General features: G+C 38.5%; 1 protein-coding gene and 1 non-coding gene across 2 annotated transcripts; one reads left to right on the forward strand and one right to left on the reverse strand.

The window, feature by feature from the left end:
* The first annotated feature begins 6,686 nt into the window (after window positions 1-6,686).
* PELI1 (pellino E3 ubiquitin protein ligase 1) lies at window positions 6,687-20,531 on the forward strand. Its single transcript, XM_049784740.1, has 6 exons — window positions 6,687-6,822; window positions 11,790-11,919; window positions 14,429-14,530; window positions 16,949-17,146; window positions 17,270-17,458; window positions 18,166-20,531. Exons 1-6 carry the CDS (start codon window positions 6,752-6,754, stop codon window positions 18,730-18,732), a joined length of 1,257 nt encoding a protein of 418 aa, XP_049640697.1. The 5' UTR covers window positions 6,687-6,751; the 3' UTR covers window positions 18,733-20,531.
* LOC126024875 (small nucleolar RNA SNORA51) lies at window positions 10,207-10,339 on the reverse strand. The gene has a single exon (XR_007500970.1). It is a non-coding gene; the product is annotated as a small nucleolar RNA SNORA51 (small nucleolar RNA).
* Window positions 20,532-72,089: the final 51,558 nt, after the last annotated feature.

The raw sequence follows: 72,089 nt of genomic DNA on the forward strand, positions 1-72,089 counted from the left end.
GAGCCACACTTGGCGGTTCTGGGTACTGGCTCTGCACTCAGAAATACTCTTGGCAGGCTTGGAGACTATCTGGGATGCTGGGTTGGGGTCAAATCCGGGTCAGCTGCATACACGGCAAATGCCCTGCCCACAGTACCTTTATTTAATAAGAAAAACTCAGATAAGATAAGCTTTTGCTTAGCTATTTTTTGTTGGATGTTTCCTAGTGGGTAATGACAGGATTATGAATATGTCTTTATAGCTTAATTATAGATCAGAAAGACCTGATACATGAAACTAAAGTGCTTCTTTGGTTGACTTGAATTGACTTTTTTCTTTGAAAGCTTACATTTGCCTTGCATGCAGAAGGTCAGTGGTTCGAATCCTGGCATCTCAAATGGTCCCCTAACCTGCCAGTAAGTAACCCCTGAGCGCTGCATTATTGAGTTAATATATATATATAAAGCTTGCATTATTGAATTACTATATATCTTTTAAATGGAGAAATTGATCAGTATAGTTTACTTTACTTAAAACATTGCTGTACAAACCCAGTGTTTCACCTTCACAATGACATATAGGCAATTTATAAAATTTATTAAATTTATATATATAAATTTAAAGTTTTTCTAAAAATTTATTAAAAAATATAAGGAGCAATTTCTGAGCCTGGAGCCAGAAATAACCCCTGAGCACTGCCGGGTGGGACCCAAAAACCACACACACACACACACACACACACACACAAAATAAATATATATATATATATTTATATATATATAAATATGGGCCTGGAGAGATAGCACAGCGGCGTTTGCCTTGCAAGCAGCCGATCCAGGACCTAAGGTGGTTGGTTCGATTCCCGGTGTCCCATATGGTCCCCCGTGCCTGCCAGGAGCTATTTCTGAGCAGACAGCCACGAGTAACCCCTGAGCACTGCCGGGTGTGACCCAAAAACCAAACCAAACCAAAACAAACAAACAAAAAAAATATAAAAATATGTGCAGTATAATCATGATTGGAATGTGCATCTGTATATACAAATAATATAGCATATCATCATGATGATCTTTAAATCTCATCAAAGGCAGATTCATCTGGCAAGATGAGAGATTTTTTTTTTAATTTTTTTTTATTATTTTAATTATGACAACAAAGATGCAAAGAAAAAGGGCAGGGTAAAGTTACAGTGGAAGCCCAATCACCCATAAACAGAATTCTCGGTATTCCCATCGATGATATCCCAGCCTTGAACTTTCAGCCAAAGAACATTAAGAAAAACAAAACTGAACCCATGTACAATACAATTACTTTGTCCCTCAAATCCCCAGTTGTAGTACATACTATTTCTTAGCAGCACACAATATAATCTAAAGACATTAGACTTATGTAACTCCTTAAACATTGAGGGCAAAGGACGTTTCTCTAGTTCCATGCACATGCTTACTAGTTTAAGTTAGCCTCAAAATTTTTAGTGGGTTGTTTTTCTTAAGGATTGGAGTCAAAGGAACATAGTAAAAAACGGTATTAAAGTGGCATTTTTTGCATAGGCCCACCAAAACATAAGGGATATGGAAAGGCAAATTATGGTCTAAATACAAGGAGACCCTACCCCTGAAGTTTCCTGGCACAGGACTGACTCTAGGCTCCAGGCACACTAGTTTGTCCAATTCAAGTCATCCTCTGTAGTGGCAATAACCTCCATTCCTCACTTAGTCTCTGTTGTTGTTGGTATCATGCTTCTGTATTAAAGATCCTGGAGTCTGCATATCCCATATTGTAGTCAGGATGGTGCGGAGCATCCTCTCATTTCACCTCACACTTATGGGGCAATAGAGAGAACCATGTCCTGTAGAGCAGGTCATTGTTGTTGTCAAGTCTTCTCAGTGTAAACGGAAGTCTCTTTTTAGGAGGTCGATGTCAGACCCTTGGTAGAGTCTTTCCTGGTAGAGGACTACTTCCAGCTGTTGCTATAAAAGACCTTGGATGTTTCGTAGATAGCTTGCCTGGTTCCGGCGTGAATGGAGGATGCCCATTCTTCTGAGGCCTGTGCCAGGTCATTATATCAATGTTCAGGGTGTAAGGTACATTGTACTGAGATTTATTAGATAAGAACTTATCTGTATGTATGGTGTTTTCCCATTTTAATGTGTCTATGCAAACAAGGATCAATGCCATGAAGCGTTATTGGTGCATCTGGAGGCAATGGGAACAAGACCAGCAATTTCCATGACATAGTTCAATCATAGGCATCAAACTGAGGGACAGTTCCACCAACAATCCTTACTGAACAGCTTACAAAGAAAAGACAAGATGAAAAGTGGATAGAAACATCATAGTAGAAGAATATATAGAGAGTTACATCAGTTAAAGAAAATACCCATAAAATATTCAAAAGATATATGTGTTCAATATGTGTTCAATTTCTGTCCTTCTAAGTAGTTCTGGGATTTGTTAGATCTACTGTATGTCTTTGGTCAGAGACTAGAACTGTGTGTTACTGAAGTTAAGAAGAGTAAATCTGGGGTACTAATGGTTGGGAGGAGCATATGTTCGCGCGGGGGCGCTAGCGTTTGCAAAATGTAGACTGGTATGAAATTGCCAGTGACAGCCTGAGTATAGCTGAGCAGCTATCTGCCACCCCCCAGATCAATCTCCACCCCCTTAGCCAACCTCTGTAGCCAGCCTAGGAGTGGGGAAAACCCAGGGTGCCCCATCAGCTCCTTCCAGAAACCCACCTCGAGATCCGGAGGAAAGGGGGAGAGGGGGGTCGGGTGACCCATGTCCGAGCCCCCCTACCCTAGGCCGGGCCAAGAGGCCGCTGGCACATGCGGAGGCCTGCCAGCTGCCCGCCCGTGAAGATGAGAGATTTTGTATTAAAGAAAATGTTTTTCTGGGGAGGGAAAAAAAAAGAAAATATTTTTCTTAAAACAGTTCATGAAGCATTTTTCATTCATTAGCTTGTGACACTGATGGGTGGTACTACAAAATTGGGTGATTTGTTTGGGTTAACTAGTAAAAGTACATTTAACAGGGAGATCAAGGAGAGAGATTTGGAAAATACTTGGTTCCATTAATGAAATTGATGTAGTATCAGTTGGATTATATTCCAGTCATTTTTCTGATTTCTCAGATGGTTTCATTTTTCTTCATACTTGGGCTAATTTTACTTTAAACTTTATTTTGTGATAGTTAGAGGTTCTTGTGTAGTTATAAGAAAAAATACCTAAGAATAATTTCTTGCACTACTGACTCAGTTTCTTTTGATATGACATATTACTTAACTATAATAAACCAGGATATTTGATAAAGGTAGAGGGGTCTTCCATTTGTGTTACTTTATTTTTGTTTTTTTATTTGTTTGTTTTGGGGGGCCACACCCATTTGATGCTCAGAGGTTACTCCTGGCTAAGCACTTAGAAATTGCCCCTGGCTTAGGGGGGACCATATGGGACGCCCAGGGGATCGAACATCGGTCCTTCCTTGAAAGGCAGATACCTCACCTCTAGCGCTCATTTGTGTTTCTTGACTGTGTCCAGAATCCTTTCTTCCCATAGCTTTAATTTGTGGCAACCACTATCTGTTTGCCATTTCTATAATTTTGTCATTCAAAAGTACTTATTACATTTAAGGGATAATTTATATAATCTTTGAGTTTAGCTTACATTACTTGGTATAGTTCTCTGACAACTAACCCATGTTATTTCGTGTACCAATTGCTTTTTTTCTTTTTATTGCTGAGAATTCCACAATATAGCCTAGTTATTTGCCCAATAAGGAACACATGGGTTATTTCCAGCTTTCGATGTTAGGAACAAGATTTTTAAAAACAGTTGTGTAGGGGCCGGAGAGATAGCATGGAGGTAAGGCATTTGCCTTTTATGCAGAAGGTCATCGGTTCGAATCCCGGCGTCCCATATGGTCCCCCATGCCTGCCGGGTGTGACCCAAAAACCACAAAAAAAAAGTGTAAAAGTTTTGTGTGAAACTTTTTATTTCTCTGGGATATATAAATGCCCGGGAGTGCAATATAGAATTTACCTCATAATTTTCCCTTCAGTTTGTTTATATGAAATTCAAGAAAAGGAAAGCTAGTATTTTGTTTCGGGAACCACACCTGAGGGTCCCTATAGTTCTGGGGATTGAACTTGGACCTTCTTCATGGGAAAATGCTTTCTACTCATTGAGCTATCTGAACCAAAAAAAATTTTTTTTTAGTATTATAAATTTATAACTTCTTTCTGCTTAAAAATAGTTCTTGTAGCATTCTAAATCTGTCTACAAAGTATTTTAATTTCTCTTGTCTGAGGATGTCTTGATTTCCCCTACATTTTTGCTGGATAAAAGGTTCTGATTTAGCCATTCTTTCAGCATCTAAAATAAATATGCCACTTTTCTTGTAGACTGTTGTTTCTAATGAGAGACCACTGTTATTATTCCCCCCAAAGGTAGATATAGTTTCTCTGACTTCTTTCAAAATACTCTGCTTGGGACCAGATAGTTCAAGACAGTTGGTACACATTCTTACATAGGCTCAGGACCCTAAATTCGACCTCTGGTCTCACATGACCTCTGGAGTGTGTGTGACCCTAGTGGTATTCAGAACCCCTGAACCTGACTAACATTGATTACGTCACCAAATCAGAACCCCAGACTACCAGGCATGCACCACTAGACCAAGAGTTGCTGAGACCAGCCCTGAGCACTAACTGGAGAATATCAAGTCCTTCTTTTAACCCCCCAAAGAGGAAAAAAAAATGTATTCTATCATTCCCAGAAATTTAATTATAATGTGACTTGGTATGTCTTTTTTGTAGGTTTATCCTCTGGAGTTTAACAACTTCAGTTTGTGGGTTTTTTGTTTGTTTGTTTGTTTGTTTTTTGCTGTTGTTTTTTTGGTTTTTGGGTCACACCCGGCAGTGCTCAGACTCCTGGCTCAGGCTCTATGCTCAGAAATCGCCCCTGGCAGGCACAGGGGACCATATGGGATGCCGGGGATTCGAACCACCAACCTTCTGCATGAAAGGCAAACGCCTTAACTCCATGCTATCTCTCTGATCTCCAGTTTGTGGTTTTGTTTCTCTTTCAAAAATCGGTAACATTTGCTACCATTGTTCTTTGAATACTTTCATATTCACTTTCTCTTTCTGAATTCCAGCTATATGAGTGATCGATCATTGAGGCCTTGTGGTTTTCTTTTCCCTCTGCTTTCTCTGATGTTTAGGTGATTTCTACACTGTTATCTTCCAGGTCACTTATTCTTTACTTCCATATAGTAGAAGTCCATCTATCTGTTCATTGAGCCTTTCTTTAGCTCCTGTTTTTGCTGACTCTTATTTGTCCAAATATATACATACTTGATTATTTGAGTATCATTTGTTTCTTTAATGCCGTTTTTGGAAGGGTTGTAAAGAGTACTTTTGATTACTGCCAGGTGATCTCAGGACTTTGGTTTCTTATTCATCCTCCAGATGACAGGAGCTCTTTGTTACTGATAGATTGGGTACAGGTTCTGCTCTCTACGTGGTAGGTAGCTACTGACATAGCTAGAGCAGAAGTAAATGTGCAGGTCCTGGTCTATCTCCTGACTGATATTACTGTGGTGGGGAAGAACCTTTCCCTATGGTCTCATGTGGTAGAAGTCTAGAATTTCCTTCCTCAACTATGGCAGGTGTATGTGGTAGGGGGTTAGGTGGGAGAATATATAAGGGTATGGTGTTTGGCAGATATAGCAGTTTTATTTATAAAGTTTCCTATTTGCTAAGACTGTTCACATTCGCTCTCACCTTTTATCTCCTCTCTCTCCTTTGTTCCCTTCCCCCCTTGGCTGCATAAGCCAGGCCAACTGGTGCCTTGTCCTTATTCTGTGATTATAAACAACAAACTTGTTGGTGCTTCCATCCTGGCACCCGTCTCCGATCCCCCCATCTCTGTTATTTGGCATTTCTAAGTTAATAGATTCTTTAGCTCTCAGTATAGAATATATTATGCCAAAAAAGGAAACAGAAGTCATCACTTAGTCATTCGCTGGTACCTGAAGTCCCTAGTCTGCCTTTTCCCTGTTTGTTTATATTTGTAATGTGTTTTGTTTTCTCAGTTAAATTTAACTTCATTTATAACCCTTCCCTTTTTATTGTTGTTGCTGAGTTGAAGGGGCGACAAGGGAAAGATTGACAGGCAGGGGCTACCTACACTTGACAGGGTGCTTATATACATTGTTGTGGCCACAGGAGCCCCAGGGTCCCAGACAACAGAAGTAATGAAAAAATCACTCAGCACATATGAGCAGCACCAGGGATAAACTTGGAGTTTCGTGCTTTCAAGACATATTGCTTTATCTTCCTGAAAATAGAAAGGCCCAGATTTGCATTGATATAACTATAAATAGTTATATCAGGGGGCTGGAGAGATAGCACAGCAGTAGGGCGTTTGTCTTTAATGCAAACTCATGGTGGTTTCAATCCCAGCATCCCATATGATCCCCCGAGCCTACAGGGCCAATTTCTGAGCAGAGCCAGGTGTGACCCCCACAAAAAAATAGTTATAGCAAATACATAATCATTATCAGAGGGGCAACTTCACAAAATTTACATATTAAAGGTATTTTGCATAATGTTGTGCTCTTGAATATGATTAGAAAACAACATCTTTATTTAAACTGAAGTTCATTATTAGATCATTAATGAGAACTTTTCCCTTCTAGGAAATAATGCAAAAGGTGTCCCAAGGCTCCTGACCAGTGAACAAAGATTGAGAAAAAAAAAGCCAAGCTCATGTTTTCTCCTGATCAAGAAAATCATACATCCAAAGCGCCAGTAAAATATGGTGAACTCATTGTCTTAGGGTAAGTTTCTCCATCTAGTGACACTTGACATTGAATAACATATAGAACATCTACATTAAAAGTTTATTTTTTTTAGAAATCATATCCTGCTTGAAGCTATGAAATACTATTACCAAATCAAGAAACATAATTTTTTACACTTAGTGCCATTTATTGTAAATGCCTAAATGTATTACAAGTCTTGCCACAGCCTCACCCCCCAGAGAATGGTTTCTTAGAGATGAAATGAAAAAGTGTACTATCTGAAGTTAAACAATTACTTATTAGGGGCCAGAGAAACAGTACAGAGGTAGGGTGTTTGCCTTGCATGGGGACCAACCTGGGAGGGACCCGGTTCAATTCCCAGCATCCCATATGGGCTCCCAGCCTGCCAAGGAAGATTTCTGAGTGCAGAGCCATAAGTAACCCATGAGCACTGCCGTAACCCATGAGCACCAACCAATCAATAAATAAATAAAGTTTTAAAAAAATGGATGTATTTGTCTTCTCTCCCATCTTTTAGAAGAAAAAAATAAAAGCCCTCTACTGAGTTTTCCAAGTAATCTACCTCTTTAGCTCACGGTTGGTATATTAATATATATATTTTTTTTTGCTTCTTTTGTACACTCAATGTAGTTATACTTACTGATGAAAGGACTTGGTTAGGTCAGCCGGGTGATTCTGAAACCCAGGACATTTTTTCTTGTTGGTTTTAAATGGGGGCCAGAATGATAGCACAGTGGGTAAGGCATTTGCCTTGCATACAGCCAACCTGAGTTTGATCCCAAATGGTCTTCCTAGCCTACCAGGAGTAAGCCCTGAGTAATGCCTGGTGTGGCCCTAAAACAAAAACAGAAAATAAAATCAGAAGTATTGTGATCTGCATAGCTACCAGAGACCATCTAAAAGCAGAGGACTAGATAGATGATTCCAGTATTTCAGTTTATTCAATCTAAACGTGCCATAATTGTCAAAGTGAGATAAGACTCAATGTTCATCAATGAGATAGAAATCTCAAAAACTAGAAATCATAGGTCTTACTTTCCTCTTGCTGTTTCTCCTGCCTAACGAACATAATAGCATGTTTTAGAATTAGCTTAATAATATAAGTTCATGTTTAAATGACAGTGAATGTACCTGTCATTTCACATGATAGAGTAAGAGAAACTGGGGTGATAATAATGAGATTAGAGCATGGCAAAGAGTCAGGAATACTAGATTTTAATTCTTTTCCAACATTGTGAGCCAATGGCCTTGTATAAGTCAATTATTCTGAGGCATTGTTTCCACTTCTAAAATTGACAGATAGACATGATCTAATTTCCTTCAAAATTAGATAAAAGTTTTTCCTTGAAACCAGAATTTATTGACCTAAACAGTAGTACAGTGGGTAGAGTACTTTCTTTACACATAGCCAGCCAGGGTTCTATCCTTGGTACTCCATATTGCCCCCTGGACATCACTGGGTGTAGCCCAACAAAAAGCAAACCAAAAAAAAAACTTAAAAAGTCAGACTTATGCCGGTGCAGTGGCGCTAGAGGTAAGGTGTCTGCCTTGTCAGCTCTAGCCTAGGATGGACCGAGGTTTGATCCCCCGGCATCCCAGATGGTCCCCCAAGCCAGGAGCAACTTCTGAGTGCTTAGCCAGGAGTAACCCCTGAGCGTCACCGGGTGTGGCCCAAAAACCAAAAAAAAAAAAAAAAAAAAAAAAAAAAGTCAGACTTATTTGGAGAGATAGTACAGTAATAAAAAGGCTCTTGCCAGGCGTGGTGGTGCGCGCCTATAGTCCCAGCTACTCGGGAGGCTGAGGCCAGAGGATCACTTGAGTCCAGGAGTTCTGGGCCGCAGTGCGCTATGCTGATCGGGTGTCCGCACTAAGTTCGGCATCAATATGGTGACACCCCCCCACCCCCACTCCACCCCCCCACCCCCCGGGAGCGAGAACCACCAGGTTGCCTAAGGAGGGGCAAACCGGCCCAGCTCGGAAACGGAGCAGGTCAAAGCTCCCGTGCTGATCAGTAGTGGGATCACACCTGTGAATAGCCACTGCACTCCAGCCTGGGCAACATAGCGAGACTGATTAATCCAAACACCACATCACCACATACATATGATTGCTATAGCATTGCCTGGAGTGATCGCTGGTTACTGATGAGTGTGACTCCAAAACAAACAACCAGACCATGAATTTAACATAGTAATCAGTGTTACCATTTCATTCTAATACATTTGTAATGTTTTGATGTCAAGCAATTGCTAATATCCAAACTTAAATTCTCAGTGGGAAATCTGAATGTTTGAAGACTAAGATTAAAAAAAAATTTTTTAGTGGTGTTTTTTGGTTTTGAGTGCTCAGGGCTTACTCTTGATGCTGTGCTTGAGGATCACTCCTGATTTGCTCGGGGACCATATGAGGTGCCAGGGATTGAATTTCAATTGTCTGTATAAGGTAAGCATTCTACCTGCTGTACTAGCACTCTGGCCCCCAAATTTAAAACTTAATACATGGTTTAAATCATCTCACTTAGCTTAGCAGTTTCTTGGTTAATCCTCAGCAAGAACAATCATTTCTGTATCTGGCACTTTGTGCCTTACAATATGAACAATGCTTCTTCTCAACCCACTAGCAAAAGAGGTAAAACTCTGGATAGGGTCAGCAATTTTGTATTATTGCTGCTTAGCAAAGTACTTGGAGCTACAGGAATATGATATATGAGAAAGAGTCTGTCTCTTCGAAAATGCAGTTCTGCAACTGAGCAGATAGTAATGAGGATCCAGTCAGGCTTGTGATAGCACCACAGCCTGACCTAGTCAAACTGATGTAGTCAATAAGGGGTTCTGCTGAGTACCTTTTAAAGCAAGATTAGCAAGGCCTTCAGTTAATTTAGTATAATATATATAATAATAATACTATATAATATACTATATAATATAATACTATATAATACTATATAATATAATATATAATAATATACTTTCCACAAAAAGATTGTATAATCTCTGTATGTGGCAATTTTTGACTCTTCTTTCAACCTCAGATTTGTTTCTTACACCCTGCCTGATTTATACTTAACAGAATGAGTTTATTATTAGCAACTGCTTATCCAGGAGTCCTCAGACTACAGCCCTTGGGCCACATGTGGCCCACTGAGGATATTTATTCCTCTCCCCCCACCCAAGTATTTTTGCTGCTGATGCCTGTCCTGCTTACCAGCTGACTCATCCCAGGCCCGCAGTGTGCATATGTTAGATGTGCATAGCACTCTGGGACTCTCTTCTCTCTATCTCTCGACTCCTCTCTGTTTCAGGCCAGTGTCCTCAAACTACAGCCTGGGGTTTACTATTTTATGGTTGTTTTATTTTGTTTTGTTTTTAACTATGCCCTTCAATGGTCTGAGGCACAATGAATTGTTCCCCTGTTTAAAAAGTTGACCAGGCAAAAGGCCTGTGTTGAGGTGTATATGGGGTGCATTTACTGTATCTCCTCTTTCTATACAGTCATTGTAAAGAACATAGCCTGTGGTAAGAATTGGGAGGCCTTTACTTTTCTTTTTTTGATTTTTTTAATATATGTGTATAAAAAAACCTTCACCAGTGCAACATTCCCATGACCAATATTCCAAGTGTCCTTCCTCCCCACTCCACACCGGCCTGTACTCTAGACAGGCTTTCTACATCCCTCACTCATCCACATTGTATTGTTTTGTATTGTGAATTGGGGGACAAAAAAATAAAATAAAAATAAAAAGTTGAGGACCCCTTGCTTATACCATAGTGTAGCAATAAAGGTTGAAAAAATTGGTAAATATTTGATGCATCTTTTTAATTTGGTCATTGTCACTTGTACAACTTTCAGACAGTAATATATCTAAGCCTCTGAAAAACAGTTCCTTAAGGAATAATGTAATTTCCTAATGTGTAAAAATGGAGAATGATAACAATCTCACAGAACTCTGATGAGACTGTAAAGAATCCAGTAATGCCTAGATCATAATAAACCCCAAATGTTTTTAACATATTGTTTGGAAGTTTTGTTTATTTTAATCTATGCCTATTGACTTTCCTAGGTTGTTGGATTCTTTAGATCTGGGCATAGGATATATTAGCCAAAAAAGAACACCTAGAGAACTGACACTATTGTTTAAAGTGTTTGTTAATTTGTTAATTAAAGGTGACTTTATTTTAAGCAGTTCATACTGTACTTTTTTTTTTTTTTTGGTTTTTGGGCCACACCCACCAGTGCTCAGGGGTTACTCCTGGCTGTCTGCTCAGAAATAGCTCCTGGCAGGCACGGGAGACCATATGGGACACCGGGATTCGAACCAACCACCTTTGGTCCTGGATTGGCTGCTTGCAAGGCAAACGCCACTGTGCTATCTCTCCGGGCCCTCATACTGTACTTTTAAAGGTTTTATTAGCACAGGCAAACATTTACTACTTTAAAATGTAATGAGGGCGGTCAGAGCGATAGCACAGCAGTAGGGCATTTGCCTTGCATGCTGCTAACACAGGATGGACCTGGGTTCGATCCCTAGCATTTGATATGATCCCCCAAGCCAGGAGCAATTTCTGAGCGCAGAGCCAGGAATAACTCCTGAGCGTCACCAGTTGTGGCCCAAAAACCAACAAACAAACAAATAAATAAATAAATAAATAAATAAAACAAAACGTAATGAGTAGAGAAAGATATATGCTACTAATCAATTCTTATATTCAGTATAAGAGAAAAGAAAAATAGATATAACTGAACTATTTATAATTCAAAAGGTACTTCTCTGTGTTTTGGAATGTAGCCAAACCAAAAATAAAATAGTATCTTGGGTTTTTTGTTTTGTGTTCTATGCTAGCCTAAGGATCCATGATTGCTAAAATGAGACGAATATATTATGCTAAAAGATCATTGGGACTTGATCCTGTCAGACAAAGTAAAATATTTGGTTTAGAAATGTGGTCTTAGATATAGCCTAAACTTTTTTTTTCTCCCTTCAGGTATAATGGGTCTCTCCCAAATGGTGATAGAGGAAGGAGGAAAAGTAGATTTGCTTTGTTTAAAAGACCTAAGGCAAATGGGGTGAAGCCCAGCACTGTGCATATTGCTTGTACTCCTCAGGCTGCAAAGGTAAAAAAGAAAAAAATTAAAAAAGACAATTATATAAATTAAGATAACCTGATTAAATGGAAAATCATACAAATCACATATTCATTTTTTTTTTTTTTGCATTTGCTTTACTCGTTTTTTGTGTTTTTGCTTGTTTTACCTTTTTTTTTTTTTTTAATGATGTACCCAGTGGTGCTCAGAACTTGGGGGGACCTTGCCAAAGATCAAACCTGGGTCTCCTGAACGTAAAGCATACACTAAGCCCATTGAGGAATCTCTTCAGTCCTCTCTTCACATTTCTATACTAGAAGCTTGCTTTTGGAATGGTAAAAGTACTTTCGTAGTCTTTAAATGTGTGCCTGATGGAAGGGATTGAATTTTCAAATGACAAATGAGTGTGTAGCAGTTAGAAACAGTTCTACTCAGTATTTTAAAGAATGGGTGTGGAGCTGGGACATTCTCTAGTGTTTAGAATCACACAGTTGTCTCCCTTGAAAACAAGGTGTTTCCACTGCTACTAGAAAAGCCTGGTGTAAGTTCTTTGCTAGTTTATTGATGTTTTGATTTAGTTCTGGTGTGGTTTGATTTTTTTTTTGTTTGTTTGTTTTCTTATGTTTTTTGTTGTTTGTTTTTTGTGTTTTTATTGTTAGGTTCCATTTGTTTCCATTTTACTAGACAATGAGAACTTTAGTTATCAATAATTAGCTCTTCCCTCTTTAAATTTTGGAGGGATCTATTAGTGAAGTTATGAAGACACTTTTATTTGTCAATAATCTGGGCTGGGTGATTAAATCCTGCCTTCTAATCTAGTGAGAATTTAGTTCTAAACTAGTCCTCTCAATTTAAGAATAGATTTAATAGCTGGACAGAAAAATAAAAACAACCAAAACACTCTCCCTACCCCCCAAATCCGTTTTTAAGGGCTACAGGGATAGTACAGCAAGTAGGGCACTTACCTTTCTTGCGTTGACCTGAGTTTGCTCCCTTGCCACCCCTTGGTTCCTGAGCCTACCAGATACGGTCCAAATCCCTACCCCTCCCTAAAAAAGACTTTTTGAACCACTTGAGCCATGTAGAATTAACTTTGAAAATACTGAGCAGTAGGGCAGAGCATTGGCACAGTGGTAGGGCATTTGTCCTACACATGGCTGACCTAGGACGGACCACAGTTCGATTCCCCGGTATCCCATATGGGTCCTGCAAGCCAGGAGCAATTTCTGAGCGCATAATCAGGAGTAACCCCTGAGCGTCATTGAATGTGGCCAAAACAAAAAACAAAAACAAAAGGCAAAAAGAAAATACTTAGCAGTTACTAAGTCATTTGGAAAGTTAGTTGTTAGATGTATTAAATTAAATATTGATACGTTTTTTAAACAAATAAGTAGTTAAAAGTTAATATTCATTCATGAGGTTGGTTACCTCTTGGAGAAAAAGAACTAGTATAGAGCATGTTAAATTGCATCTGTTGTATTTTAGAATTCAGTTGCTCTTTAAAATTTAGAAGTAAAAAATAGTTTAAGCTTTGATAGTTAACAAGTAATACCCAATTATTTATTCTATTTGTGTATTTGAAATTGTCAGTCTTTATTAATCTTAGAGTTAGTATTTCAGGCTTTATTACATGTTAACAAATTGAAAGCTATAGTAAAATTAAGAAGTTTTGGCTTTTCTGTAAGAATGCCCTTTTTTAAGTTAGTCTTAACTCTTCACTCTACTATTCTGCAACCTTAATTTATACAGATATTTTCCCCCTCTGATAACTTTCTTCAATTCAGATATATAGAAAATGCCAACAAACACTGAAAGGTTCTTTTTTTTTGGGGGGGGGGGGTCAGTGATACTCAGGAGTTATTCCTGGCTATGCGCTCAGAAATCACTCCTGGCTTGAGGATATGGGACACTGGGGGATCAAACAGAGGTCCATCCAAGACTATCTTGGACAAGGTAGATGCTTGCTTGTGCCACCACTCCGGCCCCTTAAAGGTTCTTTTTAACAATTTTTTTTTGGTTTGGATATCAGGAATATAGTCATAGCCATTATACATGTTTCCTTTGATAATGATTAATTATTTAGTAATTTTTTTTCTGCATCTCACCCAGCATATAGTAAATATTTGTCATTCAGAGTTACAATGGTTGGGAAACTGTTAACTTTGCATATTAATTACTTCAAAAATAAGATTTCATTTGTAAACACATTTGTTATATGTTCTCATTGTCACACCAATACTGAATATCATTCAGTTTCTATGTGGGATTTGTTTATTATAACTTGCCTAATTATTTAAAATACTGATAAGAGAGAGCCATATTTTGTAGTATTTTATATAGCAAAAATTGTTTTTAAATTATGCTTCAACTTATTGTACACCCTGCTCAATTAAATATTATCACAGCAGAGATTATGCAAGTTATTACAGCTATATCGCAAGGAGAAAATGTATCACGAGTATAATAAATAGATAACTTTTTAAATGAAAACATGATATCATCTGATTAGCCTACCTGCTCATTTTTGCTCTTTCCTTAGGCAATAAGCAACAAGGACCAGCATAGCATATCATACACCTTATCTCGTGCCCAGACAGTGGTGGTTGAATATACTCATGACAGCAACACTGATATGTTTCAGGTATTAAAGTAGTTTTTTTTTTCTTCTTTAAGAACAAGGGTATATAATTACACAGCCATCAGGAGAGATGAAGTCATGAAATTTTCGTATACATGGATGTACATGGAATCTATTATGCTGAGTGAAATAAGTCAGAGGGAGAGAGATAGATACAGAATAGTCTCACTCCTCTATGGGTTTTAAGAAAAGTAAAAGACATTTTTGCAATAATTCTCAGACAAAAGAGAGAAGGGTTGGAAGGTCCAGCTCACGACATGAAGCTTACCACAAAGAGTGATGAGTGCAGTGAGAGAAACAATTATATTGAGAACTACCATAACAATGTGAATGAATGAGGGAAGAAGAAAGCCTGTCTAGAGTATAGGTGGGGGTGGAGTAGGGAAGAGGGCAATTTGGGATATTGGTGATGGGAATGTTGCACTGATGAATGTGGGTGTTCTTTACATGACCGAAACCCAACTACAATCATATTTGTAATCAAGTTGTTTAAATAAAGATATTAATACAAAAAAGAGCAAGGGTATATAAAACCCATTATCAGTGGCTTTTGGTGTGGTTAGATTAAGGAATCCTATTTATCATAATGTTCTCATTAAAATATATGTTAATTTCTAAACTCATGTTTAAAACTCTTAGAATGACTCAGAAATAGTCTCTGAAATCAGTTTTCCTAGAAACATTATTTAGTTTCTCTGCCTCAACTACCTCCTGCAGATCATGGAATCATCCCTCATGATTATTGAAAAACATGTGTTAGTACATATAATGTGTTCAGAGCTGTGCACGTGAAACACACAAAGCATTATTAATAGTAGCTATAACTAAAACTCCATTAGCTATTGTTATCTGAAAGAAACCAAGAAGTGTCCTATAAAAATATATGACCATTTTTTGCTACTATTAAAAATGTAAAGTTGCAGGCCCGGAGAGATAGCACAGTGGCGTTTGCCTTGCAAGCAGCCGATCCAGGACCAAAGGTGGTTGGTTCGAATCCCGGTGTCCCATATGGTCCCCCGTGCCTGCCAGGAGCTATTTCTGAGCAGACAGCCACGAGTAACCCCTGAGCACTGGTGGGTGTGGCCCAAAAACCAAAAAAAAAAAAAAATGTAAAGTTGCACTTGTTTAATAATTTATCAGAGCTATTAGAGCAATAGACGTACTTTTCCCTTATTCTTTGTTCCAATTTTGCTTTTATAAGCTGGTTGATAGTAGAAAGGGATACACAAAAATATAATAATTTATGATAGATTTCCCCCTTAATTTAGGTTTTTCATAGTCTTGTTTTTTTTTTTTAAACAAATTTAAATAGGTCATCTGTTATTGTCCCAATTATTTTTTTTTTAAGTTTTGTAATTTTAAATGAAGATAAAATGTTTGGCAATGTCTTCATAATTAATAGAAAATAATTTTGAGGTCTCACTTCTTTTAATTAATTAGTTGGTTAGTTAGTTTTTGTGTTTGGGTCATATCCATTGGTACTCAGGGGTTACTCCTGGCTCTGCACTCAGATGTCACTCCAGACATGGGATGATTTCAGGGGTCAGGTCCCCATCAGTCACATGCAAGGCAATTACCTGCCTTATCCATTGTACTTTCTTTTAACCCTTTATTGAAATTTTGTTTTCTTTTTTTAAATAGTGTAAATAGTTTTCATTTCAAAGGGTCTGATACCATTTCCTTTGGATATTGTTAATTTTTAAATAAATAAAGGGGATATCCAGTCTTATATGTTAACCAACCAGTTTCTCCACTAACGCTTCCAGATTAGAGGCTGGACCAATAGAACAGTGGGTAGACTACGTAACTTGCATGCAGCCAACCAGATTTGACCATACTGTCTTCCCATATGGTCACCGGAGCCCCACCTGGAGTAAGCCTTATGCACCACTGGATGTGGCCCCAAAATTAAAACCAAAAACCTATCCAGACTAAAGACTTTATACATGATAAGATAAAAATACTAAAGAATTTTATCTAGAACTGCTGATGCAAGAATTCTTAAGACCTAACTCTAGAATTATTTCAAGAGCCATCATCTTTGTAATTGAGCAATTTTTTATTTCTCAGCACTCACATTCTTTAGTTTTAGGATATTAAATACATAAAATGAACTGATCATTTCTAGGTACTTTAAGACCCTATGAGTTGCTTCTTTCATCTTTTTTTTTCTGCAAATTTTATCTTTCAAAAATAAGTTGATGTATTTGTAAGTTGGCACATCAAAATATGTATTTATTTTGCTGGCACTTCATCCACCAGAACTGTTATCTCGGAGCCAAGTTTCTGAAATGTGGCCAAGAACCAGGAATACATTGAAATGGACATGTAGGCATGGGATACCCTGTGACTTCACTTGAATAGATTTTCCACTCTTAATCCTTTGAAAGGGCTTATAGATGTTTTTATTTCTCCACTTAGATTGGTCGGTCCACTGAGAGTCCAATTGATTTTGTGGTAACTGACACAGTTCCTGGAAGTCAGAGTAATTCAGATACACAATCAGTGCAAAGCACTATATCAAGATTTGCCTGTAGAATCATATGCGAACGGAATCCCCCCTTCACAGCACGAATTTATGCTGCAGGATTTGATTCATCAAAAAACATCTTTCTTGGGGTAAAAATCTTTTCTTTCTAAATAATGCATTTTTAAAAAATAATTTTAAAATCACTTAAAAATGCATGTTAAAGATAAATATTTCAAAATCACAAATAAATGGAAACTTGTTATTCCTACCAGGAAAAGGCTGCCAAATGGAAGACATCAGATGGGCAGATGGATGGCTTAACCACTAATGGCGTTCTCGTTATGCATCCCCGCAATGGGTTCACAGAAGACTCCAAGCCTGGGATATGGAGAGAGATATCCGTTTGTGGGAATGTATTCAGTCTACGTGAAACCAGGTCAGCTCAGCAGAGAGGGAAAATGGTAAGTACTGCAGTATAATTTTATTTAGCTCCAATAAGCACATTGAGTTAGACTGATTATATTTCGCAAAATTCATGTCTACCGCTAATATCGAGTATCAAGTCTGACTGAAGCACTAATTATCAGATAATATAGTAGTGAATATAAATGTTTGAATCAAGGATACTTTAAAAATGTTTTCTTCTTTTGTACTGCATTAGTATATTTTAAGGACTGTTTTCCTAAATTAAATAGTATTATTTTGTATCTTTATTTTTGACCATATGGTATTTGCCTAACTGGAAATATTAGACTTACTGATTAGCCATTTGTCTTGGTTTTTTGTTTTTGTCTTTTGGTTTTTGGTTTTTGGGTCATACCCGGCAGCGCTCAGGGGCTACTCCTGGCTCTATGTTCAGAAATTGCCCCCAGCAGGCTCTGGGACATTATGGGATACCAGAATTCGAACCACCATCCTTCTGCATGCAAGGCAAACGCCTTATCACTGTGCTATCTCTCTGGCTCCTAGCCATTTGTTTTAAATGATAAATAATCTTTAAAGGTGAAGAGATGATATTGCTCAATATTCTTGATATATCATAGTTTTCATTAGAGCTATTTAAGTATTTAAAAAATACTAATTCTTGAACAAGTTTCATATAAGCCCAAAATTTCATAAAATATAAAACATAGTGGTGAATGTGATTTTGGTGTTTTGTTCCCTGTAGGTGGAAATGGAAACCAATCAGTTACAAGATGGCTCATTAATTGATCTATGTGGTGCAACACTGCTCTGGCGTACTGCAGAAGGCCTTTCCCACACTCCAACAGTGAAGCATTTAGAAGCTTTAAGACAGGAAATCAATGCAGCGAGACCTCAGTGCCCTGTAGGGTTCAACACACTAGCATTTCCTAGCATGAAGAGGAAAGATGTTGTCGATGAAAAGCAACCATGGGTGTATTTAAACTGTGGCCATGTGCATGGCTATCATAACTGGGGAAACAAAGAAGAACGTGATGGAAAAGATCGTGAATGTCCTATGTGTAGGTCTGTCGGTCCCTATGTCCCTCTGTGGCTTGGATGCGAAGCTGGATTTTATGTGGACGCCGGCCCACCCACCCATGCATTCAGCCCATGTGGGCATGTGTGTTCAGAAAAGACAACTGCTTATTGGTCCCAGATCCCGCTTCCTCATGGTACTCACACTTTCCATGCAGCCTGTCCCTTTTGTGCACATCAGTTGGCTGGTGAACAAGGCTACATCAGACTTATTTTCCAAGGACCTCTAGACTAACAGCGGTTGTCCTTCAGGATTACAGAATACATTTATAAGCTAAGCAAGTTGGGGTTCCCAACCTGTTGTCCACATCACAGTTTCTCTGCTCTGGTCATTTACATTAAAATGAAGAATTTTTTTAAACCTTTTTAATGAATAGAAATTTATGAGCAAATATCTGGGAAACTCGAGCAAAAGAATTTCTGAAAGTACCAGACTTCTGAATTTTTGAGTTTTGAAAATATATTTTGAGGAGAAAAAGACATAGTCTAATTTGATGCCTTCATTTTAGTGTTTTGAATCACCCATCCTCAGTGTTGAAAATTGTTTTATATGACTGAGGGGACTGTTGGTTCAAACTGTTAGTTTACAATTTGTTGCAAACATTGTAAAATAAGCAACATCTATATTGACTTTTTTTCTATTTATCTTTATTATAGGAAATGTCTTAGGATGTTCTTGATAGAGTAGCATGGTAACATTGGTGCGCACACTCTTAGTGTGAACAGTAGTTTAGCAAGCGTAACTCAAGGATTTTTCAAAGTAGGAGGAACGAGAGCTCTCCCACCCCCCATTTCAGTACAAAATTTGATAAACTAGAATATTTATAAACCAAATTAATACTCTCCTTGTGTAAGAGGTATTTGTTTTTAACCATATTGAAGATAATCAGGAAAGGTTTTCTTCCTTAATGTTTCTCTCAATTGTAGTAATGTAACAAAAATTTAATGTTAAGAAATATTTTATATGCTCCTTTGAATATGCAATTTAATCCAGATTATCTATTTTTCTCCCATGAAAACAAATCTGTTTTTAGTATCAGCAACATTTGGCAGGTTTATTTTTTAGATATAAACTGTAGTTCATCTGTTCACTGTTTCTAGAAAAAAAATATTTCCCAAGAGGAAAAGCATAAATGAACAAGAGAGTGGATTGACTTGCTTTTAGTAAAAGAAATTCTTAACTATTCTGTATTAGTCCTTACCCAAGCATTAAGAAACTAGCTCTAAAGGGTTGGATGACATTATTGTCCCCTTTTTAACCTAACAGACCAGCCTTAATTGTGGAATTGAGTTCTAGAGTTGCCAGAGAGTGACTCAAAGGAATGTTTGGTTGGCTGCTAAGCACAAGTGACAGCAAAGTAGAGGAGCGTACATGTATGGTCTGTTTATTCCTAATTCTAGTAATTTCTTTGCTTTCAGAAGCAAGAAAATTTCGTCTCCTTTCCCACCTTGCCCCTTTTTATAATATACCACAAAGTGTAGACAGTTGCACTACATCGAACCCTTAGTGACACTTGTAGAAATGAATACACACTTTTAGAATAGTCAGAATTATTTTTTTTATCTTTGTTTTCCTTCAGTTTGAAAAATTGTATAATAGTCTAGAAAAAAATTTATGTGGTAGTATAGCTTTAATTTATCCTATTCAATGCTTTCTGAAGTTCTTTTGATTTAAAAACTAAACAAAACAAAAAACTTGTTGCTTAGAAGCCATGAAACTTTTTTTTTTTACTTCAACTTGTCAAAATTTCTTTTGTTTTTAAAATGATCATTCGGGTTCACTCAGGAAATGCATGTCAGGAAACTTGTATTATATAAGTTTACTAGTTGTGATGTATTGGTGTATACTGTTACCCACCCCTTTTTCAAAGATGTATAATTGATTTTAAAGTTTTATAGGTTGTCACATGTTTTGTGACTAATGCAAGGAAATCAAGTCCTGTGTTGTATTTGTTCTAGTCATTTTTATTCAAGCTATATATTGTAGCTAATTTTTATTTGCAATTAATTTATTCAACTAAAATACTTTTCAAAATAGATACTTCAATTTGTCTCTGTGGTTTTATTTTTGCATAACTGATAAAGGGAAAGCAAGTGAAAAATTGTGGATAAAGCTTCCCGACACTCCAGAAGTATTTAACTGAAAGAGATGAGGAATTTGTTGTTGCTTAACATTTTTATCTCTGATTCTCTTGTGAAAACATCTCATTAATAATTGTTTAAACTTTTTTTTTTTTTTAAATAATTGAGACCTTTTCTGAGTTAAGTCCTGCTCAGAGTTTTTTTTTGTTTTTGTTTTTGTTTTGGACTCACACCTGGCTTACTCCTGGCTATGAACTCAGAATATACACTCACTCCTAGTGTCCCTGGTGATGGTCAGGGAACTGACTGACTGTATAGGATGCCAGGAATTGAACCCAGGACCTGGATCAGCCACGTACAGGGCCTTACCCAGTACTGTCACTCCTGCTCCCAAAAGTCTATACTAAATATTTAGTTCATCAGTGACCATAAAAGATGCATGTTCTCCCAAAGTTTTTGAATTTCCACATAACCAGAAAAATTTGGTTCCTTTTCTGTAGTTCACGTTTTGATAACAGATAGTAGTATTTATTAAGTATTTTTCTGTTCTAGCATTTTGAATATTCTATCATTTTGCCAAAACCTAGAGAGGGGCTGGAACTATAGTATAGTGGGTAAGGCAATTGCCTTACACATAGCCAACCTGGGTTTGACCCCCAGCAACCCGTATGGTCCCCCAAAATTGCCAGGAGTAACCTCGGAGTGCTGCCGGGTGTGGAAAAAAAAAAAAAAAAACGAAAAACTAAAACACTTTGGCTTATTTGGTTTACTTAGTAAGGGAATGTCAGTAATCTGGCCAAGAAATAGTTGTACTTAGGTCTCCTAAAGCCACTTTGAGAAAGTGACTATCTTTCTAGCTTAACCTCTTTTATTAAATTGATCTAGATATGTTTCCTAATATATACTGGTAATTTAGTTTTGCTTCATCTGAAATGTTAGGGTCATGGAGCAAGAGATTGAGTATTCAGAAGGAGAAAGGAATCTTTATTTTTTAATGTTTTACTTTTTAAAATCGACATTATTTACAATATTGTTAAGGGTTTTTCATTCTATCACATTACCTTGTAATTGGTGTGCTCCTATTCAGAGAAAAATCTTGCAGTGCATGAAAAGTAGTAAAGGAGTATGATTTTAAAATATAATGAAATCTAACATTTGTATACGGTCAATTCACCCTTCCCTCAGCTATTTAACAACCATGTGTCTTGAGAGGGACGAACCACACCTTGCTGTGCTCAGGGCTTACTTCTGCTTCTGCACTCAGGGGCCACTCCTGGCAATGCCTGGGAGAGACCATGGGGTGCTGTGATCAAACCTGGGTCAGCTGTATATGCAAAGCAAGCACCTTTCTTGCTGTTTTCTCTGGCCTCCATACTTGATCTTCTGATACAAATAACAAGTGAAAATTCATTATTGTCTGAAGTTTTTATATACATATACATATATACATATATATATATATATATAAAATTCAGATACTTTGATGTCTCATCTGTATGGACACTTTTGTAATTTTAGAGATCTAATGTTAAAAAAATTTGTGTTTTATGTCTGAAGCCTAACATCACAAAAAGGCTTCATAACTGAACTCTATTCATTTATCTGCCTCTCACTCACACTTCCAGTCTTATTCTCATGTAAGTATACTTGAATCAAGGCCACTGCTGCGGACCCTTTATCCTAATGAGATAAAAAGTCCCTAAGCATAACCTTAGTGAGTTCATTTTCCCACTGGGAATCAAGCGGAAGCACGAAGAGGCGAATATGAAATATGAATTACGAAATATGAAATAAATGAGACTACACAGAATTACATGGTGAAAACAAGAGGTGAGGCCAGAGAGAGAGAGAGGCCAGAGCTTTATCCAGGGAGAAAGGAAAAGGGGATAAATCAATGAGATCAGAGCTAGAATTAGCATATGAAGAGACAGGTAAAGGGAAACCAGATACCTTTAAGAAAATGAGGGGAGAGAGAGATCACAAAGGGAGCTAGCTCAGCAGGATACTTTTGGCGGGCTTTTCACTGTCCTTTGTTAGAATTACTAAGGCCTGATTTCTAATAATGGTCAAAAATAAAGAGAGATAGTTACAGCCACGTTTAGAATTATAGCCAAACAATCTATGCAAAGGGTCAACTGATTTGACTACTCTAAGCGGGCCTTTTTGGCAAATAATTCTTTTTCAAGAGTGCAACACTTCTGATGTGTGCCCTTCCTGAGTGGGGTGTAACAGGCCACACCTTTAGATTTTTTCACGTTAAGTTTTCAGATATTGAAGTAGAAAATCAGCATGAATGATAGTGTGTAGAATTGGAAATTACTTAGTAAGTAGATACAAAATAATGTAAGAGAAGTGTTGTGTTCGTGGTGTTTGCAGTTAGCAAGATGACAAAGCCCCACTGGGAAGGTGATATTTGCGTGAGGATAGTTCATTTACATTTTGCTTAAATGCAGGTGAGCAATTAGACAGAATGGTCTAGCAATTGCAAGGGCCCTGAAGTGGAAGTGCGATTGGAAAAGTTGGGAGCTGAAAAAAAAAAAAGCGTGGAAAGTAGGGAGTGATGTATATGTGCCTGAAAAGTCACAGGGTTTGGACTCAGTGCATTGGGTTTTGTATGCAGGGAACCACCAGTGCCACCTACTATTGCTCAGAAGTTCTATGCAGTGTCAAAACTGAATTTGGGGCTGGCTGTATAGCCCCCCCCCCAAAAAAAAATTGTGGAGAGAAGAGATAATGAGTAGGGTAAAGTTGCTGTGGAAGTGGTTTGACAAAATCTGGTATGTTTGAAGACAAAGCTTACAATATTGCTGGCAGATTAGATATGGGATGTAGAAAAAGGAACCAAAGGACTCAGCTCATTTAACCTGAGTAAAGGAAAGATGAAGTTATATATAATATTAATTATACATTATATTTATATAATTATATATTATTATTTTAGTAAATCTAATTTATATATTATATAAATTGACTAATATATAGTATATGTTTTATATATAATTTTGTATATACTATACAGAAGAAAAGAGTCTTAGAACAGATTTGGGGACAGGTTGTAGAATCAGGAATTAAGTTGTGAATATTAGCTTAAGATTTCTATTATAGGAAATATTTGCCACAAAGGTAAGTTTCCTGCATTTTTTTAACTGTTAATAAATAGTATTATCGGGACCCGGAGAGATAGCACAGCGGTGTTTGCCTTGCAAGCAGCCGATCCAGGACCTAAGGTGGTTGGTTTGAATCCCGGTGTCCCATATGGTCCCCTGTGCCTGCCAGGAGCTATTTCTGAGCAGATAGCCAGGAGTAACCCCTGAGCACTGCCAGGTGTGGCCCAAAAACCAAAAAAAAAAAAAAAAAAAAAAAAAAAGTAGTAGTATGCCACTCCTCTAAGAGCCATACCCAGTCATATCCGGCATTATCGTAGGGTGCTGGGATCAAACCTCAGTCAGGTGTGTGTCCTGATTGTTGTATTATATTCCAAAATCAAATTGTGTTTCATAAATATTCAGAACCAGGGATGTAGCTTAATTGTAGAGCCCTTACCTTGCTCATGTGAGGCCCTGAATTTGATCCCCAGCATGTGCGCGTGCATGCACACACACACACACACACACACACACACACACACACACACACATACACACACACACACATTTTCAATGTTTATGGAAAAAAATTCTAGATTCTAAGTCTAAATTCCTAACTTCCTATATTTGATAATATTGTCAGCAGAAAAAAGATTAAATAAGCTCAAGAGTTTTACTAAGTATTATATACCATGTCCAAACATCATTTTTAGATACGATGGGAATGCTAGTTTATTTAGATTGATATTAGATTATAAGGCGTGGCTTTTATATTAAGGTTAAGCCACAGCATCAAAGAATTTCTCATAGCTATCATATTTATTTGGTCTGTCAAGCAGTGTTTAAATGCATTATTTTAAGTATGTTATAGATATTTTAAAATACAAAAGAATCCCAGGATATAAGTCTCCTTTTGCAACAGAAACTTACTAAAGCTCTAAATAATCTGCCTAAATTTTTCTTGGCTACAACTAGGCCACACTTCAACTTTGGAGGTCTTGCTTCATAACCCCATGTATAACAATTACTATTTTGTTACTTCCTTTCCCTCATTCCTCTTTTTTTTAGGTGGGATTTAAGTCTATCATAATATTTCAGATTATCTAATGTCACAAATCAGAATTCAATTCAATAATGTACAGACCCCAGTTGGATCCCCTGCACTGCATGTGATCCCCTAAGGATCACCAGGAGTAAGACCTGAGTGCAAAGCCAGGAGTAAACTCACTCAGCACTGGTTTTTGTGAGTCAAAATAAGAAAGAAAAATGAAGAAAAACATCAATAGCAAGATTTTTCTTCTGATTTAGGACCATACCCAGTGGTACTCAGCATTATCTTCAAGCTAACTTCTTAGGAGCCTATGTGGAGCTAGGGATCTAACCTGGGCTTCCCATATGCAAAGCATGTGCTCTAGTATGTTGATTTATATCTTCAGCCCAATAGCAAGAATTTTTTTAATTTTTTTATTTAAACAACTTTATTACATACATGACTGTGTTTGGGTTTCAGTCATGTAAAGAACACCATCCATCACCAGTGCAACATTCCCATCACCAATGTCCCAAGTCTCCCTGCTCCTCACCCTACCCCTGCCTGTACTCTAGACAGGCTTTCTATTTCCCTCGTGCATTCTCATTATTAAGATAGTTCGAAACTTAGTTATTTCTCTAACTAAACTCATCCCTGTATGAGGTGAGCTGTAACTTCCAGCTCTTTTCTCTTTTGTGTCTGAAAGTTATTATTGCAAGAATGTCTTTCATTTTTCTTAAAACCCATAGATGAGTGAGACCATTCTGTCTCTCTCTCTCTCTCTCTCTCTGACTTATTTCACTCAGCATAATAGATTCCAGGTACATCCATGTATAGGAAAATTTCATGACTTCATCTCTCCTGACAGCTGCATAATATTCCATTGTGTATATGTACCACAGTTTCTTTAGCCATTCATCTGTTGAAGGGTATCTTGGCTGTTTCCAGAGTCTTGCTATGGTAAATAGTGCTGCAATGAATATAGGTGTAAGGAAGGGATTTTTGTATTGTATTTTTGTGTTCCTAGGGTATATTCCCAGGAGTGGTATAGCTGGGTCGTATGGGAGCTCGATTTCCAGTTTTTGGAGGAATCTCCATATTGCTTTCCATAAAGGTTGAACTAGACGGCATTCCCACCAGCAGTGGATAAGAGTTCCTTTCTCTCCACATCCCCGCCAACACTGCTTGTTCTCATTCCAATAGCAAGAATTTAGCAAGAATTTTTTTAAATAACACATATGGTATTTTATCTCACTTAAACTGTGGAAATATGTGGTATTAAAATAAATGAGATAAAACCCTAAGTAGCATGAGAGCTAGAGTTAATAAGGTTCAGTATCAGGGCCAGAGAGATAGCATGGAAGTAAGGCGTTTGCCTTGCGTGCAGGACGGCAGTTCAAATCCGGGCATCCAATATGGTCCCCGGAGCCTGCCAGGAGCGACTTCTGAGTGTCGAGCCAGAAGTAATCCCTGAGCACTGCCCGGTGTGACCCAAAAACCAAAAGAAATAATAATAAGGTTCAGTAGCATAGTGCTTGCCTTGTGTTCATGACCCTGATTCAATCCCTGGCATTGCATCATAACTGTTGTCCATTAGTTTTAATAATTGGGATGCATATTGCATGTAGAAAATTGTCTAAATCCTTGGGGCCCGGAGAGATAGCACAGGGGCGTTTGCCTTGCAAGCAGCCGATCCAGGACCAAAGGTGGTTGGTTCGAATCCCGGTGTCCCATATGGTCTCCCGTGCCTGCCAGAAGCTATTTCTGAGCAGACAGCCAGGAGTAACCCTTGAGCACTGCCGGGTGTGACCCAAAAACCAAAAAAAAAAAAAAAAAAAAAGAAAAGAAAAGACTAAACAGGGCCCGGAGAGATAGCACAGCGGCGTTTGCCTTGCAAACGGCTGATCCAGGACCAAAGGTGGTTGGTTTGAATCCTGGTGTCCCATATGGTCCCCTGTGCCTGTCAGGAGCTATTTCTGAGCAGACAGCCAGGAGTAACCCCTGAGCAACACTTGATGTGGCCCAAAAACAAAAACAAAAAAAAATTGTCTAAATCCTGACACAGTATCTGAGGAGAAGCAGGAATTGAACTAATAAAAGTAGGAATGAAAGAATAAATTTTTCACAGAAAGGCAGTCACATCCTGTAGGAGCTCCCAAAAGCAGAAAGAAAGTAAAATTGGCAACTAAAGAAGGATCCTGAAAGAAATCCCCCTCTATGGATCTTGGTAAAATGTTTGGATCTATAAAGTAATTACTTCCAAAGATAAGTATGCACCAGGAAGAATGGGAACTTGAGACTGTATTGTTTTCTCCACCAGAGAAACCAAAGTAATTATCCAAAATTTCCAAGTGTGAATATACCAGAAGGAATCATAACAGTGAGAGACAGTTCTCATTTTACAGGTACTCTGATATAGCATACATATACAAACCCCAAATAACTCACAATTTTTAGATGAGTATTCTTCTCGAGGTTATTTTTGGTGTAGGAGTGCCTAAATGTAAAAATTTTAACAAGTCCGTTAATGTAATTTTTATGTTATACCACATAAATGGACATAGTGGCAAGATTCTCTGAATTGAGTGCACAGTTGCTATCTACTTGTGGAGGAAACTTAATATAATTGTGAAGGGATACTTGTGATGAAATAAAAACCACTCTTGGGATGAAGCCTTTATAGAAAAGCATTAAAGAGCTTTTGCTACTTTGGTCTATGTTATAGGATTTTGAAAGGTAGTTTGTTTAATGATGCTTTTGATGGTTTCATTATTACAGATGACTCCAAATATGACCATATTTACTTACCAAAGTGTTTTTTAATTCCCTTCTAAATACAAAGGTACCATTGAAAATTTTGTTTGGGTGGAATTTCACAAATAGGAATTCTTCAGACAAGGCCTGATTCCAAGTCTTAATCCAGTCTAGCCTCAGATAACAGTCCTTAGAAGTTTCTTTATCAGAGTAGTTAACAATGGTCAGTTATTCATCACAAATAAGATGGAAATTGAGTAAGAAGATTAAGAAAATATCAAGATAAGCAGTCCCCTGTTCAGAGAGGATCTAGTTATGCCAAAGCCAGCATTTCCTGTAATTTTGTAGCATCATGTTTAACCCTTGTATCTAACTGCAATTATGAATGTCATTGCCTGATATCCCATGGAAATAAGGTAATTGAACACTTTGAACTCAATTAATACTTGTTCTACCTCATCTTTGTACCCTGTAACTTAGACTTCAGTATTGGACCTATGTTTGAAATTAGATGGTCCCAACTTGATCGACTTAATGTCACTTCAAATGGCATTCAATAGCCTCTTCAAAATACAAGAGACTCTTAAATGAATCATAGAATTATCTTCAGTCTAAGGACTTTCCCCTGTCCTAGCTGGAAATAATTCTTGCTGCTTCAATAAGGATTAAGCTCATGACTCATGTTTGCCCTGGCCCTTTTTAAGACACAGAAACTTTTTTCCAGCCCTTTATTACCAGAGATCCCAAAATACAGAATTATTAGGATTGCTTCTCATGATTAAGCAGCACCAGGGTTCCAGGGGTCTCAAACTCGCGGCCCGCGGGCCACAAATGGCCCTCCGTACAACATTTTGTGGCCCTGCCCTAGAGGAATCTTTTTTTGGTTTTCTTCTGTTTTGTTTTAGTTGTTTGGGTCACACCCCCCAATGTTCAAGGCTTACTACTGACTTTGCACTCAAGGATCACCCCGACTTTGCCTCTTGCGGTAAATTGAGTTTGAGACCCCTGGAACTCACTGCCTCCTGCTTCCTGGGCAAGTGCTTTAAGCCACTGTCATCTTGGGGCCTGAAGTGTCTTTTTGTTTTTGGTTTTTGGGTCACACCCAGCAGTGCTCAGAGTTTACTCTTGGCTCTTCTGGCAGGCTCAGGGAACCATATGGGATGCCAGGAATCGAACCAGAGTTCATTCACAGTTGGCCACATACAAGGCAAATGCCCCAGCCCCCTGAAGTGTCCTTTTAAGTCATTGAATAGCTAATAGTAAAAATTTCCAAATTACTTATAGCTGAAACACTCTTGGAAGAACATTGTTGGGGGGGGATTTAGATAACCAAGTCAGTAAAGTTTCTCAATTGCATTTCAAGAAACTGCCTATTACTCTTATCAGATAGAATTTCATTTTATGTTGACCCTTGACATCACACTGAACAACTTTTTGTTCTACAAAAATGTTGGTTATAATAGAATTCAAATATAAAGTTGAATTTTCATGTATTCCCTGGTTGTGATTAATTAAACATGCTTGCTACACAGAATGGGAGTGCATGAAAGGATGGACATAAGAACCAGAAATTTGGGGCCGGAGAGATAGCATGAAGGTAAGGCATTTGCCTTGCATGCAGAAGGTCGGTGGTTCAAATCCTGGCATCCCATATGGTTCCCTGAGCCTGCCAGGAGCGATTTCTGAGCATAGAGCCAGGAGTAACCCCTGAGCGCTGCCGGGTGTGACCCCCAAAAATAAACAAGCAAAAAAAGAACCAGAATTTTTTTTTTTCAGAATATTACATCAGTTTGATTTCTGTCACTATTCTTGCTCCTAATGGCTGACCCTTGTAGCAATCCGTTCACTTTACTGGATTCCCAAATACTCAGTTTTGTTTGTAAGTACTCTTGTAAAGCACAGGATTTATAAACAGAAGTTCAAGTGGTTTTAAGTGAGAACATTACCAGAAAATCTATTTTATGACTTGGTTCCTTAAAAGATTTTATTTATGTGAGAATGTAATAGAAATCTTTCTTTAGAGAACTCAAGTATAACTAAACAAAATAGAATCTTGTTCAGTAACATCATCTTCCTGGATAACAAGTGCATTGACTGATAAAGCCCTTTCATTTGCTTGTTTGTGGGATTCATTTCTAGCTAGCGTAGTATTTTTGAAACATCAATTTCGCGTTTGTTGTCTGCTATTGTATCTACAGTATTTGTGGAATTCCAGATCAGTTATTTGATGAAGTTGAGATTGTGAATGAGTTGAAATATCTAAAACTTGATCCCTTTTTTTTGGAACCAATTATTTCTCCTGGAGAAAAATTGATTTATGACTAGCAAACATGTAGTCATATGTACTGGAACAAATGGATCCAAGAGTATAAATAGTACCTGTTCATGATCAATATGATTAAAAGAACAGCCTGAAGCAAAATTTTGGAAGTTTTAAATTGGTAATGTGATTTGTACCTGCACAGTGAAACTTAAATGATTTCTCTGATTTCATTTCATAAAGGTCTTTGGCAATGGAGTAAAGGTTTTCCTCTTAATTTTCTTGAAGGAAGGTCTGTTCAATAAAATAAAATAGTGGCTATTGTAAATAGTGCTGCAATGAGCATAGACACACATAGGACATATTTCTATTGTGTTTTTGTGTTTCTAGAGTATATCCCTAGAAATGGTATTGTTGGATCATATGAGAGTTTAATTTCCAGTTTTTTTGAGGCATATTGTTTTCCATAAAGGCTGGCATTTTCATCAGCAATGAATGAGAGCTCCTTACTCCCACATCCAAACCAGCACTGCTTCTTGTTCTTTGTGATATGTGCCAATCTGTAGTATAAGATGATACCACATTTTTGTTTTGATTTGCATCTCCCAGATTAGTGATGTGGAACATATTTTTCATGTGCCTTATGGTCATTTGTATTTTTCTTGGAAGAAATGTCTGTTCATTTTTTCTCCCCATTTTTTGATGGGGTTAGATACATTTCTTATTCGGTTCTGTCAGTACCATAGATATTAGCCCTTTTATCAGACAGGTATTGGATTAATAGTTTCTCCCATTCTGTGGGTAGCCTATGTAACCTTGTCAACATTTCCTTTGAAGTACAGAAGCTTCTCAATTTAATGTAGCCCCATTTGTTCACAACAGCCAGGATCTGGCAACAACCCAGATGTCCCAAAACAGATGAGTAGCTAAAGAAACTGGTACATCTACACAATGAAATACTATGCAGTCATTAGGAAAAATGAAATTATGAAATTTTCCTATACATGGATGGGCATGGGATTATTAGTGCTGAGTGAAATGAGTCAGAGTGGGAAAGACATAGACTAGTCTCATCTGTAGGATATAAAAAAAAATTTAAAGTCAGCATGGTAATAATATCCAGAGACAATAGAGATGAGAGTCAGGAGAACCAGCCATAATATGAAACTTGCCACAAAGAGTGGTGAGTGCTATTAAGGGTATTAACTGCTTTGACAATTACCATGACAATTATAGAGAAGCAAAATGCCTTCGCCAGTGGCCAGAAAGATATCACAGCAGGTAGGTGTTTGCCTTGCAGGCAGTTGACCCAGGACAAACGGAGTTTTGATTCCTGGCATCCCATATAGTCCCTCGAGCCTGCCAGGAGCGAGTTCTGCCATCCAAGTACTAACCAGGCCCCACCTTGCTTAGCTTCTGAGATCAGACGAGATCAGTCGCTTTCAGGTGGTATGGTCAGGAGCAAATTCTGAGCACAAAGCCAGCAGTAACCCCTAAACACTGACGAGTGTGATCCAAAAACCAATAACAACAACAAAAAGAATAACAACAACAAAAGAATAACAAAAAAGAGACAGACAGGAGGAGGAAGGAAAATGGGGAACATTGGTGACGGAAAGTTGCATAGGTCAAGGGCAGTGAACATACTATGACTGAAACCTAGCTATGAACATTTCTGTAACCAAGATGCTTAAATAAATCATTAAAAATAAAATAAGTCTTCTAAGGAAACTGAGGACCCGAAGGGAGCTTTGTCCTGTGCTTCTCTGTCTTTCCTGAATTCTTGAAGCTCTCCTGAGAGCCCTGGGAAGCAAACCCCCAAAAAACTGCATTCCAAAGCTGCCCAGTGAGCAAGTGAGTGAGTAAGAAATGGCTGGCTGTGGGGGTTGCCAGGTGAAGTGCTGATTGCTCTACCTGCGGAAACTCCGCCCTGCTGTGCTTCTTCTGAGGAAACTGAGGACCTGAAGGGAGCTCTGTTCTGTGCTTCTCTTCTTTCCTGAATTCTTGAAGCTCTCCTCAGAGCCCTGGGAAGCAAACCCCCAAAAACTGTCACCTAGAGGCCCCAGAAGAGTGGGGTCATGAAACAAAGTGGACTCTTTCTAACTAATGAACCCCACCACAACAGGCAGGAGAAACCACACTACTAGTGTGACAATGGGGAAAACTTGCAGGCAAACACCATGCACAGAGAATGAAGACAATAGCTTGGATGACCTAAAAAATTCCAACCATCTGATTAACCTCTTGGATAAGAAACTTAAAATAGCAATATGGAAGATGTTTGTAGAACTCAAAGAAAGCATAGATCAATCTGAACAGAACACAGACAGAAATCAGAAAACTCCAAACTGAAATAGCAGATCTGAAAAACACGGTAGCTAAACGGAAAACCTCAGTGGATGGCCTTGACAGCAGGGTAACAGCAGCTGAGGACAGAATTGGAGTATTGGAAGATGAGATGCAGAAAAACTCAACACAGCAGAAGAAACTGGAAAAGAACCCTAGGACAAATGATCAGGCAATGGAAAAAGTACTCGAGGAATGTGAAAAGATAAAAATAGAAGTCTTTGATAAACTCAACAGAAACAACATAAGAATCATAGGAGACCCAGAGGCCCAGGTAGGAGATCTCCAGGAAGAATCAACTGTCAAAGACATCATCAAAGAGATACTCCCAGAGTTAAAGACTACATGCAATCAAATCCTGTATGCCCGAAGAGTACCAGCTAAAAGAGACCCAAAGAAAAACACCCAAGACACATCCTCATTACAATGAGAAATCCCACAGATAGAGATAGAATACTGAAAGCAGCAAGATCAAAAAGGGAAATTACATTCAAAGGAGCATCTCTAAGACTTACAGCAGACATGTCACAAGAAACTCTCAAGGCCAGAAGACAGTGGTGGGATATTGTGACAAGACTGAATGAAATGGATGCCTCACCAAGAATACTGCACCCAGCCCGACTCACGTTCAGGTTTGAAGAAAGGATACATAGCTTTATGGATAAACAACAGCTCAGAAACTTCACAGATGAAAAACCAGCCTTAAAGTAAAAACTGACAGGTCTACTTTAAGACAAGAGATATCAACAAACACAGCAAATTTATCTACAAAAATGACATTAAATCCTATGACAATCATCTCCCTCAATGTCAATGAACTAAATTCACCAATTAAAAGACACAGAGTGGCAAAATGGCTCAAAAAGATGAATCCAACCTTCTGCCTACAAGAAAAACACCTAAATAGTCAGAACAAACATAGACTCAAAATCAAAGGCTGGAGGAAAATCATCCAAGCAAACAACACCCTCAAACAAGCTGGGGTGGCCATATTAATATCTGATGACACCAACTTTATACTCAGAAAAGTTGTAAGGGACAAAGATGGACACTATGTACTAATCAAGGAATATCTGAGGCAAGAAGAAATCAGACTATTAAACATATATGCACCCAATGAGAGACCAGCAAATTATCTAATACAGTTACTGACAACTCTGAAAGAAGACATCAATAACAACACAATAATTGTGGGAGATCTCAACACGGCCCTATCAACACTTAATAAGTCAACCAAACTGAAGCCCAACAAAAACATACTAGCCCTGAAAAGAGTAATGGAAGAAAGAGGACTAGTAGATAAATATATATAGGACACACCATCCAAAAAAACCTGGATACACATTCTTCTCCAATGCACATGGGTCATTCTCCAGGATAGACTACATGCTGACACATAAACATACCTCCATAAAATCAAGAGGATAGAAATCTTACAGGCTGTCTTTGCTGACCACAAGGCTCTGAAATTAGATGTGAACTACAAAGGCACACAGAAGAAAAACTTTAACAATAGGAAATTAAACACTTTGCTACTGAACAACCAGTGGGTCAGAGATGAAATCAAAGAGAAAATCAAAACTTTCCTAGAAACAATGACAATGAAGACACAAACTGCCAGAATCTATGGGACACAGCAAAAGCGGTCCTGAGAAGAAAATGTATAGCTCTACAAGCACACATCAGGAAGGAAGAAGGGGCATACCTGAATAACTTAATGACGCAGCTCATAAAATTAGAAAATGACCAACAAAAGGAACCAAAAATAGGGAGACAGAAGGAAAAACAAAGCTGAAAGAAGAAATCAATGAAGTGGAAAACCAAAAAACAATCCAAAAGATCAACGAAAGCAGAAGTTGGTTCTTTGAAAAAATAAACAAGATTGATAGACCATTGGCAAAACTTACAAAGAAAGAGAGAGAAAAACCTGATAACCCATATTAGAAATGAAAAGGGGGGGCCGGGCGGTGGCGCTGGAGGTAAGGTGCCTGCCTTACCTGCACTAGCCTAGGACGGACCGCGGTTCGATCCCCCGGCGTCCCATATGGTCCCCCAAGAAGCCAGGAGCAACTTCTGAGCGCATAGCCAGGAGTAACCCCTGAGCGTCACAGGGTGTGGCCCAAAAACCAAAAAAAAAAAAAAAAAAGAAATGAAAAGGGGGAGATCACTACAGATATTGCAGAGACAAAGGTAATCAGAGACTACTTTGAAAAACTTTATGCTACTAAACATGAGAACCTAGAAGAAATGGAAAAATTCTTGGACACTTTTAACCTTCCACAGTTAAGTAAGGAGGATGTAGCATATCTAAACACCCCCATCACTATTGAGGAAATTGAAACTGCAATCAAACATCTGCCCAAAAAGAAAAGCCCAGGCCCAGATGGATTTCCTAATGAATTCTTTCAAATCTTTCAAGAGGAGCTACTACCAATCCTAGCCAGGCTCTTCCATGAAATTGGAAAAAAAAAAAAAAAAAAAAACGGGAAAACTCTCAAACAGCTTTTATGAAGCCAACATCACCTTGATACCTAAACGAGACAGAGAGGCTGCCAAAAAAGAAAATTACAGACCAATATCCCTGATGAATGCAGATGCAAAGATATTCAACAAAATCCTGGCAAATAGGATCCAATGCATCATCAAGAAGATCATACACTATGACCAAGTAGGTTTCATTCCAGGAATGCAAAGATGGTTTAACATCCGTAAGTCTATCAACATCATACACAACATCAACAACAAGAAAAATAAAAATCACATGATCATATCAATAGATGCAGAGAAAGCATTTGATAAGGTCCAACACCCATTCTTGATCAAAACTCTCAGCAAGATGGGAATGAAAGGAACCTTTCTCAATCTAGTTGAAGCCATCTACCACAAACCAATGGCAAATACTATCCTCAATGGAGAAAAACTAAAAGCCTTTCCTCTAAATTCGGGTACAAGACAAGGCTGTCCGCTCTCACTACTCCTCTTCAACATAGTTCTGGAAGTTCTTGCTATAGTGATCAGGCAAGAAAAAGATATCAAAGGAATCCAGATAGAAAAGGAAGAAGTCAAGCTCTCATTGTTTGCAGATGACATGATACTCTACTTAGAAAACCCCAAAGACTCTACCAAAAAGCTTCTAGAAACAATAGACTCATATAGCAAGGTGGCAGGCTACAAAATTAACACACAGAAATCAATGGCTTTTTTACATTTTTACTTTTTATATTTTACATTTACTTTTTATAAGGAAGAGATGGATGTCAAGAAGGGAATCCCATTCACATTAGTGCCACACAAACTCAAATACCTTGGAGTCAACTTGACCAAAGACGTGAAGGACCTATACAAAGAAGACTATAAAGCCCTGCTCCAAGAAATAAACACAAATGGAAATGGAAACACATACCCTGCTCATGGATTGGCAGGATTAACATCATTAAAATGGCAATACTCCCCAAAGCATTATACAGATTTAATGTGATCACCTTAAAAATACCCATGACATTTTTCAAAGAAGTGGATCAAACACTTATGAAATTCATCTGGAACAATAAACACCCTTGAATAGCTAAAGCACTCCTAGGGAAAAAGAAAATGGGAGGCATTACTTTCCCCAACTTTAACTGTACTACAAAGCAATAGTTATCAAAACAGCATGGTATTGGAATAAAAACAGACCCTCAGATCAGTGGAATAGGCTTGAGTTCTCAGACAATGTTCCCCAGACATACAATCACCTAATTTTTGACAGAGGAGCAAGAAATCCTAAGTGGAGCAGGGAAAACCTCTTCAACATGTGGTGCTGGCAGAATTGGTTAGTCACTTGCAAAAAAGCGAACATAGACCTCTAGTTAACATCATGTACGAAGGTAAAATCCAATGGATTAAACACCTTGATATCAAACCTGATACCATAAAGTATATAGAACAACACGTCGGTAAAACACTCCATGACATTGAGACTAAAGGCATCTTCAAGGAGGAAACTGCACTTTCCAAACAAGTGGAAGCAGAGATTAAGAGATGGGAATACATTAAGCTGAGAAGCTTCTGCACCTCAAAAGAAATAGTGCCCAGGATAAAAGAGCCACCCACCATGTGAGAGAAACTATTCACCCAGCACCCATCAGATAAGGGGCTAATATCCAAAATATATAGGGCACTGACAGAACTTTACAAGAATAAAACATCTAATCCCATCAAACAATGGGGAGAAGAAATGAATAGACACTTTGATAAAAAAAAAAAAGAAATACAAATGGTCAAAATGCACATGAAAAAATGCTCCTCATCACTAATCATCAGGGAGATGCAAATCAAAACAACGATGAAATACCATCTCACAGAGATTGGCATACATCACAAAGAATGAGAACAATCAGTGCTGGCGGGGATGTGTAGAGAAAGGAACTTTTATCCACTGTTAGTGGGAATGCCGTCTAGTCCAACCTCTATGGAAAGCGATATGGAGATTCCTTCAAAATCTGGAAATTGAGCTCCCATTCAACCCAGCTATTCCACTCCTAGGGATATACCCTAAGAACACAAGAATACAAACACAAAAACCCCTTCCTCACACCTGTATTTATTGCAGCACTATTCACAATAGCCAGATTCTGGAAGCAAACAAGATGCCCTTCAACAGACGAATGGCTAAAGTAACTGTGGTACATATACACAATGAAATATTATGCAGCCATAAGGAGAGATAAAGTCATGAAATTTTCCTATACATGAATGTACCTGGAATCTATCATGCTGAGTGAAATAAGTCAGAGGGAGAGAGAGAGACACAGAATAGTCTTACTCATCTATGGGTTTTAAGAAAAATAAAAGTCAGCCCGAAGAGATAGCACAGTGGCGTTTGTCTTGCAAGCAGCCGATCCAGGACCAAAGGTGGTTGGTTCAAATCCCGGTGTCCCATATGGTCCCTCGTGCCTTCCAGGAGCTATTTCTGAACAGACAGCCAGGAGTAACCCCTGAGCACCGCCGGGGTGTGACCCAAAAACCAAAAAAAAAAAAAAAAAAAAAAAGAAAAGTCATTTTTGCAACAATCCTCAGAGACAATGAGAGGAGGTCTGGAACTTTCAGCTCACTTCATTAAGCTCGCCACAAAGAGTGGTGAGTGCAGTTATAGAAATAACTACACAGAGAACTACCATAATCATGTGGATGAATGAGGGAACTGGAAAGCCTGTCTGGAGTACAGGTGGGGGTGGGGTGGGATGGAGGGAGATTTGGGACATTGGTGGTGGAAATGTTGCACTGGTGAAGAGGGGTGTTCTTTACATGACAAACCTAATCACAATCATATTTGTAATCAAGATATTTAAATAAAGAAAAATTGAAAAAAAATAAAATAAAATATTCGAAGGAGACAACAGTTTGATCCACCATAAATCCTGAGGAAAGTTAAAAACGTTTTGCATATAACTGGGCCTATCACCTTTTATAATTTCCTAACAATCTTCAGGTCACAAGATAGAGAATAACTCCATTCAATTGCAGTAGGGTAATAAGGATTTTCCCAGCTATTTGTAACCCATACCTCTTTCCCCTGTGGTACTCATAAGTAAAGTGCTAAGAAAGAAAGCAAGGGAGTACTGACATGGGAGGATGGATAAAATGTTTGAGAAGCATGGAGAAGAGTGCAATTGCTACTGGAGAGAATCAAAACACTGCTGGGCATTACTGAAGGTTCATTTGATGATAGAGAATATAACTAAGTTTTGTCACAAGTGATTTGAGCATCAATATTTAGAATGCCCAGTATTGACATGAGAAATCAGATTGATCCAATATTGTTATATTAATTATTTTTAATTGTACATGACAAAAAATACAACTGTTTTAATATGAAAGGAGTTGATTACTTTCACATAAAAAATGTGGATATAGGGGCCAGAGCAGTGGTGCAAGCTGTAAGGTATATGCCTTGCACACGCTAGCCCAGGACAGATTGTGGTTCGATCCCCCAGCATCCCATATGGTCCCCTAAGCCAGGAGCGATTTCTGAGCCCATAGCAAGGAGTAATCCCTGAGCATCACTGGGTATGGCCCAAAAAAACAAACAAACAAAAATGTGGATATATTAGTCATGGTAGAATAGAGCCCAAAGTGTCAGAGATCAAAATTCTTTCTAGTTCTTTGCTTTGTCATCCTCAGGATTTGGCTTTCAAGTCCTCATCCAATAACATATCCTGAGGTTTATTCATTCTGTTTTCACGCTAATTAACAAAAAGCAGAAAAAGACAGGAGAAAGGAATATGATACTTCTATTAAAATCACTGTCTAGGGGGCCGGAGAGATAGCATGGAGGTAAGGTGTTTGCCTTTCATGCAGAAGGATGGTGGTTCCAATCCCGGCATTCCATATGGTCCCCTGTGCCTTCCAGGGGCTATTTCTGAGCATAGAGCCAGGAGTAACCCCTGAATGCTGCCGGGTGTGACCCAAAAACCAAAAAAAAAAAAAAAAGAAAGAAAGAAAAGAAAATCACTGTCTATAGTTTTATTTCATGGAACATTTAGCTGCAAAGGGCCTGGCAAATATAGTATCATGGATGGCCATGTGCCTAGTTATATTTTAAATTAAAGTGTTGAGCCTAGACCTGGGAAGATACCAAGAGTTCTACACAAGATTTATATAAATAGGTACCACAAAACGAAATTAATCAAGAGAGATAATACTCTAACCTGAATGCAGAAATAAGTAGATATAGAACACCAAGTATTCATTTTTGGTCAAGTATCCATCTAGCCTAGTGTGGCTTATGTTGTTCAGAGGAAAGTGAGCTCCAGGTTTAGGGTGTGTGTGCTCTAATATTCTAAGTCAATATTTCTTGACAGGGAACATATCCCTATTGGCATTAGAGACAGAGAAAATCTTCATTGTACAGGATTGTCTTGTGTATCAAAAGACATTTAAAACTGCTTGCTCCCAACCACTAACTGTCAGTGGCATCTCTGACACCTTTCCAAATACTATTAAGGTAACATCACTGCTCACATTTGAGAACCATTGTTCTAAGTTAATCATATTAAGTCCACCTCTATTCCTCAATGATTGGCTTAATCTAGACCCAAATGATTAAAATTCAACAGAGGAAAGTGTGTTGGTGTTGGTTTGCCAATACCAAGAAACGAAAGTTATTTTTATCAATCAAGTCCTTAATGTTTAAACTTCTTAGACTTGAGTTACCAATTACTCACAAATGAAAATATTAATAAAAGGAGAACAGAGGAAAATTGGGTCTAGAAAGTAAAAGGATGTTAGATAGAAAAGAAGGGTTTATGGGCCCGGAGAGATAGCACAGCGGTGTTTGCCTTGCAAGCAGCCGATCCAGGACCAAAGGTGGTTGGTTCGAATCCCGGTGTCCCATATGGTCCCCGTGCCTGCCAGGAGCTATTTCTGAGCAGACAGCCAGGAGTAATCACTGAGCACCGCCGGGTGTGGCCCAAAGGAAAAAAAAAAAGAAAAAGAAAAGAAGGGTTTATATCTTGGGTAGAAGCAAGTAAGACAAGAAGAGTTTAACTAATTGCAAGATTTTACAAGTTAGCTTCTGGGGAAGGGAGCGATAGCACAGCTGTAGGGCATTATTTGTCTTGTGTGCAGCCGACCCAGGACAGATCTGGGCTGGATCTTCAGCATTCCATATGGTCCCCCGAGCCTGCCAGGAGCTATCTCTGAGTGCAAAGCCAGGAGTAACCCTGAGCACCACCAGGTGTGGCCCAAAAGTAAAAAAAAAAAAAAATTAGCTTCTATTGAGCTGAAGGTTGGGAATAGTTAGAACAATTGGAGCATTGTGCTTAGGTGACCCAGTGAGATTTGCATAGCTCCAATGTGTAGAAAATAAACTCAGCCAAGTAGCTGGCAAAGGTTAAGTTTTAGTGAGTTTAATTCTACTGCCCAACTTTTTCTTTTCTTTTTTTTTTTTTTTTTCAAACTCTAAAATGAAATTTTATTTCTCGAAACTAAAACTCCAAGGACTGAGTGTTTAGGACTCACTAAGCCCCAATCAGGGAACAGGTGGGCCATGAAGACAGAAAAATTCCCAGATCCCAAACAGCAAGGCCATAGAGAACTGCATCTGCTGGAGGAATCCGACCTGCCGACTTGAAGCTTCCTACAAAGCCAAGGTCAAGTCAATGTGGCAGAGGCCCAGGGCCAAACATCGATCCACAGAAGAGAAATCCCAGAAATAAACACACCGACAAAAGACTGCTTTTCGACAAGGCCACTTTAGTGAACTCAGTGAGGACCAGCAAGTCATTTAGCAAATGGGCAAAGCAGAGGGTAGCATCCACACCCAAAGGAGGAGTGTCTAAGCCTGAGCTCAGCTGGTGAGGTGCTCGCTGGCCTAACATAGAGCTGCTGAATCAAGTTCAATAACCGGTACAATATGATCCCTCAGCACCAGCAGGATGATCGGAGAGAAGTGGCCAGACTTACTTTGAAGATGCCCTTGCACTCCATGGATAAGAGGTCCCCGTCGCAAGGAATGAGGTCCAGGCTGTACTTCTTGCCCTGAATAAGCGACTCTAGAAGCCCCAGGTCCTTCAGCATTGCCAGGCACAGCCCTGGAGAGTCCGAGCATCACCGTAGTGGCCTGGGCAATCCTTGGCACCACAGGGCCTAGCAACACTGAATTCTTGCACAGAACTGCTATTCCAATTGCCAAGAACCACTAGAGCCTTCCCTGGAGCAGTGCAAGGGCAGTCTCAAAAGAAAACCAAAAAAGGGCCAGCAAGAAAGTACAGTGAAGGGGCTTTCCTTGCATGCAGCAGACCCGGGTCTGATTCCCAGCATCCCATATATTCCCTTCAAACTGCCAAGAGTGATCTTGGGATCACAGGGCCAGGAGTAATCCCTCAGCACTTCAAGGTGTGGCTTCCAAAACTAAACAAACAAACACAAACCCTTTAGTCTCTGAAATTAACCAGGACAACCTCAAACTCCTGCCACATTTGGCAGCATGGAAGAAATTTGCTAGGAGAGAAAACAAAGTAAGGGTGAGCAGAGGAACATGATTTTGCCCAACTTTTTCTACCACTTCCCCACTGCTATCTGATGAGAAAAGAATGGAAGTAATCAGAAAGGAATTGCACTCCCTCACTGATTCTTTTTATGTTTCAATCCATGTTGGCAAACATAATTGGATCAGTAGGTATGTTCTCCCATATAAAAGGAAAAGCCTTCCCACAGGAAATGAGGAACTGTTCTTGGGTTCTCAAGCACTGATGGGTCAAGGACTAGCTGGACTAGCTGGAGAGACATGATAGCTTTCAAAAACAGCACAACCAGCACAAATAAAAGGAATAACGAACCACAAGATGCACTGAGAAGTGGCCCAAAGATTCACATGAGCTGAAACTATGATCTAAAATATTACATATCTGATCAAATTCTGTGCAGCTGAGGTTTTTATTTCACTTCAGAAGCTCACTGTTAATTTACTTTCTGAAGATTTTATGTATACATGTAGGTAAATGCAAAAGGTTCAAAAAATATAGTGAAAACTACCTTCTTTCTCTATGGTCCCTCTTAGTAACTTTACCTGAAGACAGCTAATATAGACAGAATCAACCCCTGCCTGGCCTGGACCTCTTCCTCCTTCTCCGTCTCTCCATTATAGGCCAAGCATAGATATCTTCAGTTTGTGAAGAAATAGCCTTCCTTCTATTGTAGCAAACTTGGAAAGTGCATAAAAATTATATATATATATATATATATATATGTACATATATATGTAGAGAGAGAGTTTTGTACTTTTTTGTGTTTATAAAAACATAATTTACAAAATTATTAATAATTAATAAAAAAGTTATTTCAGGCATACAATGTTGCAACACTATTCTCCACCAGTGTGATCTTTCCTCCACCAATGTACCCAATTTACCTCTCCTGTTTCACAAGCCTATCCTCTTAGCAGGCACAAAACAAATTTCATATTGCTTTCTGCAAGAAAATTTAGAAGATTAGCAAATGCAACTATCAAAAAATAAATCAATTGTGATGACTGAGAACTATATTATTTTTAACTTTTGTAAATAAATTAAAATAATTTAATATATGGGACCAGAGAGATTGCACCGTGGTGTTTGCCTTGCAAGCAGCCGACCCAGGACCTAAGGTGGTTAGTTCGAATCCCGGCATCCCACATGGTCCCCCGTGCCTGCCAGGAGCTATTTCTGAGCAGATAGCCAGGAGTAACCCCTGAGCACCGCCGGGAGTGGCCCCAAAACCAAAAAAAAAATTTAATACAGTATAATATAATGCCTATTTTCATTCAATTATGGTATAAAAATATATTTCATTAGCATATTTTGTACTTGGGTCTTATTATGGTAATTATCTTATATTCCTATCATTAATAAAACTATTTTAATTAATCAATATATTTTTAGTTTACATGGAGTAGGAAAAACCTACAACTGTAAATCAAGTAGAAGTAGAAAGAAGTAAGAGAATTTATTTTTTAAATAATATCTATTTAAGCACTATATTTACAAATATGTTTGTAGTTGGGTTTTAGTTATAAAAAAGAACACCCCCTTTCACCAGTGCAACCTTCCTCCCACCAGTGCCCCTTATTTCCCTCCTCTCCCACACCAGGAGTAACCCTGAGCACAACAGGTGTGCCCCCACCCCCCAAAAAAAGAATTAAGAAAGTTTAAAGGTGGGGCCAGAGAGATAGCATGGAGGTAGGGTTTTTGCCTTTCATGCAGAATTGGTTTGAATCCCAGCATCCCATATGGTCCCCCGAGCCTGCCAGGAGCAATTTCTGAACGTGGAGCCAGGAGTAACCCCTGAGTGTTGCTGAGTGTGACCCAAAAACCAAAAAAAAAAAAAAAAAAAAAAGTTTAAAGGTGAATTCTAAATAAGCCTATAAAAATACAAAGTGTTTTGTTCTAAGAAAAGGAATAATGAAAGACTAATAGCACATTCAAATAAATGAGTTAATTCATTGATTAAAATTAATCATTTCTATCATAGAGCAACTATAAGCAACATGAATGAATGTCATACTCAATGCTATGTGCTGAGAAGTTTTTCTTGTCCTTTAAAGAAGAGCCTTTATTACTGCTTATAAAACTGACTTTAAGGCTATAAATTCTATAAGCTGTTGTTTTTCCCTAAAGCTTTGTTTCTTTCCTTCAAATATGAATGAACATCTAGCTGAATAAAGTTATTTTGTGTGAGGTATTTACTTCACTGAGTTTTTGTAGTATACCCCCTCCATTCATTCCTTCTGTTTTATAGTCTCATTTGATAGACCTGCTAGAAATCTTAAGGGATCTTCTTTGTATGTAAATTGCCCTATTGATCTTAATGCTTTCAATATTCTGCCCCTATCTCTGAAATATTTAATTTTGAATTCAATATGTCTTTTTTGTTTATTTGTTTGCTTTTGAGGGGGCCACACCCAGTGACATTCAGGGGTTACTCCTGGCTATGCACTCAGAAATCACTCCTGGCTTGGGGACCATATGGAATGACAGGGATCGAGCCCAAGTCCATCCTGGGTCAGCTGAGTGCAAGGCAAACTGTGCTATGGCTCTGGTCCATTTCAATGTGTCTTGGAGTTTTTCTAGTTGAGTATATTTCTGTGAGAACCATTGCATCTCTTGGATATTGTGCCTGTAATACTTAATCCTCAAATCTTGGAAATTCCTTTCTATAATTTCTTTAAATATTGTTTTTTCATCTAATTTGCTTTCCTGTTCTTTAAGGACTTCTAGTATTTTTATGTTCTTCATCTAGTTTGTCCCATACTTCTCTGATACGATGTTCATTTCTTTTTAATTTTTTTATACCTTCTGTTGTTTTCTAGCATGCTCCTCTATTTTATCTTGGAGCTCCTTAATCTTTTGCTCAACTGCTGATAATCTGCTGTTCAGAGTTTCTATTGAGGTTTGTTTTATTTTAAATATTTCTGCTTGTAGTTTCTCATTTCAACACTCACTCTTTCTTCTGCACTGCTGATTTTGCAGACTACTTGTGGTCTTGTTTTTATAATCTCATTAAACATACTCACAAAGATCAGTCCTCCTGGCCCTCATTTATGTTTTCTTTGGGTATTATTTTCAAATTATGTATTTTTTTCTTATCCTGAAAAAGAATGTGACTAGTAAGAAGCTTTCCACAAGAGAAAGGGGGTGTGGGAGGGTGCATTTAGGACAGAGAGGGAATCACTATGACAATTTACAGCTAGCAATCTGAAAATAATCACACTAGAAAATAATTGGGTATCAAAAAGAAATCAAAAGCATGATACAGTCTTAGTAAGAGAATTGCAATCCACAGTACCTAAAAAAAAAAAGGGGGGGGGGGAACAAGAAAAGTACCAAAGAAGCAGGCTGGAGGGATGAGCAGGGGGAGAGGAGGGAAATTAGGAACATTCATGGTGGAAAATGAACACTGATGAAGGGATTGGGTGTTGGAATAATATATGTAATTCAATCATCAGCAACTTTTTAACTCAAACTCATGATGATTTAATAAAAAAAAAATTCTCCCACACTGGTGAAGGGGTGTATTCTGTTTATGACTGAAATTCAACTACAATCATGCTTGTAATCATGGTGCTTAAATAAAGATTTTATATAACAAAAATAAATAAATAAATAAATAAAATTCTCCAAATGCTGTCACTAAAGTCATCATCTGAGGATTTATGGAAATCTTGAGCCCTCTGTGTTTTTGTTTTTGCTTGTTGGGTTTGGTGGCCTTCTATGTGTCTTCCCTCATTAGATTTGCTGTGTTCTTACTGTACTGTAGAGTGAAATTGGGAGCTTTCTCAGGATCTCCTATGAGTAGTGTCAAATTAGGAGCTATTATACTCAGGAGCTGGACACTCTGGTCATGAAAATGCCATGGAGTGCCATGAAGTGCCATGGGTGAACCACTTCCCTAGAATAATGTAGCAGCATGCAGAGTTTAGGGGTTGTGGAGCTGAGTGCCTTGCTATGGCAGAGTTCCAAGAGAAAGATTTTATTTTATAAAGACTAATTTTTACTTTTATATGTTGTCATCTCTGGGCTGGAGTAATAGCACAGTGGTTAAGACATTTGCCTTGCACACAGCCAATCGATGTTCATGAGCATTGCCAGGAGTGATTCCAGAGCACAGAGCCAGAAGGAAGCTCTAAGTTCCACCAAGTATGGCAAAATAAATAAATAAATAAATAAACAAACAAATAAATAAACAATCTTGCCATCTCTTTAACTTTAAAACAATCTCCTTTGGAAGCCACTTACTCTTTCAGTTTTCAGTTTCTCTCTTGTCCAGGATTCTCTTTTTTCTCTTCCTTTCCCTAAATTGCTGCCTGCTTATAGAGGAAGTTCTAGGGGAGTTACAGGGAAATTTGTCTGCTAACAGACTTCCTGACTTCTCTTATTGAGGAAATTGTTCTTCCTAGGATTTGGATCTACATTGATCCCAATTGCAGACAGCCATGGAACCTACTACAGCCTTTATTGTACAGACCTTGCTATTTCCTGCACCTTCTTGGCATCAGACCAGGATTCTTCCAGCCTGTTACTCCTGTCATCCTTCATTATTCTCCCCCCAGATCTCCTACGAACTGTGCACAAGGCCTTTAAGAACTAGACAGTCTCTAGAACTCTCATTACCTAGAGAATTTTCACTTCTCTGTGTCTAATCAAGTTACAACTAAAAAGGAATGTAAGGATTCCCTCACCTTCAGCAGGGCAACACTGTTCTTGTGCCCTCGGACTATCTCAGCTTCCTTCTTGTTGTTTGAACATATGTCTTCCCTTCCCCTTATGGAAAAATGCCTCTGACATCATATCCTCTATTCTATGTGGCACTGTCTTTAAACTTAGGGAGGCATTTCTCTAGGTTTAGCCTCATACATGTTTAAAATATAGTTTACTTCTTCAACAAATTCTGCCTTTTGCTATTTTATTTTATTTTTTAGTCTTATTTTAAAACTCAAAGATAAATGTTGATTTTTCTCCATTCTTGACTGCACTATTCTCTCCCCATGACTCAAGTCATGCCAGCTCTTCAATGGGCAGGAAGTCAGGGCTGGGGGTCATGGGTAGGGGAAGGTGGGAAGGTTTACTGGGAAGGCAAATATGTGGTTGACATATTCACAAATGTTATCTCCATTGCATCAGCAGCAGGTTTTCAGTATCAGCTGAAAACACTCTAACTTCAGTGTGGCAATTGTTACCACTGTTTTCCCTTTGTGATGAGAGGACTTGCACTTCACATGCAAATGAAGATGATCAAAACTGATCTACTGATTCCACCAATATGCATCCAAGTATTGAGCAGTAAACATGTAATCTGGAGCTACTATGTATTCCTCTTTTTTTCACATCCCACTTACTCCATCTGCTATTCAGTCATTTAAAGAAAAGGGAAACCTGTCCTAATTTTCACAAAAGGCACTTGTGATGGGCCAATTGCGATGTTGCTGATGAAAGCCTAGACAAAACCCTCAGTGTATAATACCTAGTACTTATGTGCTTACTCTTTCCTTGTCTCTTCTTCTGCGTCTGTCTTTTATAAGCCACTTTCCAAAAAGTAGCCAACCTGGTATTAAAAATGTAAATTAAGGGACTGGAGTGATAGCACAATGTGTATGGCATTTATTTGCCTTGCACACAGCTGAACCAGGTTCAGTCCCCAGCATCACATATGGTCCTCCAAGCCTACTAGGAGTAATTTTGTATGCAAAGCCAGAAATAATCCCTGAGCAGAGCCAGGTGTGACCCCAAAACCAACAGCATAGGGCCGGAGAGATAGCATGCCTTGCATGCAGAAAGTCAGTGGTTCGAATCCTGGCATCCCATATGGTCCCCTGAGCCTGCCAGGAGCGATTTCTGAGTGTAGAGCCAGGAGTAACCCCTGAGCGCTGCCGGGTGTGATCCCCCGAAAAAAAAAAAAAAGCAAAAAGTCTACCAAACTCGTGGGGCTGAAGTGGTGGAGCAAGAGGTAGGGCATTTGCCTTGCACACACTCACCTAGGACTGACCACAGTTCGATCCCTTGGCGTCCCATATGGTCCCCCAAGCCAGGAGCGATTTCTGAGTGCATAGCTAGGAGTAACCCTTGAGCATCACTGGGTGTGACCCCAAAGCAAAGAAACAAAACAGAACACCAGCCTCCTTTCAATCCCAGGTCCTTAGCTGAGTTTCTTTTCTTTTCTCCCTAAGCTGTCAAAGTGTTGTCTTTTTTCAGTCTTGGGTCTCAACTCAGATGTCACCAGATACCACACCATGATCCAGGTACTATATTTTTCCCTTCTTTATTTCTTTTTCCCTCCATAGCCTATCAAATATGGTTGCATCATTTGTTTGTTTACATGTCTATCACTTATCTCCCCCTCACATGGATCCTTGCCTTTTCAGCACTGAATTTTTTCCCCAAAGTCAGTACTTGGCACAAAGCAAACTGCAAACTACAAAGCAATTGCAACCAGAGGAGGGAAAAGAAAAACAATTTTTTGTTTTTGCTTTTTGTTTTGGGGCCCTACCCAGCAGTACTCAGGGGTTACTCCTAGCTCTTTGCTCAGAAATTTCTCCTGGAAGGTTCCAGGGACCATATGGGATGCTTGGGATCGAACTGGATTGGTCACATGCGAGATAAATGCCCTGCCCACTGTGCTATTGCTCTGGCCCCAAGAAAAATATTTTTAACTCTACAAGCATCAGTGAATACTTTTTTAAAAAATTAATTTACCACTTGAAAAATATTACTCAATGCTACTAATTTCTATATAAGAGAGTCATCATATGAATGATTTTCTAGTAGGATCTTGACTGCAAGACAGAACTAGCATCTATACATAATAAATAGGCTTTTCAAATAATCAGTTCAGAGCAAAGTTTAAATTGTAAGCCTTTCTTATTTGCCAGGTAACTACATTTGAATGATTGTGTGTGGTACATGCTTAACCTGCAGCAGATCCCTGCTATTTTAGGGCCTTTGATTGCTAAAATGTTGTTTACTTGATTTCCTTCATTTTATGTCAGACTACAGAGGCAAGACTGATCTGAAGCATAATGTAAAAAGAGAGACGACATTAATAATTTCCAGAACCAGTATAAAACAATTGTCAATAATCTTTGGTATTTCTTAAACTTTCAAAATGGAAAACTAAGCTCTCCCTAATCTGTGCTAAAATTCGGGGATAAAAGATATACACTGAAAAGTCCTGAACAGCTGGGACAAATACTTAACAAACAGTGCAATTGGGACTTGAAAACTGTTCTGGGCGACATGATTGAGAACAAAGATCCAGGAAAATTATGCTTCATCTTGGTCACAAAAGATGAGGTCAAACTTTCCCCATTCCCAGAGTCACAGAATGAAATTTTTGTCATTAAACTTTTAATTTTTATCCTAGGGTTATCTTTTAAAATTAACACATTCTTGGGAATATTAGACTAATTCAAGAACATATTGAAGCTAATTAGATCTATGTTCCTCCCTGTGGGAGAGATTACCAAGAAGAGAGCCCTGAAAGAAAAGAAAGAAAAGCTTTGGGGGAAATGAGAAGCTATGATTCTCATAGATTTTTGAACTGAGAATCAACCCAATATGTACAATAGCATAGCTTTTGTTAAATTTAGATAATAATATTGTGGATCAAGAGACTTCAGAGTGAGTTTGGTTATGTGCCTTAGCGTGTGTGTGTGTGTGTGTGTGTGTGTGTGTGTGTGTGATTTTTTTTTTAAATTTCAAGTGTTGCTATGCAATATGAATTTTTATGTATTTTTTCCAGTTTAGGGTCCCAACAGGAAACAGATGGCACATTTAAATTAGTATAATTTGAGAAGAGTTTCTTTTCAAGGAGATAATTTACAAGGGATTTGGGGGAATGTAATAGAATCCCCAAGGATAGTCTAAGAATGGGACATTTGAAAGTAATAGAGTGGTTAACACTCTCAGTGAACATTATCAGAACCCAGAAAGGGAGTGCTTCTTGGTGCAAACCTCACACATTCAGCCGGAGTTCACCAAGTCATCAAGGAAACCCATGCCTAATCAACTTCCCAAGTCAGAAAGGAAGGTAGAAAGAGTGGATAGAGTGGATCTCAGACTCAAATGGAAAACAGTGGACATAGAGGCTCGCATGTGAAAAGAAGTGCTGTGAAAAGCAGTCTAGCACCTCTCCCCTTCTCACTCTAAGTTTCAGAGACAAGAAATCTTGGGCTAAAGAAGGGAAGAGAATGTGTCCTTAAAATCAGACTTAGATTAATATATTGAGCTGAGCATTTTATTTCTGCATGCAGTCAGAGTTTAAAACTGAAACTGGCAATCTATAGTTATCAGTATAGCTAGAAAGTGTAAGTGTAAGCCTGCCAGAGTTTTCATCCTGGAGCAAAGATGATCTCACTTAATATTCATAAAAGGAATAATGGGACCAAAGATAGAGTGAATTTTGGAGCTGGAGCTATAGCACAGAAGGATAAAGCATTTGCCTTGCACGCAGCCAACCCAAATTTAATCCCAGCATCCCATATGGTCCTCCGAGCCTGCCAGGAGTGAGCACAGAGCCAGGAGTATTGCCTGAGCGCCACCAGGTGTAGCCCCAAAACAAAACAAAAAAAAAAGTGTATTTTGATCAGAAAATTGTACTTATTCAAATACACTTGCATAATCTTTTCCAATCTTCCTATTTTACAGGCAACAAAACTGAATTTACAGAATTTGATTCAAACACTCCAAACCATCTCACACCTAAATCCAAACTAGAAGCCTGAATTGATACATCAATTCATATGCAGCTACAGGAATATACAGGACTGGGACACATTTCAAACAAGGATAAAGACACTGAATTGTCCCTAGGCTGAAGTCCGCCCTCAAATGGCACAGTTTATGGTGCGTGGGAAAGCCTCATACTCATAGGCAAGGCCAGCTAGACTTTCTTGTTACATGCAATTACTTCAGCCTATGCCCCATGGGTTTGCTCTTAAGGTTTTAAATCAGAAGTGCAACTTTGAAAGAAGTGAAAAACATACTTTTAATGAAAGCTTTAAAATATGATATGAATTTATTAAACTCCAGCCATAAGTTGCTTTTCTCTCCCGTTTCATTTCAACTAATCATAAGTTGTTTTTATTTTTTTAACTGCCTGCCTGCATATATTTCTTATCTGCCAAGTTACAGAACCTCCCTGCGGCCTCCCTGCTTCCCGCAGCTTTACGAGCCCCTGTGTGACCCACCTGCCCTTGAGCTCCTGTGTGACCCACCCGCCCTCGCCCTCGATATTTGAAAATGCTGCCACCCTTCCCCCCGGCCTCCCTGCTTCCCGCTCCTATGTGGCCCACCCGCCCTTAAATCTTGAAATTTGATCTCACAACCCCAGGCACAGTTCTCCTATGTCAGTGCTCATTCCTGTTTCTTTTAAGATTGTGCTTTGATGATAAGTATGAATCAACTTGTCTAAATTCTGTATAAAAAGAGACTGGCTTAAGGTTTCGGGGTCGTAAACCTCTACTCTGCCATGGGTACGTTTCGGACCTCTGACCGGTCAGATAATATACGGAACTTGCTTGCAATATTGCTGGGGTTGAGTCTTTTTCATTACTCTGCACCCGGCAGCTGGAAATCGGGTTTTCCGGACCCTGCAACTTCATCTCTTTACCCAAAACTAATCAGATCTTGATTGATGTATTTGCTATCCCACCATAGACTTACTAGTGAATAAGAATGTTTCTAAGTTACTTTGTGAAATAATGTCAAAAAACAAGTATGCTATCAGTTGTCAACATTCTATAGCTAAATTGTTTGAAAAAATAATATAGACAAATCAGTTCTTGACTTCTCAAGAAGTTAACCAATAAAATCTATTGATGGGGGTCAAAGACAGAATTGGCACAGTTAACTACATACATTTAATAAATCATTAGACTATGTCCTGAAGTTTCACTTTTCTAGGTGCTTTTTATGTGCATAAGACCACAATTTGGTAGCATTTTATCATCATAAAAATATTTACTTTTTTACCAGAATTAATTAAAATCCTTAAAAGAATTTATTTTAATAGATATTCTAGTTTTCATTTATTTCTCCATTTCAAATCTATCCTTCACTGTTCTGTATCATGATGCTGAAGTTGAACTCTGGAAACGTTCCTCCTTTGCATCTCAGATGATACTTTGTCAGTAGAGTGTGGGAGGCAAGTGCAGGAGGAAAGTGCTTCTTTCCTTTGTTCTCATGTGGTTGTTCTTTCCCTGTGGTTTCTTGCAGCTGGTAGATGCTAAAACTCAAATGGACTTAATTACACAGCAATATCCACAGGTGGTAACGCAATAGATGATTCTTGGACCTGAAAAATCATTAAGTCACACTCCCCTAGAAATAGTAACTGCACCCTATGTCACCATAACTCTATCCTTTAGAACACTCTTCACTCTTCAGTGGCTCATCTTTGTTACTATATGTTACATAAACTTCCGCTATTCTGGTTACTATGTGATTTTCTTGCTTTCACTGGATGTTGACTGATCCAAGAAAGAGGTAAATATAGTTTAGAATGTGCTTAAAGCAAAGGCTGAATTTCAAAACAAATTCCAGAACATTCCCTGGACACTGTCAATCTCCAGCTAAGACACATCTTGTACAGGGGGAACTTATGCTCAGGATGATGATGTTGGAATCATAACAAAGAATGAATGGCCACAGGCAGATTGTTAGCCTGAATTCAGTAAAACAAAAAGTTGATTACAAACTAGGGTTGAAACAATGCAGCCTTTCTCAATAGTTTTAACTAGTACAATGCATTTTGTGATACTAGATGTTTTTCTTATATAAGTAACTTATTGTATCAAACTCTGCTATAATAGCTAATTATAATGATAATAACAATAAAGTTAAGATAAGAATAAATGGGGGAAAAATAAGAATATAAGAAAGGAGTCTGGTAGTTGTCTATACCAAAGGCAAGATATGAGATTATATTAGCTTGAACTAGGAAGAGAGCAGGAGAGAGAAAGCAAGATATAGACCTAACTAGTGCCTCGATTAGAAAGAACTCAAGCCTCTTAGTCACCAATCTGCACCAAAGGAGTCATTGGGTTTCCTAAAGATAAAATCTGTTAGGGATGAAAATAGAATTAAAAACCAGAAACATGTTCACAAAGTGAGGGCTACCCAAAAATATAATCACATAGTTTTTAGTATGTTATATTTTCTAAAAAGCTACTAAATGAAAATGGTAATAGAAAAACATGCAGAATATATTTTAAACTTTGGAATATGCATGTAAATTAAACTCAAAAAAATTTTTGTGTTTGTTTTTGGGTTCACATATCACTGTGCCAGAGGCTTTTCATACTCATTGCTTGTTCCCATTGGTACTTGGAGAACATTTGTACTGGGGATCAAATCCAGATTTCCCTCATGCAACTCTCCAACCCATAAATCAAACTTAAAAATCATATAAAACAAAAAGTTTACAAATGTGACTGTAACTAGATTAAGTAGTTTGGTTTTTTGTTTTGTTTTGTTTTGTGTTGTTTTTTCTTTTTGGGCCACTCTGGTGATGCTCAGGGGTTACTACTGGCTATGTGCTCAGAAATTGCTCCTGGTTCAAGGGACCATATGGGATGCTGGGGTTCAAACCAAGGTCCTTCATGGATTGGCTGCATGCAAGCAAACGCCCTACTGCTGTGTTATCTCTCCAGCCCCAAGATTTTATATTTATATAAATTTGAATTTTTATTCAATGAGGGCTAACAGAAACAAACTAATGCAGATAGAGGATGAACTGAAAGAAAATATTTGGAGGCCTTTCAAATCAACAAGGTACTAAAATCTAGCATATGCAAGTATGTATAAGAAATACCAGTAAATCAAAGAAAGTACCAAATAGAAATTGTTAAAGATGGTGGCAGGATCGATAGTACAGTAATAGGGTGTTTGCCTTGCACGCAGCTGACATAGGACAGACTTGGGTTCAATCCCCGATGTTCCATATGGTCCCCCAAGCCAGGAGTGATTTCTGAGCACATAGCCAGGAATAACCCCTGAGTGTCACTGGGTGTGGCTCAAAAACAAACAAACAAAAAAAAGAAATTTTAAAGATGGTAAGGCAGATTCTGATGCTAGGTTAAGGGACTGGGATTGAGAAAGGACAAACAGTGGCAAGTGGAAATGTATAGCCTAGGAGGAGGGCAGAGTCATTGGATAGAAAATTACTAAGAGGACACATGAAGAGCAAAAAAAAAAGGGGGGGGGTTGTTCTATTCTAAACTGATTTCACAGGTATCTTGCTGAAGACAGGTCTGGGAAATAAATCATCACCTAGGAGATGAGAAGGATCCTGATTATATATTTAGCGGGGGACAGAGGGGAAGGATGGGGGTGAATTTTGTAGTTTCTGATTAAACTGATTTAGTGAGATTCTTTCTGGTCTAAGGTTGACTTTCACAAGAAAGTGTATGAGGAAGTTCCACAAGGAAGTTAATTGAGACTCTTAATAGCCAGTTCTCAGAAGAGGAAACTCAAATGGCTATTAAGAATTGAAGAGAAATTCGATGGTCATTAGTAAATAGCAAAATACACATTAAATTAAAGCTAGCTGAGATATCATGTTACACTCAATAGATTTAAAAGGTTGCATGGCGGTTTGGCAGTCTTATTGAAGCTGTGGGGAAATAAGAACCAGTGCATGCTGCTAGTGGAACTGTATATATACATGCAGGTAGTCGAGCAAGTGCCATGGCAGTATTTAATTTTGCATTTATACATATGATCACATGAACACATGCTAACATGATTTAGGAATATAGCACCACATGTTTTATATGAAAAATATGTAGTTATGACTGTGGTCCAAGGGAATTAAAGGCGACTTAGTGTACTGATTACTAAAGGAATAAAAAATCTTTAAAAAAATTTGTTAAAAATGTCTTTATTGAGGCATGTTGCAAACCTTGGTTAACAAAGTTATTCATAGTTGATTTTCAGACATACATTGTTCCAACACTAATACCTTCATCTGTGTCCACTTTCCTCCACCAATGTTCCCATTTCTCTTCCAAAACCATGGACATAATTATAAAACAAACTGTGTCAGGGGCCAGAGAAATAGGACAGTGAGTATGGTTTGTTAGGTTTGTATGCACTCAGCCAGGTTCTATCTCTCACATCAAGTGTGTATAATGTAAATAGTATAATGTATAATAGCATAATGTATAATAGAATAATGTATAATGTACAATTGTATAATGTATAAAAGTACCAAGAAATTAAGTACCAAGTACGAATCATCGATCAAATGGAATTATAACACATTCATAAAGCAAAATTGTATTTTAAAAAATCCTTAAGGATACATGCTTTTCTGCACATATACCAAATACATTGGAGTAGCTACTAATGCAGGTACTAATGCAGAGAAAAATAAAACAATAAAATAGAAAAGGAAACAAAATCAAGAAGGCCTTATGATCCTGTAATATGAATTGGAGAGGGTGATAATCATCAATTCAAAAGGAAAAAAGAGGTATAGACCTATATTTCCATTTTCTTATTTTCCATCAATAAGCTGTAATACCTGCTTCCTAAGAAAAATCCCTGTAAAAGATCTTTGTAAAGGACCTGGAGAGATAGCACAGAGGCGTTTGCCTTGCAAGCAGCCGATCCAGGACCAAAGGTGATTGGTTCGAATTCCGGTGTCCCATATGGTCCCCCGTGCCTGCCAGGAGCTATTTCTGAGCAGACAGCCAGGAGTAACCCCTGAGCACCGCCGGATGTGGCCCAAAAACCAAAAAAAAAAAAAATGATCCTTGTAAAATCATACATCAAACCAGCCTTCCCAGGTCTCTTACGCAAAGCACACATCCACAAGAAGCCATAGGATGAGAAGGAAACTTGTAAAATGAATTCTGTAAACCAAATCTAAATGCAACCTTATTCATGAAACTTCCATGTGTAGAATGAGACCAAAAAGAAATATGTTTTAATTATAAACTAGTGATCCTTGTCTGATTATTTTCATCATAAGAGCAAGACTGACTATTGCTGTTTCTGAGAAGGAACTGATCTCACCCCAATCTTCCAATCTTTTCAGCTACCGTATGTGCTGGCGTATAAGACGACCAGGCGTATAAAAACGAACCCCTAATTTTGCAGTTAAACCATAGGTTTAGGCCTATATTCGCTGTATCAGACAGAACGTTCCTGTGCTGCAACCGTATGTACCACAGTGAGCCAATCACAACAAGCAAAGGTCCAAAGGTTATACTGTAATAGACTTCCTCTCTGACTCTGACCAATCTGAGCAGGCTTTTGACAGTGTAGATTCGGGTCCAGAACATTGCCTAATTTGCATGCATCAGAAACCTGCTTGGATTGGCTGAGTTAGAGAGGCGGTCTGAGCAGCCTGGCAGTGATTGGTGCAGGATCGAGTTGGAAAATTCGTTTTGTGGCAGTATTCAGACAATTTTCGTTTAGCGGCATATTGAAACATTTTTCGGGATATACTCAGCATATAAGACGACCCCGATTCGGTTGACTTTTTTTTTGTTTCAAAAGTCGTCTTATACGCCAGAAAATACGGTACTTGTGGAATCAACCTGTCACCTATTTTCAGTTCATTATTTGTCATCTTCAACTGCTGAAATTCAGAGAAGCTGATTGCTAAGAATTTGGGTTTTTTGGTTTTTTGTTTTTTGTCTTTCTGAGCTTTGTGACTATAGTCATATCACTTAAATTACACCCTAAAGTTAGCAAGCAACTGCTTTAAATGGAAGCTTGAGAGGTAATGTGAGAAATAAGTGCATTTTTAAGGTTATATTATCATTTGGATCCTCTCAGTTGCTACCTTCTGTACTTAAACATTCCTTTATGTTGCCAGAGAAAGCAATTTAATTTATAAACTAAATTTAATCTAATTAAAATTAGATTTGAAACACTGTGGCTGCCTTCCTTTTAGCCACTATTGTTGGTGGAGTTTAAACTAAGGATTAAACTAAAGGTATGCATGTCAAGTTAGCCTTTAGCAGCACACCAAATTAATTTACTCTTTATCCATTCATTAATTTGTTTGATTTTGATTTGGGATCAAACCCAGTAATGTGGGATTTTACTCCTGATTCTGTGAGCAGGGATATCTCTGGGCAGGTGTCAAGGTACCATATTCAGTGCTAGAGCTTGAACCTAATCTGGCTGGCCAATTACAAGCCAAGTACCTTACCTGCTGTATTGTTTCTCTAGCCCCAATAGCAATTTAATTAAATAAATTTAAATTAAAAAAATTTTAATTTAATTAAAGAAAATTAAAGTTAAATGTACATACACTGAAAAGACTAGATCTTTTGTTTGTTTTGGTTAAAGCATATAGGACATTCAGTAAAGTAAAACTGCCACAATGTCTTAGAAATATCGGAGAAAACAGGCCAGAGAGATAGTACAGCAGTAGGGTGTTTGCCTTGCACGAAATGAATCCAGGACTGATGGTGGTTTTAATCCCCACATCCCAAATGGTCCCCCGAGCCTACCAGAGAGATTTCTGAGCGCAGAGCCAAGAGTATATCCTGAGCACTGTCAAATGTGACCCAAAAAACAAACCAAACCAAAACAAAACAAAACAAAGAAATATAAGAGAAAATTGTTAACGATTACTGATCAGTTCTCTGCCTTTCTTTCTTTCTTTCTTTCTTTTTTTTCCCATTGCAACATGTACAGTGACATGGCTCTACATGATCGTTCTCACCAGGGAATAATCTGAAAAGATCCATTTTCTTTTCCACACACCTAAATGTATCCATTTTTAGAGACCATTTGCTGATAAAAAATAAAAGTAACTAATGAGCTACTGTATCCAGGGTTGGGGGTCACAAAAACACTAAATTCCGCTCCTCTCCTATAAAGACACAAGAGACACTAAGTGCATTGCTCAGCTCACCCTCTACCTCAGAACTAAATCCTACAATTCTTCTGCTCTTGATGAAAGTAATTAGTATTCATTTTTATTCTGGTGGATGTTCTCTGGTGACTTATGTGAAGTGGGGAGGAGAAAAATGGCAGCCCCAATCTGCAGCTTCGTCTCTACCCATCTTTGCCATCCAGAGAAGTGGCTGGGGAGATATAGAACTGTGGGTCTTTATTGGCTAGGAAAGCAAAGTCAGTTTTAGACCTTACCCCCATGTCTTTCGAATCCATTGCCTTCCCTCACGTAAAAGATTTCAGGAGAGATGTGCAGTGATTTTCTTAAATAATTTTTATTATGACCAAAGTGAATTACGAATCTTTCACAGTAATATTTAAGGTACAGAGTGACCATGAATCAGGGCCATTCCCACCAACAGCATTGTCTTCCCTCCACCCCTGTTTCCAGCATGTATCCCATATCTCCCTCATTTGCCCCCCGCCCCTGGACTGCTAATGTAATTGCTCCCCTCTGTGTATAGCTTGTTGTAGATTGAGTGTCGATTCTGTTGCTGTTGACTTTGGGTTTGGTGTTTGAGTCTGATTAATTTTTTATTTCCACTCAATGTTCATACAACCGTTTGGTCCTGTTTTTTTGGACATACTGAAGAAGGGGAGAGAGAAGATAAGAAAGAGTAACTAAGAAGTATGGCAGGGGCTTCTCCAAGGTGGAGAGAGCCCAGATACACAGCCCAGCAGGAAAGTAGGTAAGTCTTAGGAGGGGAGATGAGTGTCACATGTGCTTGGACACCATGCACTCAAACATATGAGCCCCTCCTTTGTTCTAAGTTGATCTTTATAGGGTTTTCCAACCTGCCCCAAGTGGAGTTTTGGGCCTTAATAAGAGGTTTGTAAAGAGGTGGTTGCCAGAGGTTAAGGCAGAGAGAAGGTATTGATGGTCTTCTTTAATCTTTCTATCTCAAGAATTCATTGCCCTGGGGAGGCCCTTTTCTACCAGCCTGCCGCCTGCCTGCTTCAATTTGAAAGAGAATTTTAGTGGTGGTTAATATTGAAGTATTTGCTGTTAATAAAAGCCTAAACATCAACTATTTAAATATGCAGCATCTGATTTTTATTTTTGACATTATATTATACATTTCAACATTATATTATAGTCATGTAGAAATATTACATAATATGGGGGAACAAAAAAGAAAATATTTTTAATAATTTTACCTCCTAAAGAAAATAGCATCTACTAAATGTACATATGGGCTCTATTTTCATCTTAAACAAGAACATTTTTCTTTAAAATTTCACTCAAGTAGATTTGTTTCTACATAAGGTAAGTTTCTGAGAAACTAACTTCCTTTGTGCAGGCAGCATATTCTGCTCTAGGGGGAAGGAAGTGGCTCATATCCTGGCTAACAGGGGATCATTGTTACTCTGACTGAACATGCAAGGCAAACACTCTCCTGCAGCTAGAGGGACAATAATGTGAAAGAGAATGCCAGAGTCAGGCCTGCCTTAGGATAAAGTGATTTAAACCTTACTTCCACCAAAGTCAGCCCTTTTAATTAATATAAGTCATCCAAAACAGTGTGAATCCGAGCCATTTCTTATAAGTCAGGTAAGTATTAAACAAATTATTAAACCCCTTTCTGTCTGTTTCCTCATCTGTTAAATAGGGCAGGAAGAGTAACGACCTTACGGCTGGTTCTTAAAAAGTCCAATGCGCCACTACAACAGACCTAAGTGGTTGGCCTGCAGTAATATTTCAACCAATGTCAACAGCATTGTTGTAGTTATAGATTGCCACAAGGATCATATGAAATGCTGTTTGAAACTTCTGCCGCTAGTAGGAATCATGATTTCAATTAATATTAAAAGGAGAGTTTGTTCTTTTGTTTGGGTTTTTTTTTTGGGGGGGGCACACCCGTTTGATGCTCAGGAATTACTCCTGGCTATGCGCTCAGAAATTGCTCCTGGCTTGAGGGGACCATATGGGATCGAACCGCGGTCTGTTCTAGGCTAGCACTGGCAAGGCAGATGCCTTACCTCTAGTGCCATCTTTAACGTGGCATTGTACATTAGTGTCTTCCTTTGATAGTAGAACTGTCTGTGATCATGGAAATTATGGCCACTAATCTGTCCTGTCCAATATGGTAACTACAAGATAAATGTGGCTACTATGCTCTTGAAATGAGGTTAATGCAACCGAGGAATTAAAATTTTAGTTTTAATTTAATTTTAATTTGATTCATTTAAATAGTACAATTATTTGATTTCTGTTTGCTCCTACCCAACTCATCTTTTCACTTCAGTTACCTTTAACACAAAGCTAATCTATCTACTTTAGTCTTTTTATTCACATTAGGTTTTGAATAATACCACTTTCTACATCTGACCTCTTTTTATTTTTTTGTTTGATCATTTGTTTAAGGGCCATACCCAATGGTGCTCAGAAGTTACTCCTGGCTATTCTTGGGGGAACCAAGTACTGTCATGGGGATTGAACTGGGACCAGCTGCTTGCAAGGCAAATGCCTTTACCCCTGTATTCTCTCCTGCCATATCTACTGTCTCTTGATAAATTACGAAATGCAATCTAGTTATCACTAAGGAAATAGAAATCAATGGGAAGTATTTCCAGCCTCTATCTTCTCTATTAGGGCTAACTATTTACTAAGAATTTTGAAATCTTAAATGTGAATAACTTAATAACTTCTTTATATATATATATATATATATATTTCAGTATCAGTTTAAAGTATTGCTTTGAAGATATAGATAAAAATGGTGTACTTTTGCTACCTAACACCCTCTCTCATTATACAAAGGAAAGTAATTGTTAATCTACTCTGATTTTATGTCCACAGAACTACAAACAGTTCTGTGAATTCCTGTTCAGAGCTCCCTTTTAACCTCAGGATGATGTGTGTCTTTGCCCATGTCATGTGTTGGTGTTTAACCTCAGGATGATGTGTATCTTTGCCCATGTCATGTGTTGGTGTTGAGTCTGAATTTGACCAGGCAGCCTAAGGACATCCACTAAGTAATTTAGATTTAGTAAGTATGGGACAGAATCCTAGAAGCAAGCTCTATTTTAGTGTCCAGAATTCCTGGTTATCTTTCCTCTGATACAAAGTCCAACTTATATTTTTAATTTTCAAAGATTATTTTTTTTTGATTTATGGGTCACACCCTGTGTTACTCCTGGCTTTGCACTCAGGGATCACTCATATTGGGGTTGAGATTATATGTAGTGCTGGAGAGCAAACCTGAATTGGCTGTGTGCAAGGCAAGCACTTTCCCTGTTGTACTATTGCTCTGGCCTCTAAATTTAAAAAATTATTATTATAGTTTTGGTAGCATAGTTACAAAAATGCTATCATTTTATTGGATTAACATATTAGTTCTCTCTCTTCACTGCCACCAAAGTGCCCTAGACCCTCTCTAGCTAATGTTCTTCCAGCCCACCTCACCAGTCTCCTCCCATCCACCTCCTCCTTTCCTTGGTATTATATTTGTGCAGTCAAGTGCCAAGGATGTTTTATCATTTAAGATTGTCTATTCACTTGTTTTGTTTCTCTGTATGCCACTGATGATTGAGATTATATGGAATTTGTACTTTACCCTCTGACTTATTTTACTTAATGTGACACTTTATTTGCATCCAAGTTGAAGCAAACTGCATTTTTAATCCTTTCATAAGGTTGCATGATATATGTATATATATATATATATATATGTATGTATAGTACAACTTCTTTATCCATCTATCACTGGGTGTTTGGGTGTTTATGTATCCTGACATATTGGCAAGAAGAGGAAGGTCCAAAAAGTGCCAGGTCCTATGGAAATCTTATTCTTTAAGAGCTCTTCATACTGCTTTGCATAGAGGCTGTGCAGAGGACAGACACTCCCATCAATAGTGAATGAAGGCTCCTTTTCCATCACAGCCCCACTCACACTGGATGTTTTCCTCTTTTTTTGGTATGTGCCATTCTCATTGATAACATGATAAATTATTGAGGCTTTTACTTGTATTGCTCTGATAAGTGACAATGCATATTTTCTATATGTATGTTGGTCATCTTCATGACCTCTTTATGTAAGTATCTGCTCATCTCTTCTCCCGTTGTGTGTGTGTGTGTGTGTGTGTGTGTGTGTGTGTGTGTGTGTGTGTGTGTTTGGATAGGGTTATTAGTCCATTGTTGGTATGAGCATTGTGAATGCTTTCAATACTTTGAATATTAAATCCCATTCAGTAGGAAGTCTTTTTTTTTTATTATGGCCTGAATTTCTTTTGCAATGTAAGAAGTTTTAATTTGATGTAGTCCCATTTGCTTATTTTTTTTTATCTTGTATCTTTGCAAATGAAATCAAATCATTTAAGATACCTCTGAGGTCCATGACCCAAATTTTATGGTCTAATCTCAGTCTTTATTTTATTTTTTTATTTTTATTTTTTGAGTTTTTGGGCCATACCCGATGGTGCTCAGGGGTTACTCCTGCTCAGAAATAGCTCCTGGCACGGGGGACCATATGGAATGCTGGAATTCAAACCAACCACCTTAGGTCCTGGGTCGGCTGCTTGCAAGGCAAATGCCGCTGTGCTATCTCTCCGGTCCCTAATCTCAGTCTTTAAATGAACTTTTGTGAATGTCGTGAGATATAAATCCAGGTTCCTTCCTTCCTTCCTTCCTTCCTTCCTTCCTTCCTTCCTTCCTTCCTTCCTTCCTTCCTTCCTTCCTTCCTTCCTTCCTTCCTTCCTTCTTTCCTTCCTTCCTTCCTTCCTTCCTTCCTTCCTTCCTTCCCTCCTTCCTTCCTTCCCTCCTTCCTTCCCTCCTTCCTTCCTTCCTTCCTTCCTTCCTTCCTTCCTTCCTTCCTTCCTTCCTTCCTTCCTTCCTTCCTTCCTTCCTTCCTTCCTTCCCTTCCTTCCCTCCTTCCTTCCTTCCTTCCTTCTTCCTTCCTTCCTTCCTTCCTTCCTTCCTTCCTTCCTTCCTTCCTTCCTTCCTTCCTTCCTTCCTTCCTTCCTTCCTTCCTTCCTTCCTTCCTTCCTTCCTTCCTTCCTTCCTTCCTTCCTTCCTTCCTTCCTCCCTCCCTCCTTCCCTCCCTCCCTCCCTCCCTCTTTTTCGGCTATCCAGTCTTCCCAACACCATTTGTTGAAGAGGCTTTCCTTGCTCTATGCACACCCTCTGTCATAAATTAATTATCCATAAATTTGAGGACTCTCAATTCTGCTCCATCAGAGAATCTACCTCATTCCACACAATTTTTCTACTATGTGCAAAGTCAATCTTAAATGCAGAACTTAGAAAAATCTGTTTCAAAATCTGTGTGACACTGTGTCAAAGAAAAACTATTAAAAAACAAATTTGCATTTATAAGACTAACTCTTCCATCTCTCTTAGGGAAAGGCTGCCACCTGCTGTAATACCTTAGCACTAGGTTTTCTTAAGGTCACCACACAAAGTTAATGTTAAGTATAGTGATGTTACATTAATATTAAGTACTATTGTCTCCAGCTTTGTGGTCAAATGTGTAAAGGAGAGAGTGGCTAGGAGGCATTTCTTTAGCATCTTCAAGGTAGATAAATAAGCAAATTCATTCTATGAATAGTAGCAAGAAAGAATTGATGCCACCCCTACTCTCAGTAGAAGAAATCTTTCGCAGCACATACACACACATACACACACACACACACACACACACACACACACACACATTCATCTTTCACCAATCTGCTGCTGTTGTCCACTTACACTCACAAGATCTTTAAGAGAAAGTTTTGCTTGTAATTATTTTCTCAGTAAAAGTGGTCCCCACTCCTCTTCCCTCCCTAAATTATTCCATTTTTGTTTAGAAATGTATTAAACATAAAGCATTGCGTTAGAATTTCAGAGCTGAGTAAAATCAAGTTAACAGACTGACATTGATAGCAAAAAATCCAAAAAAGTTGCAATATGAGAAAAAATAATCCTTTGAACAATAACTTCTAAGCAAAACTATTTGAGAAAAGACTATTTTACTACCTGCTTATAGTGTTGATAAGTTTATGTCTTTGGTAAAGTGTCTACTTAGCTCTTCTTTCTTTTGATGGATTATGTGTTTTTATGTTAAGTTTTGTGAGTTCTTTTTATATTTTGGATAGTGACCCCTTATCATGTGAATGCTGTGTTATTGTATGCTACGTTCCCATTCAGTAGAATGTCCTTTTGCTCTAGTGACAGTTGCATTAGCTGTACAGAAGCTTTCTAGTTAGGTGAAATTCAGCTGTTTATTTTTGCTTTTGTTTTCCTTTCCAATATAGTCAAAGTCCTAAAGATATCACTGAAAAAAATCATAGAGTGTTTCCTCTATGTTTTCTTCCATTTATTTTATGGATTTGGGATAATATCTAACTCTTTAATCCACTGTGATTTAACTTTGGAAAAGATGATCTCCATTTTTATTCATTTTCATGAGGCTATTCAATTTTCTCTACACCATTTACTAAAGATAATTTCTTCATTTTATGGTCTTGTACCCTTTGTTCTAAATTAATTCTCCATATATCTGAAGGCTTATTTTTGGACTCTCAATTCAATTTCCCTAGACTATTTCAAGTATCAGCTTTTAGTCAGGTTTTATGGTTTTATTAGAAATTGCTTCATAGCATGAAGTTGGATACCACTGTATCTTTTATCTTCTTATTTTTATTTCCCAAGACTATTTTGGCTATTTGGAGAATTTTGTAATTCTACACAAATTCTAGTAATGTTTATTCTATTTCTTTGAAGAATACCACTGAAATTTTGATAAGGATTACATAGAGCATGCATAATTTGGGGGAGTAGAATGAGCAACATTAATTTTCCCAAACCAGAGTAGAAAAATCTTTCTATTTTATTGTGTGTTCTTATATTTATTTTGGTTTTGGGGTCACACCTGGTGGCTCTCAGAGGTTACTCCTGGCTCTGTGCTCAGATATCGCTCCTGACAGGCTCAGGGGACCATATGGGATGCCGGGATTAAAACTTGGGTCTGTCCTGTGTTGGCAGCATGCAAGGCAAACACCTTACCATAGTGCTATCACTCCAGCCCCCGAATTTGCTTTATTGATGTCTTTCACTTATGTTTGGTGTTTGTATATTAAAATGCAATGGATTTTTGTATATCAATTTTATGCCTCATTTTACCATACTATTGTTTCTAATAGTATTTTAATTTTTTTCAGATTTTCCATGTATCATGTTGTTTGCAAATAGTGAGTTTTGCTCCCCCCCAATTTCTATCAATTTTATTTATTTTAATACCCAAATTCTGTAACTAGGACTCCCAACACTTTGAATAATAATGGTATGAGGGGGTAGAAAAATAGAACAGAAGATAGGACATTTGCCTTGCACACTGCTGGCCCAGGTTTGATCCCAGACACCTTGTATACTCCTTGGAGATGTACCAGGAGTGATTCCTGAGTGCAGAGATAGGAGTAAACCTTGAACAGAGTCAGTGTGGCCCACATCTTCTAATTCCTCCAAAAAAAAAAAAGTGGCGTGAGTGAGTAAATATACTTGTTCTTTGGTCTAGCTTAAAATAAAATAAAGGCTTTTCATTTTTTTTCCATTGAGGAATACTGGGATTGTAGTATATTAGCTTTACTATATTGAACTATGTTCCTTTAATTTTATTTTTTTATTTTTTTTGGTTTTTGGGCCACACCCGGTGATGCTCAGGGGTTACTCCTGGCTGTCTGCTCAGAAATAGCTCCTTGCGGGGCCGGGCGGTGGCACTAAAGGTAAGGTGCGCCTGCCTTGCCTGCGCTAGCCTTGGACGGACCACGGTTCGATCCCCCGGTGTCCCATATGGTCCCCCAAGCCAGGAGCAACTTCTGAGCACATAGCCAGGAGTAACCCCTGAGCGTTACCGGGTGTGGCCCAAAAACCAAAAAAAAAAAAAAAAAAAAAAAAGAAAGAAATAGCTCCTTGCAGGCACAGGGACCATATGGGACACCGGGATTTGAACCAACCACCTTCGGTCCTGGATTGGCTGCTTGCAAGGCAAATGCCGCTGTGCTATCTCTCCAGGCCCATAATTTCATATTTTTAATAAAATAATTTTGTTGAGTTTTTAAACTCATAAATGGATATTAAAGGTTGTTAAAGATTTCTTTGCATATATTGATATAATCATAAAAAATATTTTTTGTTTTTTGGGTTATACCTGGTGGTGCTCAGGGGTGTTACTTCTGGCTCTGCGCTTAGAAATTACTCCTGGCAAGCTCTAGGGAGACAATATGAGATGTTGGGGATCAAACTGGGCTAGCCAAGTGCAAGGAAATACCCTCCTGCCCGCAGTACTATCACTCTGGCCCCCATAATATAATTATAATATTTTTCTTTCCTTTTGTTGATGTGGAATATAAATGATCTATTTATATATAATCAGTCCAATCATCCTTGTATTCCACCAAGTAATGCTCAGGGATTAGCTCTACACTCAAGAATTACTCCTGGCAGTGCTCAGGCAATCATATTAAATGCCAGGGATCGAATCCAGGTCAACAGCATACAAAGCCAATGCCCAATCTGCTGTTTTATGCTTCTGGCCCTTCCCCTTTCATTTTTGATCCTAGTTCTTAGGACTTCCTTTTTTTGTGTGTGTGATCCTAGTTAAGGCTTATCTATCTTGTTTGTTCTTTCAAAAAACAATTTTGATTTTATTGTTCTTTAGTATTGTTTTTGACGTTTTATTGCATTCACTTTCCACTCTCATTTGTGTTGATTTTTTTTCCTCCTGACTTTGAGTTTCATTTGTTCTTTATTGTCAGTTCCCTAAGATGTCAGGTCAAATTATTTGAGATTACGTTTTGTTTCCTGATGTGTAGTTACATTGCTATAACTTTTCTCAGTACTATTTTTCTTGTGTCCATATGTTCTAATAGTTTATGTCTTTATTTTGGTTTGCTTTCAGAAATTTAAATTTTTCTTTGGAGAAATGATTTATTAATCTAAAATTATTCTAAAACATTCATAATATTTAAATATAATTTTAAAGTTTTCTTTTAATGATTGATTTTAAGTATTATCTAATTTTGATTTGAATAGTCAATATGATTTCAAGCTTTTTAGCTTTATTGATACTTCTTTTTTATAAGAGTACATAGTCTATCCTTGAAATATTCCTTGCATTCTAGGGGCCGGAGAGATAGCATGAAGGTAAGGCGTTTGCTTTTTTTTTTTTTTTTTTGGTTTTTGGGCCACACCCGTTTGACGCTCAGGGGTTACTTCTGGCTATGCGCTCAGAAATCGCCCCTGGCTTGGGGGGACCATATGGGACACCGGGGGATCGAACCATGGTCCGTCCTACGCTAGCGCTTGCAAGGCAGACACCTTACCTCTAGCGCCACCTTCCCGGTCCCGGCGTTTGCTTTTCATGCAGAAGGACGGTGGTTCAAATCCCAGCCTGCCAGGAGTGATTTCTGAGTGTGGAGCCACGATGACCCCTGAGCACTGCCGGTGTGATCCAAAAACAAAAACAAAAACAAAAACAAAAAAAAGAAAAGAATATTTTCTAGAGAAGGCAATTACTTATAGACTTTAAAGTGGTTTTTAAATGATCATTTCCTAACTCAAAAGATTTAAGTAGGGCCAAACTCATTGTAAATTAAAGTATGGATTTCAGGGGAGGGCAAGGAGTCACAAAACTTAGCAACACAAAATGTGGTTTCTAGACCAGTTGCATCACCATCACCTGGAATATTATAAATGTAAATATTAGAAATACATCATTTGTTAGAAATGTAGGAACTCAGATCTACTGAATCAGAACCCATATTTTAACAAGAGCTCCAGTAATTCTAATACATATCTTGTTGGAGAAGCAGTGCACTTGACAGTAAAAACTGCTGTTGCCAGTTGTCTATGGTTTTAGAAGAGAGCCCATCATGAATACTAAAAACGTGAATATAAAGACATCAGAGAATCTTCTGTAATTTTAATTTGATTCTTTTGAAAACATTCTAGATCATGAAGACTAGCTTTTAGAAAAATCAAATATATTATAGGGAACTTTAAATAGAAGCTAATTTAGTGTCTCACAGCTCTTTTCCTAGTACAGATTTTTTAAAATATCGTCACAGTAAATACAGGATTATCTTGTTTCTAAATTCTTTTGGTGATGATTTCTTAATGCTTTGTTAAAATTCTTCCTGTTAGCAATTAACGTTAACTTACTTCTCTATGAGATTCAAGTTCCTTGAAAACCAGAAATTTGGTTATATAAAGGTCTGAGTTAGCTTTCTTTTATTTTTTTTAGAGAGAAGATCTGAGTTAGATTGACACCAGATACATATATCTTGGGCGACTATTTAAAAATGCAAAGTGGTAGGGCCCAAAGTCAAAGGATGAGACCACACAATTCAAATAAAGAAAGCAAAGCTTTATTCTATCAACCAACAAGCTACAAGGTGACTAGCTAGGACCTCCTCCCACAGAAGATGAGCCCTCCCCCCCACCCTCCACTTCAAGGGGTCAAAAGCCAAGTTATATAGGACTAGAAGCAGGAAGTCTTTTGTTTTGTTTTGTTTTTGTTTTTGAGTCACATCCGGCAGCACTCAGGGTTACTCCTGGCTCTACACTCAGAGATCGCTCCTGGCAGGTTCAGGGGACCATATAGGATGCCGGGATTCGAACCATCGACCTTCTGTGTGAAAGGCAAACGCCTTATCTCCATGCTATCTCTCCAGCCCCTGAGAAACAGAAAGTATTGACCTTTAAGTTTATTGGCTGTTATCTAGGGTGTTTCATCATGTCCTTTTATGGCTAGATGTCAAAGGTGGTATACTGTGGTTTATAGGGTCCATCGGGTCTGCTTCATTACTGTTGGGATAGCAACTTAGCCCTTAAATGGAAACATAGCCTTGTTAGCCTTAAATGGCAACTTAACATTGGGTTGACAAACTGGAGTTCCTTCTGCTCTAGACTTCGCACAAAGATTTAGATCTTTAGTGCTCTGAAAAAGGATCTCTGAGGATGGGGCTGAAGAACATGTTTTTTTTGTTTTGTTTTGTTTTGTTTTGTTTTTGACTCTACTAAACTCCAAAGAAAATGATGGCCACTGACTTTTCCCAGGTAGTTTGATCCAGGCTGATAGCTCTGGGGTCTTCTCAGAAGGGTGGGGGCCAGATTCCCTTTCTACCTGAAGCCACAGCTGCCCACAGCCACAGCAGACACCCTCTATCAGAAACAGCCCAGATCCATGACTGGATAAATAAAACATGAGCAGCTGAACCTTCTTAAATGGGGCCAAGCTATGGGCTGAAAACTGGGTTATTTTCAGAATGGGGGTGAACTAAGTCCCCACCACTGGCACCTCCACCAACCCCCAAAACCCAGAAGCCCCCACTCATCTTCTGGTAGAAAAATGGCCCGATTCCTTTACTAAGCTCCAAAAGGAAATCCACTGACTCTTCCCAGATACTCTGGCTGAAAGCCCTGGGGCCATCTCAAGTGGTGGGGCAGATGCCTTTTCTGCCCGAAGGCTCAGCAGCCCACAGTGACAACTGACATTCTCCATCAGGGCCCACCTCCACAATTTAACCTTATTAAACTCACAACATCCCAAATTTGTTCCTGATTTTTAGTGGCAATGCAACACCTCAAAATCTCATAGTAGTGGATCGACAGCACTATATGAGTAGGGCTTTTGTCTTGCAAGCAGCTGACTAGGTTCTATTCCAAAATCTCACATAGTCCCCTGAGGCTGCTAGGAGTTATTTCTAAATGCAGAGCCAGGAGTAACCCCTGAATACCTCTGGATGTGGCCCCAAACCAAAACCAAAACAAAACAGTTTAGTGTAGTGTCAGCCAAGTAGGATCACCAGTGCATCTGATGGGACAGTTACACAGAAGACCATCAAGTTCAGTGTTCTTGCTAATTCGATTTACCTTTGTAAATTTTTGTAACAATTTAAAGCAATAAAAAAATTGTAACAAGCAATTAAGTATTTTTTTTTTTGTGTGTGTGCCTGTTAAACGGTAGGCTAGAGTGGTAGGTGAGAAACTGGGGACATTGGTGCAGAGAAAGTCACACTGGTGATGGGCCTGGTATTTGAACATTTAATTCTTGAAATGACTGTATTGTTAACAACACTGTATATCTAATAATAAATATGAGATATTGGAGAAAAAAATGCACTTTAAAGGTGTATGTATGTAGCCAGGAAATGAAACCAGGGCCTCTTACATGCAATCAAGTGCTCTACCACTGAATTACATTCTTGAGTTAAGAATATGTATCAAGGGCCCGGAGAGATAGCACAGCGGTGTTTGCCTTGCAAGCAGCCGATCCAGGACCAAAGGTGGTTGGTTCGAATCCCGGTGTCCCATATGGTCCCCCGTGCCTGCCAGGAGCTATTTCTGAGCAGACAGCCAGGAGTAACCCCTGAGCACCGTCGGGTATGGCCCAAAAACAAAAAAAAAAAAAAAAAAAAAGAATATGTATATATATATAAAAAAAAAAGAATATGTATCTCAACTGTCCAGTTGATTCTCTAACAAACAACAAGACTTTTGAACATGTCTTTCAAGTTAAACAGAAAGCTAAGCACTCAAGTAATAATTCTTTTTTGTTTGTTTTTTGAGTTTTTTTGGTTTGTTTTTGAGGAGTCACACCCGGGCGTGCTTAGGGGTTACTCCTGGCTCTGTGCTCAGAAATAACTCCTGGCAGGGTTGGGGGAATCATGTGGGATGCCAGGATTTGAACCACCGTCTGTGCTGGCTCCGCTGCGTGAAAGGCAAATGCCCTACCGCTGTGCTATCTCTCTGGCCCTCAGGTAATGATACTTTTTTGAGGAGTCACACCCGGCCATGCTTAGTGATTACTCCTGGCTCTATGCTCAGAAATCACTCTTTGCAGGCTCAGGGACCATATGGGATGCCAGGATTCGAACCACAGTCCTTCTGCATGCAAGGCAAATGCCCTACCTTCATGCTATCTCTCCGGCCCCAGGTAATGATTCTTAAGCGTGATAATCAACAGAATCACCTGAAACACTTTAAATAAGCACTAATCCTTGAATATCATCTCTAAAGATTTTAATTTAATTGGCCTGAAGTATATAATTTGGACATTGAGAAACACTAACCAGGTTTTTTTTTGTTTTTGTTTTTTGGAATGGCCCAATCAGTGATGCTCAGGTGTTACTCCTGACAAGCTCAGCACTCAGGAATCACTCCTGACGGTGTTCAGGGTGCCAAAGAATCATGAAGAAATCACTCTTGATGGTGCTTGAGGTGCCAAGGAATTAAACCCAGGTAGGCCACACATACTCAAATCAAGTGCCTTCCCCGCTGTACTATCTCTTTGGCTCCTAAGTAGCCAAACTTACAACTGAATGCTAAGTGCTGACAGTGTGGAACTATTATCATTCACACACACACACACACACACACACACACACACACACACACCTGTATCTATAGGGTATAGCATATAAGAAACATTCTAGAGAGTTCAAGAACATCTGGTAGAGGAACAAAGAGATAGTTCAATGGGAGGGCACTTGACTTGCATGTGTGTTCAATCTCCCCTCATCCTATATGGTCTCTTGTGTTCTTCAGGAGTGATTCCTGAGTGCAGTGTCAGAAGGAACCCCTGAATATCACTAAGTATGACCCAAAAAACAAAGAAAAAAGTAAACACCTGGTGAAACTTGGAGCCTCACCTCTACCCCTTTGAACTAGTTCCCTGTCCATTCAAGCATAATGTTGAATGAAGCAAGTCAGATATGATACAATATGCTTCTATTTGTGTCAAGGTTGTAATGTGATTGTTTTTTGTGTTTTTTTTTTGGGGGGGGACCACACCTGGCGATGCTAAAGGGTTATGCCTGGCTCTGTACTCAGGAATCACTCCTGGCGTGTTCAGGGGACCATATGGGATGCCGCGATCAAGCCCTTGTCAACTTCGTGCAAGGCAAAGACCTTACCTGTGTACTACCATGCCAGTCCCAATGTGGTTATTTTTACACAAAGTCCAAAAGGAGCCCCTGCCCCCCCAAAATAGTACAGTTCAAACACAGTAGAAAAAAATATTGAATCTAGGGCTGGAGAGATAGCACAGTAGTAAGGCATTTGCTTTGCGCATGCCTCAGGACGGACCTGAGTCAATTCCTGGCATCCCATATGGTCCCCCAAGCCAGGAGCAACCCCTGGGTGTCACCGGGTGTGGCCCAAAAATAAAAACAAAAACAAACAAAAAAATTGAATATGATAGAGGTTAATTTTGGGGATAGAGAAATGATGAGATTCACAAGATGCTACCCCAAATATGGTATCTTGGTATACTGAATACTGAAGGAGTTTAAAGAAATAGCAGAGGCAGGGAACTTCCCTTCTTCCTACTTTGAAGTAGGTCATAAAACTCTAGTGTCCTCTATGTTTTGTTTTGTTCTGTTTTGTTTTGCCACACCCAGGATTGCTCAAGTCTTGTTTCTGTTTTTCTTTTTTCTTTTTTTTTTTTTTTTAACTCAGATATCACTCACGGAGGTACTCAGGATACCATGTATGGTTCTGGGATTGAGCCAGGTTGTTCAAGGCAAGTGCCTTAATCCCCCTAAAAAGAAGCCTTGTTATTCCTCAGGATAAAGCTACTCCAAAAAGAATCCTACCAAACAAGTCTTGCTAAATTCCCAGATTAGTGCTCTTACCTCCTACACATCCTATTCCAATTCTCCAGGGACTATGTGGGTCTGGAGATCAAATCCTCGAGATCCGGATTTGATCTTCAGACCCACATAGTCCCTGGAGAATTGGAATAGGATGTGTAGGAGGGAGACTTGGGACATTGGTGATGGGAATGTTGCATTGGTGATGGGTGGTGTTCTTTACATGACTGAAACCCAAACACAATCATGTATGTAATCAAGGTGTTTAAGTAAAAAAAAAATCAAACAAACAAACAAACAAACAAAAAATCCTAGAGATCCTGGCATGCAAAGTGTGTAAACCAACTCTTCAAGTCTTTTCCCAAAACCAGAATGTTTTTTTTTTTTTTTTTTTTTTTTTTTTGGTTTTTGGGCCACACCCAGCAATGCTCAGGGGTTACTCCTGGCTGTCTGCTCAGAAATAGCTCCTGGCAGGCATGGGGGACCATATGGGACACCGGGATTTGAACCAACCACCTTTGGTCCTGGATT

Source organism: Suncus etruscus, chromosome 12 (genome assembly GCF_024139225.1).
Source record: "Suncus etruscus isolate mSunEtr1 chromosome 12, mSunEtr1.pri.cur, whole genome shotgun sequence".
Classification (NCBI taxonomy): domain Eukaryota; kingdom Metazoa; phylum Chordata; class Mammalia; order Eulipotyphla; family Soricidae; genus Suncus; species Suncus etruscus.

Coding starts and splice junctions, on each gene's coding strand:
- PELI1 (XM_049784740.1), top strand. CDS start 6,752: ATGTTTTCTCCTGATCAAGAAAATCATACATCCAAAGCGCCAGTAAAA. Junction 11,920..14,428: donor GTACTCCTCAGGCTGCAAAG/GTAAAAAAGAAA, acceptor CTCTTTCCTTAG/GCAATAAGCAACAAGGACCA. Junction 17,147..17,269: donor CAAAAAACATCTTTCTTGGG/GTAAAAATCTTT, acceptor TATTCCTACCAG/GAAAAGGCTGCCAAATGGAA.